This window comes from Calonectris borealis, chromosome 2 (assembly GCF_964195595.1).
Source record: "Calonectris borealis chromosome 2, bCalBor7.hap1.2, whole genome shotgun sequence".
Classification (NCBI taxonomy): domain Eukaryota; kingdom Metazoa; phylum Chordata; class Aves; order Procellariiformes; family Procellariidae; genus Calonectris; species Calonectris borealis.
The window spans coordinates 56,608,050-56,668,997 of record NC_134313.1 but is presented as its reverse complement, the minus strand read 5'-3'; the positions used below and the strand labels follow the sequence as shown (position 1 = coordinate 56,668,997).

The following is a 60,948-nucleotide window of genomic DNA, read 5'->3' as shown; positions in this document are numbered from 1 at the left end:
ACAAACTAGACGTACTGCCTGACGTTTGCTGTGCTGCATTCCCAATGCAGTTGCAGCCCACTGTTCTCTTGCTAGCCTGTGAGTGTTCGTAGGCTGCATGCCGTCTGTAAAAGGAGCTGCAATTTGCTATGTATTTGTAAAACCCCCAGCACAACTGGGCCTAGTTTGGCTATGGTTTTAAGGCCCTAATGTGTAACTGTTAAATAAGAGTATTAAATCCCTCTGCTCATTGGAAGCTCTTTTTCTTCTCCATGCTGTATTATACAAGATCGGGACAAAGATCTCTCTTCTCAATGCAGCTGAATAGTATAAAAGTTGCTTACATATGAAAGCTAAAATAAACAAAAGAAAAAGAATTAGGTTACAAATTAAGAAACTATAATGTTTAACAAAAAAGGTGATGGCTGTAAGTGGCGCCATTAACACATGTCTCATATCATGGCATTACACAGACTTAAATCTGAGAGTGTCAAGTAAAAGATGGAGCCAGGGGAATATGTCCCTTCTCACCTAGCCTTTGTCTTCCGAAGCTTGTGTGTGTGACAGGGGAAGGAAGGAGGAAATGGTTTGTGGCGCTACAGTTGCATACAGTAATGTGATCTAGACAGACGATTTTGGAAGACTGGTAGTAATATATACAGTGGTACATACATAAAGCAGTACAGCTGTCTATACAGTAGTTCTTCCTCCTGCCTCCTTCCCTCCCCCAGCATCAGGTACTCATGAGGAGTGACTGAGAGACATAAATATTGCAGTAATGCACACTGTACAGGTTTACTTCTAGCAAAAAGGTTTGATTTTGTCACACAGCTACGTCTTGGCACCGCTGCAGGTCAAGTTCCTCTCTTCCACGCTTGACAGATACCTTCTCTTCTTGAATGTCTCTGTGATGCTTCTGTGTTATGCTGTAGTCGGTAGTGTTTCATGCATCCGTGGATGCCACTGGATTCTCTCCTTTCCAAAAATTAATGTTCTAACACCAGGTCAGGAAACGAACAACTCCGTATGCAACAGGTTATTTTCTGTGCCTCCGTACCTTGGTCCGTCCTCCTTAACTCCTGGTCCAACTGGCACGAGTGTAATCCACTTGAAAACATAACTGCTGTGATATTTTCAGATGGTCCAGAAGCCGGAGTGATAATGCTTATACCAAAAGTAGTACATGGCGAACATCAGTTGGACGGTACGGTAGGAAGGAATGATATCCTGTAACTACCATTTTGTTCCGTCTCTGCCAAGAGCTTCTTAAAATGACAGGCATCACTGTTGTCCATTTGGCTTTTGTCCTGCACGCCGCAGCCTTCTGCTTCAGCTTGCTTTTGGTTTTATCACCCATTCTGCCTGAGGATTTGCACGGTAAACATCTAACATGTATGCATCCGGATCCAAACAGTGCTGACCTGAAACAGAAATTGACAGCCATGAATCACAGGATGTTTTGAGCACATTAGTAAACGGGACAGAGCTGCGTTAAAATGTCCTTGAATGTATCTCCGACTTGCACGTAGCGAGCCTGGTTTGGTGTGTCCAGCTGACATCTTGCCTGGATACAGACAGGGGCTTTGGTAAATTTGCCAGTGATTTTACTCCGTGAGAGTCATGAATTCACTTTCACTTCCAGGCAGGATGTCCTGCATTACACTGACTTACGGACAAGGCGTTTAGTCAAATGGTGAACAAATATTACGGTTTCTTTAGAAGCATTAACAACACTGTTACTGTGCCACAGTATGGTTTTTTTTTATTTTTTTGGATTTACTGGGCTGGAGTTACAACTCTGTGACTTCGTTTCTACACTATTTTTAAATGCTGAAAAAGTAGCTCTGTAAACCATGTGTTCCCATCCAGCTAGGATCTTGCAAAGAAATATAAATCAAGGGTTTTGGCAATTGCTGTTTTTCTGGTTAAAAAACAAGAGTCTGGCTGTTTGAGTGTTTCGTTAGGTGGTGACTGGGGCTAGGAGTTGGGTGGCTGGGGATCCTTGCTGCCTTTGCCACAGAAAGAGGCATCTGATGCCTCTTAATTGAGTAATAAGGCAAATAAATTTTTGAGTTAAGTTGATTTGTTGGACTATGTTATATTTACACTGGGTGATGAAGCTATTTAACTGGTGAGGTTACATTGCTGTGACACAAAGGATTATGGTAAAATTTTTGTACGGTTACTTATAAGGTCACTGGGGTCCTAATGATTTTATTCAAGTGAAAGCAATATAAATGAATTAATGCATGATCAGTGGACTAAGGTACCCTGAAAGATCTAGGACTATGAAAATAATTTTAAATGAAGATGCAAATTAAATGTCCAGATTTTTGAAAGAGCGTGGTGGGAATTCTTGGAATTGTTTCACAAGGCCTTTAGGATCTTGTCCTGTATTAGCAGCGGCTGGTCATCCTGTTTAGCCAGCCAAAACAAATCACTAATCAAATTTAGCTTTGTATGAGTATATCTTCAGTAATGAAGACTTTGCTTCTTGACTGCTGCTGAAGCAGGTCTGTGACGTTTTGTAATAATAGAAACAGTTTAGAGCTGAATCTAGAAGAATTAAGGAATAATCTAATCAGGCAGCTGACAAAAGACTCCAACATAGTATGAAGAATTTTAGTATGAATAGAGAAAGGAGAGAGTCAGGACTGTGTAATATCAAATTAAAATCCAGTTTTTGACCTTTAGGCCAAGAACTTTTGTGGCAAGCCACTGTCATTATTACAAAAATGTCGCAGCACAAAACACGGAGGAAGACAAAATCCCTACTGCAAGGGATTTACAATCTAAATAGTATTAGTATTAGATTATACATTAGTATGAGTATAGTACACCCATACATGCAGGGGCTGAATTCTCAATTCTGTGTTTTTTATTTGGAGGAGGTTAACACTTAAATGCAGTAAGGAAGGAATAGGTCTTGGGAAAAGGCTTGACAGCGAGGTGGAATGTGCTCGCGAGAGGAAGACTAAGGATCTCTTAACCATGAAAAAATGCTCAATTATGAGAGTGAGAGAGGTAAGCGAAAGGTCAGATGAATTTGGCAAGACTGTCAGGAGTCCTGCTGAGATCCAGTCATCAGGTCACCATCTCTTGCGCGGTGCCCCTTCAGTCATGCTGGAGTAGGAAGGAATCGTTACATTGATTTTAACAGCTTTTGGGTCAGACTCCTTTCCTGCAGATGGACTGGAAGGTAGGAGAGAGCCAGCTGTGTGAAAACAGCACTGCCCTGAGGTGTTTTAGGAGGCTAAGGACATTCAGAATTGAATTTTCAAAAATGAGACCTACCTATATTTCCTCCAATTTCATGTAAACTTTGGATCTGGCCCCTCATGTTCTGTGATGAACTGCGGCTAGGATAGAAAAAAACAGTTTGTCTTTCTGTTATAACCACTGCCTTCTGAACCACCATCTATATTAAGCTAAAAATTGATATTTTTGCCCCTGTGAACTTATCAAAAGCAAGGACTTCCACCAAACGGAGCACTGCAGAATAGTGAATCTGCTACAGAGGTAGATTACTGTGTCAGAGTTAACTAAGCCTTCTATTATATTATTTATTTTTTATTATTTATTTAAAGAGAATTACGTGGTAACGTGGGAAGACTTTGCAGAAAAGACTTTCAGATACAATTTACCATTTCCCATAACTGTTAATAATTACTACCTTACAGAAATAAAAACATTAACATTTTATGGGCAGATATAAGACAATCCCTCTGGGTTCTCTATGCAACAAGTCTATAAAACGTATGGTTTTAGTAGTGGTATAAGAGAGGGCAGACGGATTCTATATAGGAGCCAATTATTAAGTAAAATATAAACAATAAAATCAGTTATTAAAATTTCTTTGACCAACGTAACCATAAATTAACAATTTTAGATTAGAAAAAGAGTTCTTTGATGCGAGTCTTTGAAATGAGTCTTTAAAAAGGCGACAATCTGTTCCTTAATGGTTCTGACATTATTGCTCGGGAAAAACAAAATGTTCTGTTTTACCCACCTGTTTTCACAATGGAATCGAGCCAGGATGTCTTTGGCTTTTGTTTGGCTGTTGAGTTGAATTGCCATAGAGACTTTTGAATGCAGTGGAGCATAAACTCTTATCACCCCCTCAGGTATGTCAGACTGCAGGTATGGGGGAAAAGTGACAGCTCCCTAAAATCAATATTCAGTAGAGTAAGTCTAAGGCAAATATTGCTGTAGCTCCGTTCAGAAGCAGTTCTGCAACTCTTTTGAGGTTGCTTGCAAAAATCACTGTCCTGGATTCACTTAATTATTCAAAAAACATATTCACAGTCATACAAACACAAATTTATAGATACAGTATAATAAGATATGACACAAAGACACAAACTCCTTGGTAGGCATCACATAAATGCGTGCAGAATAAAGTACAGCCCTTGAATTTTGATTGCTTGCAGTAATATTGAGTCAAGTTGTTATCTGAGGTGTTTTAAGTTATTTCTGTTAACATTGGTCAGTGAACCAACTGCTTATTTAAAAGTACATAAAAATGACTAGGAATATCTGGTCTTCCTTTTAAAGATTAAATTCTCCTGAGGTGTGAAGATCCAGTTCTCTGTTTCCTCTTCTTATAACTTCAACTAGATGGAAGTTTATGTACAGTAAGATATCAAAGTACCATATGGTTTCTGTTAATTTGAAATTTGACCTTATGTAGGGTTCAAACGATCATCTATGAGGTTTATGCACTCTTCCATGATTAATGGCGGATAACTCAATTAGCAAGGTTTGCATTCCAGTTCTAATCCAGTTAATACCATGCTGAGCAGAGTACAATAGTCTCTCCAGTCTCTGTCCTTGTGTAATTTAGAACATCTGAGACCCGGGGACTGTGTTAAGTGCTCTCAAAATTCAACTCAGTTATCCAAACAGAGTTTGCCTCCAATTTACCCTTCATATTTCAGCTACCTGCCATGGCTAGTCTCGTTTTTATTACATGCAAAGCCCATTACTACGATCAATGAACTTGCCTTCCCAAAGGTGCAATGACTGCAGTAATTGGCTCTCCTTAGAAACTTTCACTGTATTGTTCCAGGGTGAATACAGTTTTGCAACACAGTAGTCTATATTGCCATTTTAAACAAACATCTATGTCTCCAACTCCAGCACAAATGCGTGTCCTACCCACAATACATTTCAGTCAATGCTGGCAAATGAATTCTCCAAAAAGCTGAATTAACATGGATTCACTATTCATACACATGCTTTCTCTTTCTATTTTTTCCCAGATGTTCCCTTCTGCATTTTCTCTATTGTCTGTGTTAGGTGGCTTATTCTCTATTTCTTATGATCTTTTAATATAACTCCTTCCTAATTTGTCTTTTGTTCTTCAAGACTATTCTTCAATAACTATAAAGTTCTTGACCAGTTCTTTGATTACTCTTCTTACAATTCACTAATCTCCATTCTTTTAAACCTCTAAAGACTTTCTCTCCAGATTATTAAAGGTAGTTTTTACATGGAAACACTACATATAAGCTGCTATAGGGACTGTATATGTTGTGCACGTGTTCACAACATGCTTTTTTGCCCAAATTATATGTTACACCTAATACATAAGTTAATTTTAGGTGTCTTTTGAAATAGCATACCTCAAGTAAGTTCCTAAACTCCATATTCAAGCAGTGGAGAAAAGTTGGTGGCTTTAAAACCTCCAAAGGAAGATTTTTGTATCAGGCTTTCCTAAGTCTGCACCTGGAGCTCTGGAAATCCTCAAAGGTATCCACCTCTCTTCTCTGACTTTATGGGCAATAACGACACAAACGACTTCATTAGGCGCTTAAAATTTAGATCTAGTTTTGGTGTCTATGTTAGGCAAACTGGATTTTATCTCTGCTTAGGAACTTAGTGCAAAACTGTAAAACTAAAGCTTTCAAGGAGAATATCGAATGGCTTGGACCAGGGCATGGGTGAGTGCAATTAATCCTAATATGGACCATCCTGCTACTCAACTACAAATCTGTGCATTTGTTGAATATCTACAGATCATTGCTGTCAAGGACGGTCCAGATATGACCATTTTCTTATAAAACAGGTACAAAACCAGCATTTGTTTGTAACAGCTTATAACTTGGGCTGCTAGAAATCATTCTGCCTTCCTCATCTTTTCTCAATCAATCCCAAAAACTTTGTCTTATCAGGATGTTGGACTGGGGAGCACATCTTTCAAGATAGCTCCCAAATCAGCTTATTTTGTATGGTAAAATTTCCTCCTTGCCCCCCCCCAAAGCTTTTATGAGGTAAGAAAGGAGGGAGGCTGGTTACAGCTGCCCTTGAAAATGATATTTTTATCACACCTCTGGTCTTTCAGGTCTCTCCCGTTCCATGGTCTTTCTCCTCAGAAGTTTTCTCACTCCTTTGTCAAACATCAGCTGCCTCTTGCTGTTGTTCATTGCTGCCTCATTCATTTTTCTTACTTGGGAAATCAGGAAGGATGGCACCTAAAGGGAGGAAGCCGGAACTGAAAATATACAGTAATTTTTCCCTCATAAAATTGGTGTCGGGGCTTTAGAAAGGCACCAAATTTTAGGCAGCAGAAGCTCTACTTATCCCCAGAAGATACATGCAATTAGTAGCTCCCTCTAACAACCCATAGTTATTCCTCTGGTGAAACTGTAGCTCATCTTTCATACCATATGAAACTTTTTAGTGATGTTTGCAGTTGAAGGAACTTTATTAGGAGGTAGTTTTTGCAATCCCCGTCATACCCTCCCTCTGTTATGAGGAAACAGGCTGAGACTCGTGATCTTCATGCCAACCTTCGGAAGTCCAGCAAGTAGTGTGCACTTTTGGCCCATATTATTATGGGCTAGACTTTAAAGAGTCATTTAATCTCATTCAAGTTTAGATATCTCACCTACGCATCTAGATTAAATCATTCTCCTATGCATTCTTCTGTATAAACAATGGTGTGGGATAGGTACCTCCAGAGGGCAATTCGTGCGAAAATGGATGTCTTGGATAGGTGAGGTAAATCTCCATCCAGAGGTATCTGTCAACCCTATCTCATTCTAGATATAGAAGACTCCAGCCAGTTTCCAAAGAATAGCTAACTGTTTCTTCTAGGAAGGTCAGATTACTCTGATTTCTACAGAGCTGCTGCATATAGCAAAATATTTCTGTGTACTGGAGCCATAAAGAGAGAACCGGCATTACTCACTGTCCACAGGATGTCCTGGTACCGAATTAAAAGCCGCACAATGTGCGCCGTGGTGGCGGCTGCTTGCATTTCTTGTTGGTTTGCACGTTTCCCTTTGTAGATGAAGAGGTTTGGTGCAACAATCATAGAAACATTCCACAAATTCATTTTATTTTTCCCTTCATTAGCAACCACCTTCTTCAGGAACTGAAGAAAGGCCTGGGAAAACAACGCTTGTTATGCTGAGTCTTACAAAATAGTTTACTTCTTAAATGCAGCGTTTTCAAATGCACAACGTGTCTGGCTCGAAAGCTGCTATATTTGCACTTGGAGGTGAAGTTTAGAGTTTTTTACATTCTGATTTGGATTACTCTGATATTTGCTGGCACAACCACCTGTGTCAATCACAGCGGAATAGTTAATGTTATCAAAATACACATTAATAAATTAACTGTCACAGAGCATAATCCCAAATCTGTAAATCAAGTACAGTGTCTACACTAAGGCTCTGAATCCTGTAGTAGAGGAAAGATAGAAAGGTGTTGCAATGGAATAGTTAATTTCATAGATTTCAAGGTGTCCATTTTGATGTGTCTGGCCAAGGCTTTTTATATTGCAGTCTCCAGGTGATCAGCCTCTTCAAATGTGCACCAGTCCCATATATGATATAATCTGAGGAATTTCTGCCAGCAACCCCCAAACTTTTATTCTGGGATAATGAAAGCAAGAAGCACTCAGTGGTTGTTCGTTGATGTCACTTCTGCACATGCGTGGCAGACTCAAAGGAAACTCATTTCCCTTTTGGGCAGTTTATTCAGAATTTTACTTGAGTGACTGAATAGGATGGATTGCAGCTGTCGTTAGAATTGGGGTCTGCCAGTGAGTCCTTTTGCAACACCATACCATTAAAACCACTGTCTTTGTACCCTGACATTGCAATTAAAACATTTTTACAAACCCAGGAATTACAAAACAGAAACTGTGTTGGAGAAATTTCTAAAATCTCATTAGAGATAGCAAGTAGAGATGCATTCAGTTTTGTTATCGCTTCTATTTTCATATAAAAGCCTAGTAATAATTAAGACTGCTCATCTAGCATGTGTTTTATATATACTGCTCTATATCGATATGGACTTTGGTAGAAGAAATAAATAACCGCCATTCTTCACAGAGCACTAGTAGACCTCCAAATGCATTAAAGAGGGTTGTTATTTTTGTCCCTTGTTCTTGTATAAATAAATACGGGTAAAGAAGGCACCAGGACTCATAAAGCTGTATCTAAACTGACCAGTGGGAGACTTTTGGAGGTGAGGGACCTGCAAGGTCCTGGTGAGCAGGGGACCTGATGAAATATCTGGGGGCTCCCAGGCAGCTTGTTCACCCAGGTTTCCTTTATGTGGAAACAAGTCCAAAAATGCAACCAGGGTCTCTTAGGGTCAGGACATAGCTGCAGCCAGGTCTGGGAGCTCCCCCACACCCAAAATGCTTGTAGGCACTGTGTCTATATCAGGAAGTAGTACATGGGTGCGGGTGTGGGTTTGTAAGGCAAAACAGCTGAGGCTGAGGCAGTGACACCCATGCTACAGATGTACGTTTCAGGGGTTTTTACTTCAGACTACCTCCTCCAGTCTGGTCCAGTGCCCTGGAAGCCCTTCAGCCCTGGGAGTGCACTAGGCAAGCTCCTGGGGGGCAGCTTCTCATTTAATTTCATCCTGGAGAATTCCAGTTATACAGAAAACCCAGAAACTGGACCTTCTTTTTCCAAACTATGCGAGGCCTCTTTGAAGTGGGTGCTCCAGAATAAATGATGCCTGGGAGCCATTTACTGACACCTCCGGCAACTATTTCTTAATTGCTTGTAAGATAAATGACAGCCAGGGAATTGGAATATCTTTTCAAGGAAATGATAAAAACCACAGATGAATACTTTCACGATGCAGTGTCTGATCAACTGACTGTTAGAAAAAAACCACGTCTCTCATTTAAAAGTCAAAGGCACCACAGATGGCAGGTGCTAGCAAACGAAGAACTTACCTTGGCTGTGTCTCTGTTGGCTTCAGGCAGCAGCATGATCAACAGATGCAAAGCTTGTAGCTGTAACTTGATCTTGGAGATTTCTAAGAATATGAATAATTAAGTTTTTGAAATCCCAATTACAATTGGTTTGTTCTAAAATCCTTGTTGGTCAGCAGTTCTAGAAACAAAAGCAACCACTGCCTGGTTGAGACTAGTATGTTTAGATATTTATTAACCATAATCTTTTCCCCAAATATAAACCCAATTGCAATGAATGGATTTTTCCTCATCATCTTGGGTCTTTGTCACAGGGGGAGACAAGGCTCTATAAAATTCTGTCTAAAAAGCAAGGAGCCAATATTTTTCAGTACTAGCCAGTTTCTTTTTGATAATGTGGTCAGAATGTGTTGTATATGGATCAAGTATTTTCCCCCTTTCAAACTGAAATGGATACTTGTTTTCAGAAAATTTTCAGACTGTTGTTATTGAGTGATTTGCTGAACGCTTGTGCCATTGGAGTAGAGATTAATTGCTTATAACTTAAAAAGTATTTGTCCCATGCCTAGCACTCTAGATAAATGTAGAGCCCCTCTTCAGTTACAAAATACCATCATGTTTTCAGCAATTGGTATATATTGATACTGTGCAATGCTCACTAGAAGAGCTGGGGTGGAGAAGATGGGAAGAATAACTCTGTTGTTTGCTTCCACTCAGGGTGGATGAGAGAGGTTTGGAGAAAAAAAGAGTGAGCGTTGTGAACAGTATATCTGTTGGAGGCAATAAAGTCACTTTATTCTGCACAGACACCTCATGTTCAGTCTTTTCCAAATTGCTAAGCGATCGTAACTGCATGAAGTCTGGGACTCGCAAGGAGCAAGTCACCTCCTTGTGCCCTTTAAACTACCTCATGGAGACACTGAAAACTTGGCTCCAACTTTACATAAAGGTTCTAAGTTTTCTGTACCAATTTGCCTAATAAATTCACCATCCTGAGAGTTTCACTCTGTCCTAGCTCAAGTGAATTTACAATGAAGTCAATAGGTATTGCAAGGTACTATTGCATTCTTCCTGGAAGAGAAATGAACAAAATGTACTGAGAATGAGAGGGTGTATGTACACTGAAAACAAAACCCGACTGCCTGAAGCTTTCTGTGATCACATATATCTTTGTACGAATATTCTGACCTCAGCATAAACCCAAAGAGAAATAAAATAGCTCCAAAAGAATATCAGCTAAAGGGCAGTGACCTGAATTTACCTTGCAGAAATTTTCATTTCTGAAATCTATAATTTTGTGAATCAGAGTCTGTATATGAAAGTCATTGCTCAGCCAGCGTTTGCTCACAGATTTCAAATCTCACATTAAACAGTTGTGTCACTCACACAACGAGTCTATGCTATTAGCTAAATGCAGAGACTTTTTCCATTTGAAAAGGAAAGCTTGCAGGAAGTTTAAGTGTTTAGGCAATGCACTGGGCCTTTTTTTCTCTCTACTTCAGAGAGAGAAAAAAAATGTAATGTCTACTCTACTATTACATTTCATCTAGATCAGTCCATACTAACTCCTTTTCCACCTACTTTCCACTAGCGTGATGAAAGCAGGCAGATATTCTACTGTGAAGAGTGGGCTTGGGAGTTCTCTTATAAACATTTTGAGCAGTCCTGCTGCATCATTATTTCGTACTTGGTCCCAGTCAAAAGTGTCTTCATAAAATTTTGCCTCAAGTTCTTGATGGAGATTCTGAAAGATAAAAGGAACATCTGACCTTTAATCATTGCTTCTGACCCGGCAGTTTGAGATAACTTCAGAAATCCCATTACAGACAACAAGCAGGTTTACACCGTGGTTGAATTAAAGTAGCCCTAAACCAGTGCAGTCTAGGTACAGCTGCACAGAGTTCAGAGCAGGTTAACAGATCAGATTCCTGGGGATATTTTGCAACCCAGGCTAAATTTGGTTTGCCATAGCTAGATTTCTGCCAGTGACCCATTTGAACCATTTTAAAGCAAGACAATTTTGTTCCATGTCTTAGAACTAGAAACAGAAAATTCAGTTAAACAGAATTTTTAGCACAGCTGTTCTTTTTGTTTAAAACACTCTCCAGAGTTTTTAACCCTAAAATCACAAAGGAGCGGCATTTCTTCCTCACTGCCAGTGAACTTGCTAGACAATCTGTTGGCATCTGAGTCCATGGGCCTTGAGCAGATGGCTTTAACTTCTGGTCTTCCTGTCTTTAGAAGGATGTTTTCTTTTAGGATAGCTATAATTAGATTTGATCACTTCATAGAAAAATAAAGGTATCGAACCATTGCTTTCAGAAAACCTCCACTTAATAAATGCCAAAAAACCCGCTCAAAAACCACAAGAGAGATCTAAGATAGAATAGATTATACCCTTTTGGGTGCCCATTTAATCCTCTTGTTCTCCAATGTCAGCATCTTGCTCTATAACAGAGGTCTATTTAGTTCTAGAGGGTAACTAATCAATGTTTCACACACGTGTGAATGGAAATATTCAGTAAGGTTCCTAGTAGGAACAGAATTTGGCTTCAAACCCAGATCACTGTTTGGAAAGCGGAAGCTCCTCAAAAATTTGTTGGGTTAATAAGTTTGAGGGAGGCTACTGTAACATAAGGATATCCATAAATAATGCAGCTTTCACTGCCTTATCCATAGGAAGTTTGTTGCTGCTTTTTGTGAGACTGTTTGTAACAAAATATATCTGTAGCTAATATTCAGGTGTCAGATCATGTTTTTGTCAAATGTACTTTAATATTATGCAAAGAAGTTTAGTCCATTCAGACAGAAATAGTTTTAAAAATGAATTCTGTTTACTGTGTGTCACATGAATGGAAGGAAATTACGTATCAAATATGGTCACACATAATGAAGTGGAATGGTTGGCACAAAAGGGAATAGAAAGTCATTCAGGATTTGGTATATAATGTTACAATCTTGTTTTTACTAGCACATTTTACTGGTTGTAATCTGGGCTATCTCAGCTTCCTCTGTATTCACATCCTTTGCACATAATCCATACAAACACCTGGATTAAATTCTCCTGCTAACTGACTGGGAAATGTGGAACAGAAATCCTCACCTCATCAAAATCACAAGGGGAGAGAAAAACTACTCCACATTTTTCTGCTGAGAACTGGGAAAAAGCCGTAGAAATAGAAAGCAAGATTTTTGAAACATAAACATTTTATATATATATATCCACACAAGCAAGCATATATGTATATTTTATACACTCACCCCCTCATGTACATATATATGTATGCGCACCCAATTTTTTGCAATTTTTTTAAAATGTGACTGATCCTACAGTAGACTATCATGCATTTTTGGTTCACTGGAGCTTTTGTTACAAACCAGATTACAGACAGAGGAAAACTTGTATTTATTTCTTCTATTCTTTGTTTTATATAAAAGTAACCTTTAATCACTTCCATATGCCTTTTCTTTCTCCAAACAAGACTGAAATAAAATTGGAATGCTCTCAAATCCTAATGTCGTAATAATGTATGAAGGCTTTGAAGGATGAAATCTGGATCTGCTTTGAAAAAATCTCTCTTGCTGGTTGGCTTGTTGGACAGACTTAAATGAAGCCAAAACTCAAATAATTTAAAACTTTCATATGGGCAGTTTAACTTACCACCCAGTATAGGAGAGTTACATATAAAGTCATATCTCATAGCAGATCCCTGGATATAGGTTGTGAATAAGAAGTGAACAAGACAGTGTATGAAAAGAATATGAAAGTAATTTAATTAGGTAGAGCACAGCCCTGCTGTGTAATGTCCCTGGAGAGGTTGGAAAAAAATTGAGATTATGTGAAATAATACTTTAAGTATTTGTATGAAAAAATGAGGAAGCTGAAAAGTACAGGCCAAATTAGAAGCTCCCTTCTGCAAGATGTGGCACTTTGCAAGGTGCTGAGAGCTTTTATCAATCCACAGGGTCAAAGGGAGCTGGGATGCTACTGCCTATCATCTTTGATGCTTTTCATGTAATGCCACTTTTTCTTGCACAGTTATTTTTATGATCCCCAGCCCATCAACGTTTAGCAATCCCAACGTTACTCTTTGTGTGGCTGCCACGACTTCCTGCCTCAGAAAGCAAGACAAGATTTCTTGAGGATGAGAAAGTGAGAGTGGGATGCACTATAAGAAGTTGTTTAAACCAGACTAAAAAAAAAACAACTAGAAAAAAACAAAAATCTGGAAAAGAGGTAGACACTACTAAGCCCAGAAAAAACTCGTTTTCCTAATTTACCTCTGCCAAAGGCTTCCAGCTCCTGGAATCAAGTTAGTCTGGAGAAACAATTGCAAGCATTATTGCACCACAATGTCAGGTTATTGGGTACCAACTATCCTGTGTTCATAACCCGCAAATAGCCTGTGAAAATGCAGTACTTGAGGCTGCCAAACAGTGAACGCAGGCCAAATTTCTCTCACTTGGAACATGAAATTTTAAGATCACAGAAGATAAATGAGAAATAAAATGACACGAAGGTTAAAATGACATAGAATAAGATCTTTATCTGAAGTTCACTCAGTATAGCAACTCTGGATTTCTGAAATAAATTAAAACAGAGATAACATCACAGCAATTTTGGACGACAGAGATAAACTGAAAGGATCCCTTAATGTTTAGTGGAGAAAAACTGCATTCAACGTCAAGTCTGTGCTTTATATAGAACATTAACAAATGCAAAGCAATAGACCACATGTTCTGTGATTTATTGGTTCCCAGGAACCAATCTGACCTTTCACTGGTAGGAATAGAAATGCTGAGCTACACACATCAGTATTTATGTGCAGTGTGAATTTGTGTGTGCTGTATTATTTTACATAGAGTCTGTGGTCCAGGAGACAGAAAACTGGCACGAGCGTGTACCTTGACTCTGGAGGCAGATCCAGGCACTCGTAGAATTCCTTCGGTTTCTAAACCTGTTTCCTCAAGCTTGAGCAGCAGCTGAAAAAAAAAAACAACAAAACCCAGGAAAATACTCAGAAGCACTTAATAATACTATTAATTTTTTTTCAATCTAGGTATCCTCGAAACTAATTTGAAAAAGATGCATTTCTATGTAATTTGCTAATGAAAACAAGCCAGCTCATGTAAATAAACCTTCCTAATTTGTCCTCCATATTCCTGACCCTGAAATACGGGGTATGCAGAGTACGGAAAACTGATAATGCAATAGGCCCCTCTGTCCTTGATTTGAGACTTGGCACTGCTATAGAACAATTAACACATGAATGTCTTAATAAAAGGGCAGACACACTGGGTAAAACACAATGGTGTTTTGAGGGAAAATTAACCTCTGAGAAGTGTTTAAGTCTTTCCTCAAGGAGCACAATGGAAAGGTCTATAGATAACATATGTTTCTGGGAACTGAGAACTCAGATTAGAAAATGATCCCAGGATATTTTATTTTGAAATTTCTGTGAATAGAGGAATAGGTTTTCCACTCTAATTCTTTTTTAAAAAATAAATATGTTTTGATTTAACATAATTTAGAACGAAGAGGGGAAAAAAAAAATTCCTAGCATTTATTCATACAGCTCTGGATTTTCACCACCAGCTCTGCTTCCTGCCCTAGCTCTTGGATCCTTCTAATTTCCCATGGTATCTTGACAGGGGAGCTGTGGAGCTGATTGCAAAGTCATGTAAATATTCAAGTCATGTCAGTCTTTCCCCTGACACTCCACACCACTTCCCCTTTTGTCAGTATTTACAGGGAAATTTGTTGTAGTTTCAAGTCCATGTAAACCTGTGTAATTGCATGTGTGCTTGTGTCTGTGTACCTGTCTCCAAGACACCCGCTGAATGTCATTGTACTGTCAAATGACTTATATAAGTGATGTTGTCTTGTCATACAAACCTTCATGAGAAGGTACCACTTCCATTCTGGAAATAATAGCTAAGTAATACCTACGGTTTGAATTCATGTGAAATTAAAACTCCTGAGATAACTCATCTCTGCCACTTCTGCACAGACACACAATTTTGCATGGCTCTCGAATTTAATGAGAAAGGGAAACAGAAAGCCAGACATTTGTTTCCTGAAGTTTCCTTTACAGTACTATATAATTACAAAAATGAAAAGAGGTCCCCACTGCAGATAAAACACACAAAAGGAGCAAATTTGGTCTCCTTGTCATGAGGTTTTCAAACCACAACATACAGACAGACAACCTGTAGACACCTTCAAGTCTGTAAAGCCTACCTCTTCTTTTTTCTGATGTCTGCTTTGAGTGTCAATGCAAATGATGGAAATGTGAATCTTAGTGGCTGAGCAGGCTGAGTTATACTCACTTTTTGGAAGATGAGGGGAACTTTTATTCCAGGAACCTTCTTTTGATCATTCTCCAGCAGTATGGTCAGAGGGACTCCAAACAGACCATTTTCTTAAAAATAATAACAACAAATATGAAAAAGACGAAACACAACCTCGTACGTGCCTTCTTTGCAATGCTGAGCAGCGCCCAGGTGGCCACCATGAGGATGCCACAGCACGGTACCTCGTCCCCGCACCCTCTCTGCGCGGTTCCTCTTCAGTTCCACCCCCAGTGCATCATAGAAGGCTGTCAGCTCAATCAGGGAGAGGTAGCGGATCTTCTTCATGTCTTCAGGAGAGAGGTCTCCAACCTCTGTCAGTCCAAACCGGCTTTTCCGAACAATGAATTTCTACAGTAGAGATGGGTCGCATGTTTATTTGCACAAAAATTACAGGATGTGAATTTTTGTTTTGAAAGAGATGCCCATATGTGATAGGAAGTCACATTAGGGTAGATGGATAACACTGAAGAGCTGAACTACAACCCTATATATTGGCCTGGTATGTTGACATAACTTGCATCCATCTGAAACATAAAATTGAGCTTCTTGCTCATCATGTTCCCTTGCAGTTTGAGTGGTAAGTGGTGCTGGAGCAGAGGTGTTAACCTCAGTGCCTGTACTCCAGCTGCGACAAATGAGCTACGTGTTACTTACTTAAACTTTTGCCCAGTTTTGGCAGGATATAACATTTTACTCTGCTTCTGCCTTCCCCAGACCATCTTTGAATGCTATTGAAGTAGCTGACACATTTCATCATGGATATGGTTGCATATCAATCGTGTGTGTGTGTGTAATGAATCCATGCCTGCTTCGCATATTAATGAATTAATAAATAATTAATCAATTGTTAATTTATGAGGTCTTATAAAAGAGTTCAAATTTGTGAGGTCTTATAAAAGAGTTCAAATTTATGAGGTCTTATAAAAGAGTTCAAATTTATGAGGTCTTATAGGAGAGTTGAAACTAAAGACCTGAGGAAAAGCCCAGAAGCAAGATCACTTAGTCCTGATGCCAACCTGCCAATTTGTTGGTACTTCTTATTACTCAAGAAGCATTTAGGCTTAGAAACAGGACTCCCAGCAGCTAAGAAAGAATTTATTGAAGTAGGCTTGAACTAAATGATACTTAGTAATGAGGGCATGTGAAGATGTCTACATATTTTAGAGACTGCAGCGTCATGGACCAGAGCCAGGAATGTTGCGTCATGTCAGAAGCATTTGTACAAATGTCAAAAAGAACAAATACCCATCAGTTTTTGACATAATTGTTAGACATAATAACAAAGTTATAGTAAAAAACATGCTTTTCAAAGAACTGTGGATCTTGGTACTGTATGTTTTTTTTAATTTAATTGTAATTTAAACCAGTAATTGTTAGTCAGAGGTATAAATAAATAGCATTACAAATCATCTCCTCCCTTTAGGGAAGTGAGTGGAAACCCAGCCTTTAATAATGTTTTGCTTCTGGAGATTTCAGCCCAGTCCTCCCTTTTTAAAATAAATTTGGACTCGATAGGTTTAACCCATCTTTAGATGAAGCCAGTCAAACAGATTAAGAAAAAAGCAAACAAAAAAAGAATTAAACTTACACCAGATTTCAAATGTAAGAGAGGACAAAGGACATCTAGATCATGTAGGTTAGGACTTCCTAAATCACATTGCACATGGTCTTTCAATAGGGGTTAATCATAATTAGGGGAGAAAGAGTGCAGGAGATGGAATAACTAATTTACATGCTGTCTGGGGCATTTTAGGCCAGAGTCTTCCCTCCCCAGAATGCAGTAATTCCATTGTTACTCTTATGCAGAGACTTAATAATATAACAAAATTTACATGGAGGATAGAAGCTACATGTCTGAAGACACATAAAATACTAAAGAATATCTATGCATTTTGGTTCCAGTGATGCAAAAAGTCCAAAAGCAGTCAAAGCACAATAAATCATCTTGAAAATAAGAAAAAATCACACAGTATACATATATTTTCTGAGGGGAAAGAGAAAAAGTATGTTTGCCAAGAAAAAATGACAAACACTCCAAAACCGATTGCAAAAGGTAGCTACAATGATTTTCCATGGTGGCTGGATGACTCCTAGAGTCACTATGATGTGATGCAGTGTTAACACAAGGTTTGGGGCTAGACCTTTTTCTTCTGTCTTGTGTCACAATTTTCCAATGATTTTTCTTACAAACAGTGGAGTCACAATATGCAGCACTGAAGGAGCCTGTGCTACCCTAAAATTAGATTACTAGCGTTTTGGCTAAGGATCTCATGTCTGATACCGTGTGACATGTTGTTTCTACGTGGAACTATACAGTGCACTAAGATGGGCCTGAAATGCTTACTGACTCTTAGTTTTGTAGTATCTTCAACTAAGTCACATTGATCATGGTCCCACACTGGGGAAATTGCACATAACCCTATGCAGACAGTGCTGTTGCGTTGGCTCTTCTGGGAGCTGCAGGGGACACACTATTTCATGATATATAATCTCTCTCTGTGCAGCTCAGTATATGCCGTCCATGAACTTGGTTATATTAATGTGTCAGACCTGCCCCAGAGAAAGCATGATGTTGTGTAGACTTCAGTCTGGCCCTGTTGGCCCACCTTGAGGAAGGATGGGCAGACCTTCAGAGTGCAGGTGACTGGTCGCTCTGTGTAGTAGAGCAGGAGGTGATTTTTTTGCTGGGGCCCATTACAGTCTGAGCAATTATGGGAAAAAACAAATACCATGTTTGGCAGCATATGAAGTAAGAGAAATGCCAACATCAATGGCTATGATTGTTGATTTTAGTCAGAAAGTCTCTGTCTGTGATGACCCGGCATATTTCTCGTGTACTCTTCCGAGCACACAAAATTATGTCCTGCATGCAGAATAGTTCATCCCCAGCACAATACTGGCCTTTTCTAATCCTAATCAATCATGCATGCCATCTTCTCTTCCCTGTTTGTCACCAGTTTCCCTGCTTTATCAACTGAAAATTGTCCGAGCTGTTGCAGAGAACAATTTGTGTGTGTGTGTGTTGTAGTCCGAGGTTTGTTATTCCAAGGAGCAAGGATGAACCTTCGGTTTGCCAAAATCATGATGAATGCAGAGATATCCTTACTCTCCACAGGACACCAAGTTATCCCCACCACAAAAAACCCCAGACACACTAAAGCACAGGGATTTCACACCAGTTGTAATCTACTTGGTGTCTTATCCCTCCTTTCAACAAGGAAGCTTACTTCTGCATCTCAGGTTCTTCTTCCTTGGTGGTGCCTGAGATGGACAAATGGATAATTCTCAGAGAATTCAATGTCTGTGTGGATAGCAACAATTTCAGATTAGTTCAGGACCTCAGGACATCATAACATTCAGGAAATGCTTCCAAATAATTTACAGCTATTTCATATATTTCACTAAAAAGGTGGTATCTGAAGCACAAACCTAATGCTGCAGTTTTCAGTAATGGAAGTTGTGAGGGCTGATGGAAATAGAAAACTGACTTCCTTGACTTCAAGACATAATTCCAGATAATGACACAACTGCTCAGTGTATGTCTGGTTGGATGATATGATAAACTTTCTTTTAACCATTCATGTAATATCTCCTACAGCATAATTGCACTGAATACTGACTGGAGACAATCAGTACTGCTGCAGGACTGGGGCTTGCTTTCCCCCCTTCATCTGTGAAGCAATTTTAAATCCATATGTTAACAAAGGCAGATAATCTGTGGGGGAATAAAGTAGGAAAGCAGAGCAGTAATGAAAATGATTGCTAGTCTCAGTGCCAGTAACTGGTCTTTATTTCTATATGAAAAATGTGTGGATGATGCAACATTTGTGGGTTGAGTTATGCATATTCATCTGTGAGCCTCTCTGGGAATCAGTCACAAGCGGTAGGCAGGCACAGCGCGCGATCTCTATAGAGCACACATAGCAAAGGACAGCTAATATATCTTAACGGACTCCAATGTGCTGGGGATATAAAGCAGGAAATTACTGGGTTAAAGAAAACAATTGAGGGAATATGTCGAGAACAAACTTACGGGCAAAGCAGAGTCCTCCTTTTTGAACCTCTGGTTTTTCGGCCATTCTTGGGTTTTTGGAAGGACTGTAATGGATTCTGAGAAAGAGACCTCATAGGAGAGGTCTTCTGTTACGGATGGGCTGCCTTTATCTAGTCCGCAGTCTAGACAGCTATTAGCTGAAAATAAGGGAAATTATGTATGAATGCTGAATGTATGCTTGCATTTAGTACAGAGACATTAAAAAATTGAACCAAGATGACAAAAATCTTGAGAAAGTAATAAAGGAAGTGCTTCAAAGAGGAATTTCAGTGTAAACCACAGCGTGTTCCTGTTTTGTCTGGAGGAAATAACCCCTTAGAAATAAAATCCCTATTTTCATTTTAGATTATTTAACTTGTTGCTTTTCGTGAGAAAGATAGTCAAGCTGAAACTTCCTGTTTATCAGGAATTATCAAGTTTTTGTACTCCATCCTTGTCTACCCAGGCCAGCAAACTGTGTTGGCACTTGTCTAATGAACAATTAAAAATAAAAAGTTCCTGACAGAAAAATTCTGTTGACACAGTTTCTTAGGTGACTGTTGACTTATTTACAATCATAAGACATTGTGCATATATTTTATATGCTGACATACGTACATTTCTCACAGTTGCTAGTTTAGGTGTGTAGCACCAAAGCAGGACACAATGTACAATCTTCCAGTTTGAAAAAGACTATATCTACTGGAATTTCTGGCAGATATTGTGAAATGACTTATTGTTCTACTTTAAAATTTAGTCACCTGCTGAAATCAGTGGATGCCAAAGGAAAATTTTTGAAATCAGTACAATCAAGTACAGAAATACCCTATTGTCATGGAGCCCAAAGTGTGATAGCATACATGAGTTCCAGTGTTGCCAACTTTCATGACTGATCTCTCACATCTCAGGACAATTTTATGTTTTCCATTAAAGTCCAGCTCCTAGACTCACGCAATTGGAACAGAATCGTAATTTTCATTGGAAGTGAAGTAAAATTTCAGCCCCCAGGACTGCAGAGAAAAGTTTACTAACATGACCCAAGTGCCTTCAAAAGCCATGGAAATCAGGAAGTGAATTAAAAAGCATTACATGTTTTATAAACATGTGTCTGCCCCATGATTTTTGAGTCATTGAGTTTACAGATACAGGGACTTAAACATTTTTTGCAACACCCCTAGTTTTGCCAGCCTTTGTTTTGCAAGTCTGGGATGAAAAAGCTAAGTGTGTTATTAAGTGGCTTCTGAACTGTGGCCTTAGATGTTACCTAATGGCCAAGCTGTTTTAAGATGTTTTCCATCTCTCTTTCCATCCTTGGACTGGACCACAGACCATTCACAGTGTCCCTGGAAGTTTGCTTCCCCATCTGTTCTAGTACAACTGCTTGCGGAGCAGAGGTGTCAGCAGAGCAGCGAAATGAACAGTTTTTGCAACGAAGGAAAATGTTGGTGGCACTATATCCAGAGGTAAACATCTAAGAGACTAGTTTTGAAACTCGGGTATTGATATCCCTTTAGTTAAGCCCTAACAATGGTGATGGGAAGAGCTTTCAAAATAAAAGATGGACATTCCCATGGAAGGCTGCTGACAATTATCCAGACACTGAGTAGAGCAGAGCTATCATTTTCATTAGCACTGCCAGTCACTGTCAGGGGAAAGTGTTTAAGCGATGTCCAAAATAACACCATTAGTAGGTCGGAATAATAGGGCAGAACCAAAAAAATGATAAATTTCTAATACTACCATTTCTGCAGTACTGGAGAAGAAATGTGAAGGAAATATGCATCCTTCTTGTCATGATTTGCAACAAGAAAATGCACTGCTGACATATTTTGGACAAATTCAGCACCGTATTGTTTGGAGGTTATTTTTACATGCCCAGCCTTGCAACGATCAGTACTTTTTAGACACCGATGCCTCAAGGGCAGCAGTCTGTGTCTGTACAACACCGGTCTTGAATGGGAAACTTTGGTTCCTGCATGACAATAAGCTGACAATGATTTTAAGAATACATTTGCAGCACGGCCCCAACACAGAAGAGGGGACTAACCTCAGAACCACAAAAGGATCTTTCTGGCTATCATTTTCCTAGGAGGAAGTGAACACTGGTTACATGTTTGCATACTCACAGCTAACTGATTTCCAAACTGGCTTCTGCCCAGGAAGCTGGATACCATTAGAAGGAACTGGTGACACTGGAACTGTCTCAAATGTGGGCTGATAGGCAAGGAAAAATGATCAGACTGCAGTGAAGGTAAACGTCTATGGACAGAAACTGCTACAGTTCAAGCAACAGCGTATCATTCTCAGCTTACACTCTTTTTGCCAAGTTTAAACAACCTGTTGGGATTCGCCAGAGTACATTTTTTATAGACGAGCCTGAGAATTAATCTTCCCCAGATTTGGATCATGTTGAGGTCAGTAATATTGCAGCTCGCTGTAGCTAATGAGTCCTGTCCTATATAATGACTGAAATTAGCTAAGTAAATTGCTGTACGTAATCGTACTAAGCAAAAGGTCCTTGTCAAATTGTAATCCATCCTGCTTTTAATCACTTTGGCCACAAATCTTTTTGAGCACTCTCTGACACACGTCAAACATCCGCTGCTCCCAAGCACCTGTCAGAAATCAGGCTGTCCACTGCCTTTCGGGATTTGGGCACCAGCAAATTATTAATGAATGGATGTCCTCCCATAGGTTATATACTAACACTTTATCAGTGAACTGCAAAAACAGTTTTGAGGGAAAAAAGATCTTTTCTATAGTCAACTTCATTTCTTTCTGCTCCAGAAAACATTCTGCACTATGTGAAAATGGGGGAAGCGTGTGTGGCACAGCAGAGAAGGGGCTCTGAAGCCCAGGGGGTGACTTTCAAGCACTATCACCTTTTCTAGGCAGCTGAGTTTTGCCCTTGTTCTCAGCAGTTTTGGGAGTCATCATAAGACAAATGTGAGTATGTGTGTGTACACAGGGCAATAGCAGCTCATCTGCATGTTCTTGGGTAAAAAAAAATAGGTCAAGAATTTAAAAAATGCTCTGAAAGGTACTCAATGAAAATGAATACAATGCCCCAAACTAGACTTGTATTTTTCCTGCTGTCCTTTGCATCGTGGTGGGAGTTCTTGGAGCCCTCCCTTTCCCAAACCTGCTGCCTCCTCCCCAAGTCTGATGGAGCAGCCTCCATCTTTCCAGCTGAATCTGCAGCTGAGGGCCCCAATGAGCCCACAACAGCCGCTCTTTAAATTGCTCTTTAAATTGCTAAATCGGCTGTTTATCAACAAGCAGCAATGCCTCAAGGCAGAAATTTTGTCTTCCCCGTTTGTAGCCAATGCACGGGAGCAGCATTCAGGCTGCTAAAAAATGTCAGGTATTTAAAAGACAGGCAGCTCTTCCAACTGGAAGCCTGAAATAACGTTGCAGTTGTTTTATTCAATCTTCTCCCCTGAGCTATTTGGGTAACAAAGTCAAATGTAACATGAATAAAATCTCTCCTGAGAGAGTCCATTCAATGGCCCGCAAACTTGATAGGAAACAGGATTTGAGTCACATGGACTTCCTTTGCCAGAAGACTGTAAGGACCATTGATTTTTTTAAAAGGAGAACTGTAGGATGCTTGTATGATAAAATCCCATAACATTTACACAAAAGGCTTTAGGACATGAAAAAGCGAGATAAATTTCAGGTGGGAGTATGAAAGTGGAGGGGACGGTTAAACTTGCCTCAGCAGTTTGGGAAAATCAAACATAAAAGTAGTTATTCTGCTGCTTAAGATCCAGATGGAGAAATTAATGGTAAACATTAGCAACTGGCTCATCTACTTTCACTGCTCAAAATGTCTGACCCTGCGAACAGTATTCTAACAGATTTACAGTGAGTCAAGTTTATTAAGGCAAAAATCCTTCCAGCCTTGTTACACAGACGAAATCAATAGTGAAGCAGCTGCAGTAACCAGGTTCTGTTAAGCCCGGTGGAGCTGGCGGAGGGGAGCTAACAGCACAGCTCTGCCTCGCACCCAGCATTGCTTGCAAGACCCTGTAGCCTGCTCTAGCTTGTGGCAATTGAATATCATGAACCATGTACAATATCAAGGGTAGATAAAACATCGTATTCTTGGTCTCATTTCTGAGACTTCACAGGGAGAGTGCATAAGGAAGCCAAATCTCTCTCTTTTTTGTGAAAATCTCTTCCAAACAGGACCAACAACCCCTCCTTCCACCCTTTTTTTTAATCTTAGAATAATATGGTACAAAGAAAGGGAAGATTGGGAATAAAACCTTTTTAATGCATGAATTTTAAAGATCCAGATTGTTTCTTTAGTAAAAAAAAGATTAAAAATCTTTGGAAGCTCATGTCTTAATGAATGTGAAAGGCCAAGAGTCAAATTGTGTCCTTAACTAAATCGGGACACCTTCATTTGGCTGGGGCTCCAAGTGAAGGCAAGGCTTCTCATATCCTGATTTCTGACTGAAAGTGATTCATTAGACAGTTCTCATTATCCAGTACTAAAAATGAGCCCAGTATTTACTGGCACAATGTACACAGGAATTTCCAATGGGAAGAGGAAACCAGAAGAGCAAGGAAAAGATGGAGATGAAGTAGATAGTTCTTTAGTAGCTACCCTCATTGTAGAAGATGTAAAAACAAATCATTGGAGCACCAAAGCGACCAAATTCTATTGCCAGCCCTGCAGCTAAGGGAAATAAAGGCAAAGGAGGATAACCTTATAGCTCTAGTCAGGATACAAGTTGCCCATGCTTTGGATATATTCATATTTGCGAGCGCTGTCATCACAAATGCCTTTTCATGCAAATAGCTCTGGGTTAGTTGGTGATTCTTCTTTAATTAGGACATGATTTTCTCATGCATTGCTCAAGTAAAATGCTCCTAAAACTCTTGAGGAGTTTTAGCTGATCACAACGTACAGGGTTGGGCTGTTAATGAGCATGATGCTTCATTTCCTCCTTCCAATAATAAAATCAATGTCATCCCCCCCCCAGTTTGTATTCTGCTGTTGATTTTTCTAGGCTTTTAGCACTAGCAGAGCCAATAGCTTCTGATGGAAGCAGTGGGGTACCAACAGTAAGGAAAATCAGGCCACTGTGATTAATAAACCATTCAATTTAAATCTCCATAGCGTGGCTGCCAGTCGAACCTGCTGTGTGTAGGCCTGTCTGAAGCCGAGCAGAGGCACCTCAGCTGGGGCAGGCTGCTCCACTCAGGCATCACTCTTGGAGGGGCGAGGTACTGCAGGTGCTGCATTTTATCCCCGGGATCACAGTACCTTTCCAGGGTTGCCAGCACAAAAAAAAGAGCAAACCACAACCCACCAAAATTTTCCCCAAAAAGGAAATATGGCTTCATTTCCTTTCATTTCAGTCCACTTGGGCTATTGAGGGAACACTCCTGCCCTGAGGGATGGACCTCAAGGCAGGATGAGAGAAAAGCACCCTTTGCTCTGTCATGACCCGTGACAGACACTGGCCAGTGGGCAGTAATAGCAAAACACCTAGCAAGAAGTTTTTTTCAGAACAGAGAAAAGAAACTAAGGCTATCTTTTTTTTTTTTTTCCTTTTTTTTCCCCCCTCTGCATGACAACTATCTCTGCCTCTTCAGTGGTCCCCTAAATCTCATCTCAGGTGACCTTAGTGAGCTAATCACCTTTTCTCTCATCATTAGCCACAGAAGAAAGTAATCCTGTGACCCATCCCTCTAGGCTCCTGTAATGCTTAGGTTGTTGGAAGGATTATAGAGTTAGGTGAAGCAATTAGAGCTGTTTTGCTGTTTGCAACACATTTACTTCTTCTCTTCCCAACTAAAAAGCAGGATGGGAAAGTAAAACTCCTGCATGACATTTCAAGCAGTCTTTTTACCAGCCTCTCTTCAGCAGCTGTGCTGAAAACATTTGCCCCACCCTGTTCCCTGTTGCTTTTCTTTTTTGGCTGGGTAGGTTTTATTCCAGATCACTTTCCTAAACTGATTCATCACAAAGATTCACCGATAGCTGTAGTGCCATGCCCAAAGAGGCAGCAGAGCGTGAGGGGCTGCTTCAGCTGACACCCCCTTCCAAAGGGCAGCTCAGGAAAACCTCAGCTTAGGGCACAGCACACACCCCCCCCTCCCCCAATGCGTCTGTCCCCAGGGAGCTGATAATTAGGTTGGACTTTCTAAATCTCATAATAAGCAGCAGAGATAGGAGCAACGGTCAATGGGAATGCCCAAAGGGTGTTGGGAATCTTGCAGGCTTTTAGAAATACTATTTTGCAGTCTGTTGGAGGGAGGTGATGGTGTGCTCTGCAGCTGTGTTTGTGTATCTGTGTTTAACATTTAGGTAAGCACCCTGCAGAACTGCATATTTTTGTGGGAAGAAGAATTAGAAGTCTTAATTACTTTTCCAGTCTTATCTTTCAGACTTTCACAATGCAGAACTAGTAAATGAGCTGAATTTCAGAGGAGGTAAAACAGTGATTTGAAGGGCAATGGCCCTGAAACTCCTGATTCCTTTAGCAAGTGAGAAACAGAGGTGAAAAATAAGCAGGTCAAAACCAGATCAATAATGTGCCCATCCAAGAGAATGGGTACAACATTTATTTGGCTGATTGAAATTTATTAGGAAACTCAAGCTTTATTATAATTTTTAAAAATTTTAAGCACATTAAGGTTTACAGATACTTGAAACAGGAGAAGTGTGCTAATCTAATAAGAAGAGCCATTAGCTTTTTAATGTTCATGCAAACATGCCTGAGGATTTGTCATGCAAGGAAGTCTGCCCACAGGAAACTACTGGATGTTTCTGGATATATTTGTGCGATATGTGCAAGAGGTTCAAAAGACCCCAGATATTTAAATTGGAGACAAATAAGTTAACTCCCTAACCATTATATCTTTGTAGTTTTAATATAACTATGCAGCTACAATTTTTTTTCCCAATTTTTTGTTTTAAATTCATCCAGGATGCCAAGCCTTGAAGAGAAGGTAGGACAAATAGAAAACGACAAAGCAATTCCGTAATGAAAAAGAGTTTCTTGGAGTTTTGTAACGGCAAGAACTTTAATATTAGTTTCAAAGGTGAGCTTATGAGCTTATTGGCGACTCCCGTTTAAGATATCATGAGTGACATATGTAGTGTCATGCGTGTTGCTTTGAGCATTGGACTAAACTCACACAGTTGACTGCATTCACCAAAATCAAAACGTGTAGGGATAAGAATTGGTGCGTTTAGAGCTATCCTCAGGGAACAGTGGATGAAACCACCAGAGGCAAAGCTCATTTCTGAAGCCATGAAGCAAATGAACAGTTAATAGATTTTCATTTGCTATGTAAGTGAAATGTAACTGCCAGTGTACCAGTTGCAATCATGCCGGCAGGTGTTTAATTGTTTATGCATATTTGAACCCCAGTTGCTTCATTAGAGAAGTTTTACTTCACCGCTGAGACTGCTGTAAATAGCAAGTGTCCCTAGAAGCCAGCAAAAATTTGAATAGCTGCCAAAAGTAACTCACCAATTTCCAAAAAATAAAGGAGTAAACGTTAGTCTTGATAGGAGATTGCAGGAGGAAGGCTGGCAACAGATACAACATTATGTTACAGGTTAGTTGCAAAACTGTGCACCATCTATTTTACTTGGTTTCTTTCTTTCCTGTCAAAATGTAGTAAATACAGCATTAAAAGTCTGGACTTAGTGTCAGGTACTGCTACTGGCTGTCTGTACATTGTCAGCAGACACGGGTAGAAGCTTCGATGAGTTACTTGCAAAATGCATAAAAATTAAGCTCAAAAGCATTGGCTAGGATGCATTGGCTACTTACAGAAGAGTCATTGGTGCCAAAGATGTCTCGCACATCCCGGACTGTGTGCTTGTTCTTCTTCCTCAGGGTCTGAGTGTAGGTGTTGTACCTCTTCTGTACAGCGGCAGCTTGAGTTCGGGTCAGAGTGGACAGCAGGGCTTGGCCGTCCTCCTCTTCAGCTCCCGAGATCAACGTAGATAAACCTACATCTTGCAGCCATTCTGCCTCCAGCTCCCCTTCTGCGGACGAAGAGAGCGGGTTACCAGGCCTAGCACAGGAAGGAGAGGGGGCTGAAGGAAGGGAGGTGGCACGGTGGACTGCTGCCTTAGCCTTTACCTCGGGAAGAGTCCACTTCCAATCTTTCTTAGGCCACAAGCGTAAGTTAATTTAGTTTTGTCAACATACTGTCAACTTTCAGTTTGGCAGTCTCTGCACAGGAGAAGCTTAGGAGAAGAGCACAAAAGATATTTTTAACCTGTGCATCAACACACTTGTGTGAAGAAGGCAAGAGGGTGCCTAGTCTGACACAGCAAGGTCGCTAAAAACTAATCCCTCATTCAAGAGAATAAATTCCCTCGGTTACCATTTATACCACTGTCCTGGTTTTGGCTGGGATAGAATTAATTTTCTTGCCAATAGTTGATATAGTGCTGTGTTTTGGATTTAGTATGAGAATAATGTTGATGTTTTAGTTGTTGCTAAGAAGTTTTTATGTTAGTAAGGACTTTTCAGCTTCCCATGCTCCACCAGGTGCACAAGAAGCTGGGAGGGAGCACAGCCAGGACAGCTGACCCAAACTGGCCAACATGATGTCATGCTCAGCATGTAAAGCTGGGGGAAGAAGAAGGAAGGGGGGACATTTGGAGTGATGGCGTTTGTCTTCCCAAGTAACCGTTACGCGTGATGGAGCCCTGCTTTCCTGGTGATGGCTGAACACCTGCCTGCTGATGGGAAGCAGTGAATGAATTCCTGGTTTTGCTTTGCTTGCGCACGCGGCTTTTGCTTTCCCTATTAAACTGTCTTTATCTCAACCCACGAGTTTTCTCACTTTTACCCTTCCGATTCTCTCCCCCATCCCACCGGGGGGGAGTGAGCGAGCGGCTGTGTGGTGCTCAGTTGCTGGCTGGGGTTAAACCATGACAACCACATTGTACCGGGTGAAGCCATTTGGCAGGTAGAAATTAAATTTGTATTGCAATTAAAATAAGCAAAAATACTGAAGTGGTGTATACAATAGAATAATGTATTTGCACACTAAGGATGAGATTTGAGATGCCAGAGAGTCAGCTGGTAGTCAGACACCTAGTGAAGATGCTACACTGAGAGAAGCGTGAAATCCACCTAATCCAATAGCCTGTTTTTGACAAGATGGTTAAGAGCCAGAGCCACTCACTGAAGAGAAAAGGTCAGGTAGTAGTGGGTATATCAAGGAGGTCAGGTAGGGGTGGAAGATGCGGAAATAGCTATCCTTGCATGCTAGGTACCATCCTGAATTCTAATAATTAAAGACTGGCTAGCACTCTATACCCAGGGTTTCCTGATATCCTGATTAGTGACTAATACCTTCTTGAATCCTGTTCAAAACCTGTTTTCCAAATGGTTCAGCACGGCAACTGCTTGCATAGTGAGATTATGCACCGTGTGAAAAAGTATTTTCTTTCCTCAGATTTCAGCTTGCTAGCTGGTACATTAAATGAGTATCCCTGGTCACTGTAGGACAGGGAGAAGCTCCCAATCTACCTTCTCTAAATCATTTAGTAATTTTAAATTTTGCTGTCATTGCCTTTTTATTTATCTGCTTTTTAAAGTAAAGAGTCACAGTCTTTTAAAATCTCTCTTCACATAGGAGATTTTGAGGGCCTTCATTTTAATTCTAGCTGTGAACAATCCTAGCTCAGCCATACGCTGTTTGGGACAAGACAATAATTGCATTCCAGCTTTGACTGAAGAGGACGTATTACAAATAAACACGTCAAACAGCAAATGGATTAATTTGCAGCATGTTCTATAAAACAACTAGTCAATGCGCTTATTGTTTTTGTCCCAGCACTGGTCTTAATGGCAGGTTGGTATTTCTACTCTCCCTTTATCGCCTCTTCTTGACACCAGTATGCAGGCAGATTGATAGATAGCAGTTTGCTGCACTTTGGCAGTTAGATACACAAAAAAGAAAATCACAGGGCTGGACCATAGGGACAAGTGAAAGCATCTTATACATGTGCCTTCACTGACTTCATTGTTAACTGCCTTGTCTTTTTACAAAGCTCTACAAAAAATATCTGCTTCTAAAACCCCTGCTCTGTGTTAGATGGGATGTGACCAACTCTGTATCCCGTGAAACAGCTTGTCTCCGCTCTGATCCTTTCTGTATCCACAGATAGGATGACAGGCTGTTCCTTTCCCTTCTTGAACCAATGGTTCTTCTGCCGTCCTCACTCTTCTTTCTAACAAGGTCTCTTTTCATTTCCATGTGCCGCTGTTCTAGTCACATACATTCCTGTTCCAGTTTCTTAATTATATTCATTTTGGCTTTTGTCCTGACATATTCTTTCCAAGAATTTAGTTTTTAATCGAACTTGGCTTTCATGATGCTGTGAAAAATAGTAAAGCAGACATGAAATTGTGCCTGCTTACCAGCCACCCCTGTGATTTGTTTTCTCTGGCGTTTGCCCTTTTCCTGTTCCAACCACTCACAAACAATAGACTAAGAAATAACGACAACAACCAGAGGACTAAAACTGTTAAAGAGAAGGAATTTCTGCATTAAAAAAACCTCAAAATTTTATGACACATAGGTTTAAATAAGGGCTAAAAGAAAAACATGTTGTTTTACAAAACGTTATTTTTATAGTGGTAACCACTTATACAGCAGGGTCTTGATATTGTGTTTGATTCTGCTCCACCAGAAGACAAACAGATAATCAAGAGGGTTCCCTCTGGTTGGTAATTCTCTTTTTCTCATAGAGATTGCTAGGAAAGAGGTGTTCCTTTCTTTGAATTTCAGATATAACCTCAAATAACTTACAGCATCCCAGCCTTGTAACACCAAGTGTTAAAGCAGTTCTGCACATCACTGCCATGTTAAATACCCCATGGCTTCCTCTTCCCCTACATTTTCATCCCTTGTATCACTTGTTATGATCTTCTGTTCTTTCTTGACCGTAGTTACTAACGTCAACAGAGTAAGTGTGCTGATGGCTTCCCCTTGCACGTGTGGTCTGGCAAAAAACAGCTTTGTGGTTTCGATAATATCAGTGGTGCCTGGCTGCTATCATCCTTTGGCTTCCTTCTTAAGGATTCTGCATCTCTTCCTCTCAAAGGCATCTGGGTGACGAATATCTGTTTTTATTTTGTCCTGAGGACTTCCACATTGATTTTCAATGTTTTGATCCTCGGCAAGGAGTGTTATCTTATTAGGAGCTTAATAGAACTCACTATTATTTCCAAGGTTTATAATCCCAGGCTGAATATATTCCTGAAGTTAATAACTAGAACAAGCACTGCCTGGTTGTGTGTGGCTATGCAATATATATGTGTTTAAAACAACAGTATGAAGGTAAATGAAGTGTGGAGATGTATTGCATTTTACCTTGCAGTCTCATTTTTAATTCAGGTCAGAGGGAAAAAAATCAATGCAATGTAATGAGGTGTAATCAGACAAAGGGTAACATGGGACCACAGCAGAATTTGCACTGTTGTGAAGATTTAGCTCAGCAGTGATGAAACTGATGGAAAAGTTTCTGAGAACATGGAAAATGGGCTCCTGTATTGCTTTGGCCTACTAACTTATCCAGCTTGGTAACTCACAGGTATGTGACATTCCCCTGACCGTGCAGACAAGTCAGGGACACCCGGTTCACACTGACAATTGCATGAAGGAGACACCGAGAGATTCACAATCTCTTTCTGGGGTCTCCAAGCTAGACAGCATAGTCAGACAGGAATTCTCCCAATAAGGCCAAACTGATTGAGGCAGATTGCTTTTCTGCCTTCCCGTAACAGTAACCATGAAGTTTCAATGTTACACCTTGATTTATTTTTATTTGAGACCACAGGCCAGCACAAAGAAGTGCAGTTTGGATTTAAGCTGCCAGACCATAACCCTCATAGCAGACCGAGACTTCTGGTGAACGGAGGTCTTCTTTTCCTTCTGGGAGAGCCCTACCTGGAACTAGTGAGTGGGAGGTGTTCCCCATGGAAACGGTACATGGAGCTAGATACCTCTGTGCGGGATACTTATCATGACTGGTTACATATTTGGTTGCTTAATAAAGTAGCACCCTTTCCCCCTTTTCACCCTTCTTCCTGGTAGCAGAGTTAATGACATCCCATTGCATGTCAAGGTAAGAAAAATACATCGTCACTTACGTTAATAATTGGATGGAAAGAACACAACATTGTTTCAAAATCTGTCCTTAGATCAGTAGTTACCAGACTAGTGGCCATGATCCACAAAAGGGTTGCAGCAGTTATCAGTGGGTCATGACCTCAAAAGAAATTTGGTTTCATCCTATAGTAACACCTGATATTTTGTGTTGCACAATATAATGCATTTGTAAGTTGGGTCATAACTGGAAAAAAAATGAGAACTGCTATTCTAGATGTTATCAAATCATCTAACACAAAGCTGCATTGCAACAAGCTAGTGGAGACTACTACATGTTTTTCCAAATACATTACGAAAAAGGAGAGGGGGAAACGTTAAGGTAACAGAATGAGGTAGTAATACCTTCAGCATGATTTGTATAAGTGATGAATGAATTTTGACAAGTGGGGAGTCTGAATGATGTAGGCATCCATATATTCAGATTTATCTCTAATGTCTCCTTGAATTATATCTAAATTGGGCAATCTCAGAGAAACAGGCAGTTATCAAATTTCTGATAGCAGCAAACGATATCTAACCAAAAACTGCTTCAAGACTTTCATGACTTCTGCATTATATCCTACAAAAGCCAGAAGGTTGAAAATTCTAGCATACTAAATGAACTTTTTGGTCCTTTTATATCTTTTGGTTTACTTTATTTAATGCTGGAGATTAAGTTTTCATTTAGTGCCTCTCTTTTCTGAATGACACCGTATCTGTCCTCCTGAAGTACAAATAAAATTGGTGCAAAACAACCTACTTCAGAAGTCAATTACCAGCCCCAGTGCATAAACCAGATTGAATTATTGTTTCTCTCCAGCGCTCTCTCGTACATTGACTGTGACGTTCAGAAGTAGAGATACAATGATCATAGATAGACTCAGTCTAGCACTTTTGCTTATACTGGATGACAGTAGGAAGGAGACCAGGGCGTCACTAAAGAGACAAGGCAAAGCCAAGGTGTGAGGAAGAAGTGGTGTTCGTGTGCTCACCATCAGCAGGTTTGAACTCCAAGAGCGTTGCTTCTTCAGATCCATCTTCACTGCTCTCCTTGATGCTCTCCACTTCGCACCAGAAGTCCTCCATGGAGGTACTGTCCATGGAGGCTTGTGAGTTGGAGCGACTGAATGCAGGAGGAGGTGCCGACTCGTTGGAAAGCATCCTGTTAATTCTTCGACAACGAGAGAGAGACTTTCTGAAAAGAGTTAGAGATGAAAATAAAAATACTCTCTTTCTATCATGTTAACTTGTACCATGCAGACAAAGCACGCAACTAGGGCTTCAACTGTGCCTGTACCAGGGAGCAGGGAACAAGATGTTGGAGGCAAAGTGCACAGTTCTGGTGATCTTCATGATCTCTGTTGCTCATAACAGCTATGGCTGGAAATTTATTTTGCATCTAATAATTTATCACTTTAATATCCTTTAGTGTTTTACCATAGAGGGGACTCAGGAGATGCAATTTCTATTTCTAACACTGATACTCACCTAATGAGACACTGGAAAAGTACTTTAACTTCTTTGTGCCTCAGTTTCTCTTTCTATCCCTTTCTGTTTTGCTTACTGGCTGAAATGCTTTAGTGCAAACTTCTTTGGGGAAAAATAATCAGACTTGGGAACCCTGAAATATTTTACAAACTCATGTTGGCTCCAGAAAAAAAATTAAAAACTTGAAATATTTTAATTCAGAAGTATAATTACTTTTTCTTTGAAAATCCTTTAAAAATAATACATTTTAAAAATGAAATTTAAATAAATGAAATCTTAACAAAATTTGTCTTTGAAATTAAATAGTATGTTTTAGGCCAAACAGAAGGTTTTGATCACGGGTTCAAAAAAAATTATGTTTCACTAAAAAACAAATTTCAAGTTACGATTCAATACAGTGATGGAATTGAAACAAAGAAGTTTGTTCCTTATTCCTTTGTTCTTGTCTTTTCCCACTGTAAATTCTTGCAGCTGAAGACAGTTACACAAGTTCATGCAAAATCTTATAAAATACCCACCACAAAAGTCTTGTCTGACTTTGCTCTTTCGCATTATTATGATTGCAATACTGTAAGCAGCTTTTTTAAGTGTAATTACAGTAGTTACAGTAAGCAGTAATAATAGCCACAACAATATTTGTACAAAGGAGTCAGGAGGTACCGTAATTATGGCAGAGAGCTAGACTACAGGAATTAATGGAAAATTCTGTCATAAGGTCTTCTGGCCTTCACTTATCTGAATTAATTCAAATGCAGTTTCCCTTTCTCTTCCTTTTCTTTATGGCATCATCCTGCCAACAGGCCTTTGTTTAAAACCGCAGGCAGCACTTTTACTCCACTAAAAAAAAAGATACTTCCTTTTCAGTATTTCCCTCCTTGTCAAAGTTTTCGTAATGGATGAATAAACAACATATTATTTAATAAAGCTGACTGGACGTGCTTTTCCCCCTTTGTGCTGCGGCCTCTGCTGCATCCCCCCCCTCAGCGAAGGGCTGGCTGCTTCCCTGAGGTCCCCGGAGCCCCCTCGCTTCGTCTGGGTGGTCCCAGGCAGCGCTTTCTGGGTTAGGTCTGAGCCCCGGTGTGGGGATCCGCGGTGGAAACGATGGAGCACAACAAATCCAGCTGTGGACGTTATCAGTGATTTAAAAAAGTAAAGCTCGGGCCTTTGCTCCTTTTTGAACACAGGGAGGTATCAGACGGACGATTCAGCTGCCAAACCTGCCCATGTGCTCTTGGTCAGCTGCTGGTAAGCAAAGCTTTCTGATGGGTGAGAGTATTTCAGCAGAAGAAAATGTACTATGGTGCTGTGGAGACGCATGTCCTCCAGGGAGAGAAGTGCTATCATCCTCTGTGTTTCTATCCTTTTTTTCCTCATAAACAGCAAGTGATTGTTTGCATTTAAACACAGCGCTGAAACTGTTATTGTTTTAATTAGAACAAGCCACAGTCACCAAATCTGAGAAGAATTTGTGACACAAGTGTGGTTAAAGCTGTTTGAGTGCCTTCCATGTAGCTCTCCCTCTGGGGAGACGCGAGCATTTCAGTCGGCTTTTGTTCACAAAGCCTCAGTTGACTGGGGTACCTGATAAATCATAATTACTGGAATTATGCATCTGGATGTGTCAGCCTCTGTTTTTTTATGGATTCACCTCTCTCTCTTCCCTGCATCAGCATCAGCAAGGAATAAAAAATGCAAGTCCCACAGGACTTAAATATCATGAGTTAATACTGAGCCAAGCGTCCCCGAGCAGAGTTTTTGACCAGCAGCAGCAGAACCCCTGAGAAGCAGCCAGAGAACCCCTCCTCTTCAGCTGGCAGCTGGGGGGGACGGGGGAAACAGCTCCCGCCAGCCAATTGCTTACTGCTGTGAAAAACTGCGCTCTTTTGTTTAAAAGGTGATAATGAACACAAATAAGGAAAAAGGCAAAACTTCCTGGCACTCTAAAGGCATTTGGGGCCCCTTTCCACCGGGCGCCGTACAGGCAGAGAGAGACGCCGAGGCCTGGTGTCAGGCGCGCAGCGGCTGCCCACCATCGGGCCGCAGCCTGTCCCTCCCCGGCCTCCTCCTCTTTAGCTCGGGGCTCTGCCTGAGACCCCCACGCTGCTGCCCACTGAGCAATTCATATCCCTGCTTAATATAAACCTTTGTGAAAAATAAGTCCCTACATCTGCTATATAACACAGCCCAGAGCTCCCACACCAGCAATCGTAGGAAGAAACGTTCTCGCCAGTCTGGAATCGAACACGTGCTGGGATGAGAAGAGGGCATTTTCCCTGATAGCATCCCTGGCTCCCATCGTTTAGTCATGGTCAGGGAATTTAAACATTTCCTGCCTTCCCAGTGTGAATCTTGACCACGACCCTTGTGCTCTTCACGCACCACACCAGACTGATCCTTGGGCTTTGACTCCATCAGCACTTCAGCGAGCTCAAACCAAGGCTTTTTATTTCACCATATTAGGAAGAAAGAGGCTTGGCGGGTTGTTTCTTTTTTCCCCACAGTGAGTATGCTAATTTGTAATATAACCATACCAAAAAGCTAAATGCAGAACAGATCATGTAGCATGGCAACAACTGCTGTGACAACCAGCTTTACCAAATACGTCTAAGGTTCCTGGGTAATTAACGTGCATTTACAACAATATTAAAAGTACAGAGCTTATTTGGAAAATCAGCTGAACAAAGTCTCTTGAGAACCTCATATCTAAGGCTTGTTATCTCAGCCCGGATTAAATCAAGCTGTGTAAAATTCCTGTAACAAGAAAGGTTAGGCAGAGGTGCTTTATCCTTATTGGTAAACAGCTGAAGCTTGCTTCCAGGTGGTCTGGTACAAACCTTCTGCAATTATTCCGAGTCTGCCTATTAAAAGCTCATGTGTTTGAAAAGACCTCCAGCTGCCGTTTTGACCCATATACCTGTGGCTTTTGTCCTGGAGGAAGTGGTCTTGCTTTTATGTGATAATGGCAGTTGTCTCCATTTCCTCCAGCCAAAGCCGCTCAAAACAGTTTCAGGAAAAAAAAAAAAAATCCTACTGAGGAAGCAAAGCATATTCTTCACCGCTTTTAATTCATTCTTGAAGGACACTCAATGAGCACTGACTCAGCAAGCTGTGCCTGTCTCAGAAATAGCTGAACAAGCCCAAGTTGCCTGTCACCTGGGAAATCTCCTAGCAGAAAACCTATGTTCTGGACACCTTTTTCATCCTCAAAGCTTTCCAGCTTGTTTGCTCTTTTTCTCAGTGTCTGTAGAGATGTTTACAAGGATAAAATGTTTTCACTAAGCCAAATCTTACAGAAAATTTGAAAACTTACTTGTTAGGTAAGTAGCAATCATGAAGCTCGTGCTCAGTTCATTTGCTCCCTCATACACATGGGCAGTGGTGAGCTAATCTGAAAGGCTGACTAAATTAAACACAGGAGGGATCTCAAATTCTGGCTTCCTAAATGGAAAATGCTGGGAGAGAAGGACGAACCTTAAAGCACTGAGCAAAAATTACAGTGACTCCACTGAACGAGCTGAAATTGTTTTCAGGGTGGAATTAAAAAAAAAAAAAGCCACACAGACACAAACTCAAACCCTTGAAAAAGAAAAAAAAGAAAGAAGGGAAAAGTATACTACAATGGCCAATGCCATCAAAGAACTCCTCTATTACTGGATATTGGCCACAGAAGAAAGGGTTAAAGAGTGCCAGTAAGGATAAATATGATGATATCATGTAGAAAGCTTTCTGTGGAAAGATTTTTGCAAAGAAGCAGGGTATTTCCCTGGGGCACAAGGAAGCTGATTCAACTGTGTGTGACTCTGGTTTTGCCCTAGTGTATGTTTATAACACTGATGAAATGCAATAGCAAACCAGGCCCACTCAACCTATATTTTATATTCCATATATCATGCAGAAGTGTGCTGTTCAGGGTCTGACAGAACACATCGATTTCAGGATAGCCAAGCCAAATCCAATAAGCAATTCTTATCCTACCCCAAAGTGAAGGTTTATCTAACCACACGAAGAGCTGGTTCAGTGACACCTAATGATTGTTCACAGGCTGACTAATGATAAAGCCAGGCTTGTGTTTTCAATTTAATTAAGTAATGGGTGGTAGAGAATCCATAAAACAAATGGGAGCAATAAAGCCATCTTGTAGTTAAAACCAGCATTTAATCCTTGTTTACACAGAGAAACAGGACATCTTACTCTTGTGTGTCATTGTGCTTCATTTCATTCGGTGGGTTGTGAACCTGCTTCACCACAATTAGTCACATTTATAGGAATGGGGAAGATGAAGGAAGCAAATTCTCCTGGTCACTTTAGGACTAAGATCCACTTTTTCATATTGCAATCATTCTATCAGTGTAGCCACTTAATCCAATGATGTCAGTAGTGCCTGAAAAACACAACAGTGGCAGAGTACAGTGTTGTTTCCTGTATCCAGATCTTTCTATCCTTCAGTTTATCATAACAATTCACCAACTTCTGACAAAAAATAATTACCCTCTCTCCGCTCAGCTCTTCCCAAATGTAAAAAAGGGGATGGTAGCTTGCATGGATAGGGAAACAAAATTCATTCCTCTTTATTAAGAACTGTATTTTTCTCTGTTCTAAAATGTTAGGAATCAGTCATGTACCAATATTTCTCTTTTTTTTTTTTATAAAATGTGTACAACTTCCAGGTAAAGGAAGAGTCCAGCAATTAGAAATAATATCTTTGTGCACAGTTCATGGCACAGTTCACTTTTGCCCCAAATCTCTTGTCTTCTGGTTCCTTCCTGGCGACCCTGTTCCAGCACTCCTTGCTGTCTGCTTGTTTCCTTCTCTCCATACTTGGTGGCTTCTGCTCACAGAGAGGGGCATATCTCAGACAATATCCCCCAGCTCCATCTGCACACTTCTGTTTCTCATTATCTTGCAGATGTTAGGCAAGTTGTAGGCAGTGGATCCTAAACTTTCCCTTTTCTTTCTCTAACGTCTAGCATAGCAAATATTTAACCTATCATGCTCTTTGGTTTCCTGGAGGTGTCACCCAGCCTCCCTTGTAACAGAGTGTTTGAGTGAGAAGCAGAATAGTATTTTATTTCATTAATAATTTTCTCATCCTGCTGCCTAACAGAACTCCAAAATCATATTAATCTGATTGCTCTTTGTTACAAAGCTGGGTTTGAAAATAAGCTGAGTTGTCACATTACTGTATCGGCTAGACCTGAAAACACAGGAATTCAGCACTTTGCATGTCTTTGTATTCTACAAAACATTCTACAAAACATGCTTCTGTCAACTATTAATTTTATTTCTAAAGATGCTTTTCTGTCTCCACAAACATTTTTTGGACCAAAAGGACTTGTTTAATGAGTCTTAATATTTAAAGACTTAAAAGAGAAAAGACTTACAAGACTTATAAGATTTAAAGGAATTTAAAGAGTTTCATTTATTTATTCATAACTCATCTGCAATTCATCAAGGTACTAACAGGAGTTAGGAGATTCAGCTGTAGAGTTGGCATGCGGGTTTACCTGCCAGCATTTAAAAATGCATTTCACCTTGGGTTCCTCATCTCTCTCTTACGCAACTTTTTCATAAGTGCTACAGAAGTCCCCCGTCGGTAACAAGGGCCACATTGTGACCGCTCTGCGGCTTAGCATGGAGATTGCAGAAGAATCTCTCTCTGTTTGGGTGTTTCAATGTGAGGACTCTCACAATCAGACCCTTTGAGCTAGGGGAGTGCAGGGAATATACTCTCTAGGTATTGCCTGCTGGCAACGATGACCTTTGGGGACATGACCCAGACCTCTCCTCTACACTGGCAATCACATCACTTCGGCGCTGGCCCGATGCGACAGAGACAGTGCACTACACGGCTTCAATGTGTCTGTCAAAATCTGAAAAGGACTCTATTTTGTCTTCATTCTCCTAACAAGGCTGTTCCTGAAGGGCAGCAGGGATTCCCAAATGATTAACCCTAACAAGGGTATGTTCTGTTAAGCATTTTCTTTTCAAGTGAATTGGAAAAAGATTCTTTTCATATAGATTAAGAGGCAGCAGAATAAGCTAGTTTTGAATGCTGAAGACTTAAGGACATGAGCAGATCATGGCAGAGCATGTTAGATGTAATTTTCAATGGGTATGGGCGAGATAAGAAGCATCTGGATGTGGCCTAGAGCAGGCAAAAGCTGGTTGTGAACAGCCAGTTTAAACATCTTAAACATTTCCAACACATTTTTATTGTTAGAGGTGACAAATTCTTTTGTTGTGTTGGTGTTTGCTTAAGTCCAATTACTTTTATATGTAACAAATCCATGTACCTTGGGCAGACCAAAGTTTTCCAGGAAGAAACATAGGCATGTGGACCATGTACTGTGGGCTTAGGAAATCCGTGCTTCCAGGAAATGTTTGATCTATTGTGCGGGTACAGTACAAATGATTTGTATCTGAGCATTGAACCCAATGAATCTGACAGTTCACTGTACATATGCCTCAGAGCTTATGAAGGCCTCCAGGAGCATTGGGCTCACTGTGCATGCACTGTACAATTTATCCACTCATGTTGAGTAGATGCCTCCAAAAATTCCAGCTGTCTGGCACACACCCAGTGAGATTGCTAGGTAGCTGAGCACCCTGAAATCCAAGGCAAACCCTTCAAATTCCATCTGGGCAGAATTTGAAATCAAGATGTATGACAACCCTGGATATACTACTATAAGATCACCAGTCCTTGGGATGAATTACTTGGTTAAGCCACACAGTAAGCATGAGGTAGACATGTTTCATTCTGCAACTTGGTGCAAGCAGCTACGCAGTTCTTACTCAAAGTAGCAAGCAAAAATGAAGCAGTCACATAAGTGAAAAGGAGAGGGGGAAGCACAAATGCACTAGATCCTGCCTAAACTCTGGTGCTGCACAAAGTTTAATGCTGTTCACTGCATTCACTCGGTCTCTCCTCAGAGAGCTATCTGTAGTAGTGAAGAAGCTCTCACAAAAGGGTGGTGGAAAAGCTGTATTTCTCTTTGCTTCCTACTGCTCTGGCAGCACCACTTCTAAGGTAAGCAACAGCCCTGTAAGCACTCCCCGGGGATAGCATTGTCTCAAGCCAACGGGAGTACATCAGGCCACTATGCATGCGTGCGTGTGTAACTACAAATACCAAAGAGCCTGGGAGAAGGAGGATAATGTGCAGACTAATCCAGAATCTTCTCTCACAATAAAATTGATAAGCCTATACCAGCAACTCACACATAGCCAGATTCATTATTTATAACGCAACAAGATACAGTTAAAACTGCAGGAAATGCACAGGTTCTAGAGCTCAGAGGGTTAAATCATTCAACAAGCAAAGAAGCAAACCAAGTAAAACCCACAGGGGATGTAAACTGGTCAGTGTTAAAAGATTTTTGGCTCTAGAATCACAAACTAGATTTTCTAAAGAAAAAGAAGTGTTAAAATACTCATCAGGCATGATGAAACACTGAAACATAAGGGGTCAAACTTTCTACAGCTTTCAGTACAGCTGCTAACATTGCCTGCATTTATGTGGCAATTGTGGAAGAATATATCCTTATTTTTATTTTAGGTCATTCTAAAGGAGCTATCCTTTCAACCAACAATGATTATTTTCATTAAGGAACTCACAGTATTTATAGGACTTGTTCTGTCTGAACACTTCAAAAGACAAATTCAGTCATTTTCGTTGAATTAAGGTAACAACATAAAGAACTGGACCATACTATCTGCTGGAAGGCATCTAACGCAACTACATACATTGCACGTGTAAGCTCTTTAAGGTCCTGACATAATCAATGAAGGGAGGCATATACTTCTAGAGAGTGAAACATGTAAACTAAACAGGAGCTCGAAGTCATGCAATATATCTTTGAAGTTTTCTTTGTGCTTAGCTTTAAGTGAACTCCAGCTGTTACTTTCTCCCTTCCTATAATTAATGCACCCTTTTAAGTAAATGTCACCACTCCACGCATTATATTTTTTTCAAAGGCTTCAGGACCTAAGCAAACAAGCAGTACTTATTTTCATGAGATATTGGGGTTTCCTTTTAATGTAAATGGGAGGCAATTGTTGAGCTACAAAATATGAATATGTAAACTCTCTAATGTATTCATTTACATTTTAGTCATGAATAGTATCAGTTACCCTGCAATTTATGAGAAAACATTTTGAACATTGCACTTAACAGTATTCACAGGACTGGACTGAAGTAATGTAAAGCAACACATTGAACTTTTAAAGCTAAGCAATACCCAACTTTTAAAGTTATTTTATTGAAAAAAATGCTTATATGGTGAAGATACTGTTAAATCTTTCAACAGAGCGAGGAGCAACTTCACACTGTCACTATAAAAATCCTGGATCTGATTCTCAGATAGTTATAAACCGTTACAACCCCACTGGCTTAATTTATCCCTGATGTTTAAATTCAGAACATCCTTCTTTGTGGTACTGCTAATGTTGAAGTTATTACAAATCACAAACATTTCATAAGCAAATGTACTTCTGACCATCTAGATTTTTCTCGGCAGCTCTGGGTTGCTGTCAGGCAATTCTGAACCCTCAGCTTGTATTTTCCATGGCATATTGTACTTTGTGGCATACTGAATCAGTCAGAAGGAATGACAAATTTGCTGGAAAATACTGTAGCCAAATAAAAATCAAGATGTGTGCATAATTCTATTTTTTGCCACTCAAGCACATTGGTAAAGATTGTATGAGTTACTTTGGAAAGCATCCCAAATTTGCTGAATAGACTGTTCTTTTGTTAATGAGGCTGGTTAATAAAGCAGTGTAGATGAAGAATGTACACTGAATAAAGCAATGTAGATGAATCTTAGAGAATATCTCAAAGCACTATGTTCCTATTTTTACCTGCATAAAAATGGTTATGTGTCAGTTGTAAACTGATGGAAAGTACACCAACGTGGAAACTACAGAAAAACAGATTTTTAGCACATTGTCTGTTGATTATTCTTGTCAGTGTCCAGAACAATCTGCGACTTTATTCTGGATGACTTGAGGCAACATGAGACCTCATGTTTACCCATCCATCTCTCCATCTGCAGCCAACCCTGAACCTTGCCTCTTTCCCTTCCTTTTCCAATTTTCCAGAAAGCAAGTGCTGCTGGGCTGGGTGGGAGCCTTGTGTAGAGGTGGAGCAAGCAGGGAAGCTGATAAGGGCTCTGTGCAGAGAGGAGGTGATACCAGTGCGGCACAGGGGAACCTGACACACAGGGCAAGGGATGGGGATTGCAGCTGATGGGTATGTTCCCAGCTCCAACAGCATTTGACTGTCATATCTCCTTATCAGAAGTCACACACCAGCCTCTCTCCCCATCCAGTTCTAAATATTTACAAAAAACTCAGAGTCAAAGCAACTATGATACTTTATATTCTAAAAAAAAAAACCTACTAAAAAATCCCAAACAGCTAAACAATATTAACAGAAGTAAATCCTCTTGGCTCTGCTGAAGGCAATAGAAGTTTTGCTAATGTGGTGCACATTCCACCTTCAAACTTTAAAAAGCAAGCTATATTAGAACAGATTTTTGACTAACATTTTTGAGGGAAACAATGAACAACTAATTTCTTGCTAATCCACTCATCTTCTTTTTGATCAAAATTTTAGGGTGTTTCACTCACTTTAAAATTAAATAGTGGTATATTATTTGGTAACGTCTCCCATTCAGGACATCAATAACTGTACAATCGTAATTGTGTAAGCATAAAGCTAAATTTGAAGCAAAAGCTGGTAGAAGGCTCCTATTGGAGATTGGTCTAGAGAATTTTGATTTATAATGTAGGTACAGAAATGTGTTGGCAAGAATCTCTTGAGTTGCCAGATGATACTAGTAGCATTACCAGTACTATGAAAGGTCATGGTGAGATGATGGGAGATGTAACCATAAGAGAGGACAGAGCAAAGCTGAAGATGAAGAACAGAAGCTTAAATCTGATGGAGACAAACACAACAGACAGGGAACACCAAGTAGAAGATCACAGGTCCCCAAAGAGCAGACATTCCCATTTTTTGAGGAATCAATGGACCATAAAATCAAATTTAGTTTATTATATTCTCAGGTCTTCAACAGAGGAATGAAGAGGGAAAGGAAAAAACAATGCATGTTCTTATACTTTGGCTATACAATTCCAATCAATGGGGTATAAAAGGTTTTCTGTGATCTTAAAGGGATTTCTAGGCTATGCTAAAGAGATAGAGGGAATGTCTTCATGAGAATTTTCAAGGCAACACCCTAAATTTCAAGTGGTATTTTTCTGATTTATGTTCAAATGTTTGTACTATGTGCCTGTGAAAAACATAACCTTTCTATGTAAGGAGCCAAATGAATCAGCAATGCTTCCAAACCACTTGAACTCCAGTGAGAGCTGGAAATGTTTGACTAGATCGCACTTCTTTACAATGCTCATAAAAAAGGCAAGTAACAGAATAAGAAAAATCACCTCTTAAATGGGAATACTAGTACATGATGCACGACAGCTTTCCAGTTTCTTTCAACTACCTTTTTTTCTCCTGTGTATTTTATTTTAGAGGTTTATCTCAAATATTTCATCCATGAGCACTCTGAGGGAAGCTGCAGCACGCCAGGTATTTCAAAGCTAACTTTTCAAATATACTACAGCTCCTGAAGCTCTTGGACCTGGAAAGATCACTAATATTTACAAAACATGGTGCCTTTGTCCGCAGTTCCTCAGTAATATGAGTCATTCTGAATCCTATAAGCGGCCCTGCTGAAGCCAGAAAAATGACTCTTGTGCACAGGGTTTGGAAGTTTAAATGTCTAATATTGACACTGGGAGAGTAAGAGGTAGCTCTTGGAAATCTCTGAGGAAAATGTGCTCACGTTGGATGGAAGTCTTCAAGGCTCAGAATACATAGAGGGACAATATTATCTTAGTTTCAAGCATCTTAAGATAAGTACAAAATGCCCATTCTTCTCCTGGGAATTAGAAACCCTCGATGGCCCAGAACCATGCTAGAAAGTTCTACAGCACCTTTTGTAGACATCATGTATTACAGGAAGGGATTACTCTTGGCTATTTTGACAATTACTGATTTGTTCTAAGCTGTTCTGAGTTTGCACCGGGTTGGGTTGGGAGAATGCAAAGAGGACTTTGGAGAATTGCCTCTTTAAACTGTGTTGAGTTCTCCTCAGTCACAGCTGGGAATCTGAACCGAGATACCAAATCGTCATGCGGTGGATAGTAACAACAGAATCAAGAATTTGGTAACTACTAAAACATCCCAACTGTCCCCTGTAGCATTTAATTAACTATATGGGCAAGAGCTAATTCATCATAACAGGACCATGGAGACATTGTCAAATAAGAATTATGGAGCGAGGTAAAGTGACATGTCTAAAATCACACAGATGTTTTGCCACAGAAGAGAGTTAAAAATACAAGAGCTAGTTCGTGACTTAAAGCTATGGTACGCCGTAAGTAATAGAACCACTAATCTTCTGTAAGTCCTGCAGAGCTTGGCTGAAGTTTCTAACTGAGCTTTGTCAGCCCTGTATATATTCTTGGCTGGATAGCCTCTAAAAAGTAATTAATATTGCTATATAACCATAGTAGATCATGTTTGAAAGCTCACATGCTCACGTCAAATGAGTACGACTAAGCTGTTATTGTGCCCTCTGTCATCGTGAGTACACGCTCCTTTTCCCACTCCTGCCTAGATAACACCCATGATCCATGACAGGAGGTGAAGATTCACAGGGCATTCATCCATCTTTTAATGATCGTGTTAGATCTTTCACTGTGCAGGCACTTTATGAATGTTGTGAAGCTGTAATGCTATCCTTCCCACAAGGACACCGAATTACTTATCCATGCTTTTGATATAATGCATCTTGGCTGAACTGTTGCAGCTCTCTTGCTCTGGAAGATTTCCAGTCAAAGGCTATATTTACGTCAGTTGCAATTGATTCAAAATGCTTCCACGGGACCTTGAACAGGCTAACATATCTTCACGAGTTTAATCCAAAACAGAGATGATAGATGGCTTTCCAATAAAACAGGGGAATAATCATGTACCTCTAGTTCTTTGGTTTGAGTTGGTGTCCCTGGTTGGTGTTCAGCCACTGCTTGGACCAGCATCTTTTCTGGACTTCCAGCTGACTACAGGTTATGCTTCCAAAAGGAAATTAGGAGGGCAGTCACCTAACACTCATTTTCAGAAAAGACTGAAGGATTCAGGAGCACAAACCCTATGGACTTACAGGGAGAGTAAATGCTCCTGCACACGAAGTCAATTTTGAAGGTGGTACTTAGGCTTTTAAGTCACAGAAGCACTTTTGAAAACTTGCCTTCAGCTTAACGGTATACCATTACACTCTTTGTCCTTGGAGTTGTTCTTTTTCCGTGAGCATTAGGCTTGCCCAGTTTTCTGAGATTTTGACCACCTAAATTCAAGCCTTATCTTTTAAATTTGGCTTTGATTAACACAGCTGTTATTTATTCTTTTGCTTGGCAGGAGTTTCTGCAAGACTGCCATAAAGTCACCCTGTTTGTATTGTATTGTACCGTTAATCTCCTTTTCCTTTATGACATACATACACAATATCCTAAAGGGAAGATTACTATATGTATATACGGATTCATACTTGCATATAAATATATGTATGAATACACAGCAAAGATGGAAACAAAGAGAGGGAATATTTTAGTAATCTCCTGAAAGCCTTTATGAAAAAGTCTAGATAACACATACAATGGAATGTTTTGTATGGCACGAACCAGGGGATCAACATTAATTGGTTGCTTAATGGAAGCGTAATTCAAGATAAAAATGGAACAGACTTTATTCGAAGTAGTTGGAATCATTTGAGTGGGAGAAAGATCTGTTAAATTAATAGGCTTCTGTATCATTATGATCACTTACGCACAGTTCGCCAGCTAAGGTTTTCCAAAATAAAGCATTTGAAGAGACTTTCTAATAAAAAGTAATTAAGAGAGTTGAAGAAAATACAATGTTGCTTACAGTTGCTAGGTTAATTTTCATCAGAATTTGGTCATTATCTTAAAACAGCATCAACAGTGGAGAATTTCTAGCTGTCTAGAAACATTTAAATTTCTGTGTCTCACAAGGACTTTCTGAATCAGCAATCACTTTGCAATTGCACTGCAAAGCCCTGCCTGAAAAAACCCTAAACACCCAAGAGTGAGCTAACTTTTCATTGCATGGACAGGATCACCTTCACTAAGAACAAGCAGGAGCAAACCCAGTGATGGGAGATCCCTCAGAATTCTTCCATTCATATAAAAAAGAGTCACAAAATCACAAAAAGCAGTTTGAACAATTATGCCAGTAAACCTTATCTCCCACCCTGACAGAACACTACTGGGACTCGTAATGACACTGTTTTTGATGAAGAAACTCTGTTAGTGCTAGGAGTATAACTGTCCAGTAGAAATTTCACAATAATCTTGCTGATCTGATTCTCTTTTCTAAACAAATCAATCACAAATCTAGGTAGCAAAAGTCAAATCTCCAGTGATACTAAGCTGCCTGGATTTCCCTTCAGTGAGTCTTCATGTTTGACAAAGGAAAAAGAAAGTACTTGCTCCTTCATCCCGATCACAGTCAATTAAAATCTATTATGTACTCATCATATTGGACCATGATCACCATATTGTGCTGCTCTGCAGCATCTGATGCCATTTCAGACTTCCCTTTGATCCCCAGTATAGGCCTCGTGCTGCCCCTACAGAGGGAATAATGGGAAGAAATCCTTGAAAAGTTTTCCCCAAGGCAAGGAGTATTATTTCTGCTGATGGTCATGACCCCGGCTCATGATATTTTGCTGCAGGGGGACTTTGGAACCGGAAAGGTTGCGCTGGCCATTTCAGCATGTGCAAACTGCCATGGAGCAAGAACTGCTGAAAGAAACTCCTCAAACACTCCTGATGTTTGCTCTGGAGGTGCAGAGCTGTGAGCGTCATGCCAGCCAGCCAGCGGGAGAGAAATCCCCTGGAATCCCTCCGTGAGGGATGAGGGAGCCTGTCTGTGAGTGCTGGATTGATGGTCTATTGTTTGCACTTATTTAGACTACATAAACAAGCTTCCAGTTTCCTCAAAACAATGTGGAGAAGTCCTAGTTTCCAGTTGCCTTGAATTTATCCAGTTTTCATTACTAGGTAAAGAGTTTTAGCTGCTCTTCACCACCAGTCCCCCGATGCCCTGGATTTTTACCTGGTTATCAGACATAAGCACCTTCAAACTGAAAGTAGCCATTAGAAAGAGCCTGCGCTACCTGCAAATCCCTGCCTGTCAAGTGTACAGAACCAAGCCAGATTTGAGCACAATTTGAAAAATGTGGATTAGGATAATGTATTTGTGAATGTAGAAGCACTTTAGCTCATTTAGCCATGTAATCTGTATGAATGCATCACTTAAATTGTCAGACCTGGCTTTCTTCCTGTGGAATGATGCAAGTTTCTTCTTTCCTTATAGTTAGGTTTGTGTACAGCTTTGCTTGTGCAAGTTAGAGTCTGGTCATGACACTGAGCTGAAATACACATAATTATCATAAACATTTATATGATATCAGAAGGCAAAGTTGAAAAAGGCAAATTTCTGACCCCATATCAAATAAAAGAATAAATAGGAAAAACTGTGATTAAACCAATTTGAAGTAAAGATTCTGCTCCCTCTGGAACATTATTTCAGCAGAACACATTTTTAAATCAGAAATTTTTAAATCAGAAAAAAATAGTGAGAAAAAATTGTGTTATAACAGAGTATAATTTTCCAGAAGCACACCTTGTTAATAAAACCTTAAACGGGTTCATGTTAATAGATCCTTGAAGCATATTTTCATACAGCTTGAGTCAATGCAAAGCATGCATATGCCCATCTTGCAGTTGCTTTCGCTTGCACTGTGTCCAGTTGTTTTTCTATAGTGGATCTTTTTTTTTTTGTCCCCCCCTTTCCTGCCTGGTAAAGCTGGAAAATTCCACTAGTGATAACTCTGACAGCTTGCTCCCCCTCCTGTCACTCCTCATTTAAGAAAACAAGAGGGAGGGAGCAGGGTCTGGAAGGCTGAGAAGTTACTCATTTAGTAAATTCTGCAAGTCTTACCTCGGAGCAGGAAAAAGCCTTGGTGTTATCCTTAAAGGAGCAGAGCAGAGTCCTTCTGAAACCCAACTTCTTCATGCTCCTAGTGGCAGTGAGTCCCTCCTCAGCCTATGATCACCAAGTTGCATATTCTGGGAGCTATCTGACAGCCTGTGATAGGATATTCTGCCTCTAGTCATACAAAGGCTGTGGGAACAAAGAGCGGTGGAGCTTCTGGCCCTTGTGGGAAACGGACTGACACTGCTCCATCACTATTTAAAAAGTAGATGCCTTCAGGATAAATCCTCTTAGTGTGTTTTCCTGTTTGTGTCAGAACTTAAACCTTTTATCCGTTTCCTAAGAGGAGAAATAAAAAAGTAATCAGCACTAAGCCGCGCTGTAATTCAGGAGAGTCCCTGTGGGGCGGCTTGGAAAAAGACAGAGCCAATTTATGTGTTTTCTGCTAAAGGGATATGAGACACTACCATTAGCCTAACGCAAAAAATCGTAAATGACCAGATGCACATTAATGAAGAGCTCTCTCTGCACGGAGATGGCTGCTCCACCTGGAGCAGAAGCATAGTGCAGAACGCCAGCGAGGAAGGAGAAGCGAGCCAGAGTACAGCTGTTAAGAAATCAAATATTTATGGTGAAGCCTTTCTTGCTTTTCCTACAGTGGGATGATCAGTGGGAGGCCTAGATGAATGCTGAAATAGCATGCACCAGGTTTTGTATGAACAGTGGCCCAGAACTGGGTTTTGGCCACAAGATAGATAAAGTCTTGAAATTTGAGGATGATTTTGAGCTGCAGCTGGGGGATGAGGAAACACACTGTTCTGTTAATGTTGTCAAAGGAGCCCGAAGAAATAGCTCTTAAGCATGGAAAGCATATGAGATGGTCAAACTTTACTCCCTGCACCAAAGCTTTGTTTATCCGTTGAAATGCTTAAACTGGTCTGTCAAATTTACAGCATTCCTGTCATCATTCCTCCAGCCCAAAATACAGGAGGAAAAGCTGACTTTCTGGTTATAAGCTTTTAGATATCCTTCACTTCCTCCAAGACATGGCTAAAGCCCTTCAGCAGAATAAAGGGAAAAGAAAGCCTGTTATTTAATCAGAACAAGCAGAGAAAGAAAGGGAAAAAAAAAGCTGGAAAAAAAAAAAAAAGAAGGGAAAGGACTTCCTGAATCAGCCACAGATTTCCGAAGGGGACAGAAAAGAGCAAAACCAGAAGTGGTTTTGTTTTACAGTTCATCTTGAAGTTAAATTTGCTTTATGTTTTAAACTGGACTTAAGTTGCCTTTCTATTTCTTCTGATGAACTTTTAGGATCACATAAATCCTTGAAAAATTTGAAAACTTCCAGTCATTTACCACTGTCTGTAGGTCTGTTTAGGGACCAGTATCCTTTAAAGGGTAAATTGCAGGGAAAAGGGTGGCTTAGGAATTTGGTAGTGGACTGTGGGGCTGTTCATGCTACAAATCCAGCTGGCGTTGGAGGTGACCAGAAACTGCTTGGCAGCTACTGCTGCTTTGCCTGAAACGATATAGTGATGCTAGTCCATATCATCCTGACTAAATACCTCTATAGTGTTACCACCTACAGACATTCAGAGGCAACCTCTAGGCTGAATAGTCATAAGACTGCCCTCCTCACTTCCTTCAAGGATGTCTTTTCCCTCTTTTTAATTAAGTGGTACACTGCTGCCACTATTACTCTCCTTGTACCTGTATGATGAAATTAAAGTCATTTTATACCTAATTCTAGGCTTTGTCTGAGCAGTCAGATAAATGTAGGTTTAGGATTGCCTTTTCCCAAAGTTGGTCTCTAATGGAATTTAAACAAGCCTTGGTAACAGTGACTTAGGTTTTCCTAGGAATTAAGGTGAGTTTTGGTTGGATTTGGTGAATATGAAGGTGGGTTCCTATTTGCAACCCAAGCCCCTTGCAGCTCGCTGCCTGTGTGGTACAGAAAAACGTGGTCGGGGGGAGAGGGGAGGAAGCGGAGACTGGCTCACTCGCAGCAATTCACAATGAGTCTGTCTTCCCTCTGCTGTCAGCAATTAAAACACTCCCTGTGTTTCAATAAGTGCTGGATCCTCTCGTCTAACATCAGACGTGTGAGTTAGGACCCCACTTGCCGCAGGCTCCTGATTACAGCCAGTGGAAAGAAAGTCACCTCCAAAGAGCAATTCAGCTCACCTGTGGATGAAATGTCTTTCTTGCTGTCCATAAAGGGAGAAGACAGTGAGGGACTCACCAAAGAGCTGTTAAATGCTGGAAATGGATAAGTGTTCACATTAGGTACACTTAAAATTAAGGGAACTGTAAATCTCTCCCCACAGTGTCCTTGCACTTAACATATTTTACCTCCAAAATACAGTATTTTCTTTAATTACAATTTAAACAAACATTTAGGTTAAATCCTTGCCATAAAACTACATAAATGTGTTTAAACATCTTTTTTTGCCCTCACTCTTTCTGGACCAGCACAATGGTGAGCCCTAATCACAGCTGTCCTACGAAAAATAAACAGTGGTGAACTCGTATACACAGGTGTCCCACCGAAGCATGACACAGATATCTGCCTGCACTGGTATCTTTATTCATATTTGAGTATTCTGTTTCATGGCTTGTACAAAAGTAGCTCTAAACTGATTCTATACATGGGACATAATGATGAAATATTTCAGCAGATATACTGAATGTCGTACAACTGATAAATACTGACACGTGTGGTTTCATGCTATTCTTTTTCTAAAGTTAAATGCTGAGACATAAAATAGACCTGCTGTTGACTCCATTTTATGACTGCAGAAATACATAGATTATCCTTACGATGAGACAAATATTTAAGCTTTTTGCTGCATCTGGATGTAAGAACCAGTCATAAACAGTTAGCTATGAAAATAGTTGATTTTTCAGGGCTTTGGCCAAACAAGTAATTGAACAAAATCTTTGTTTAAAGCTAATCTGAAACAAAGCCATTTGCTTTTCCTGTAGAAATTCAGAAGAATAATAAACAGTTTGATCTCAGAGATTTGTTTTACTTTTCTGTTGAAAGTTAAATCCACATAAATTAGAAACAAAACAGTTCATTTAGAAAATGTTGCAACAAAATGTTTCAGCTTTTTCTGATTTTTGGCTATTTTTTTTCTTGGCTCAAAAAAAAATGCTCAGTAGATTATTCTGATCAACCCAATCTGTTTTTTTTTCCCTGAAAAAAGAAATGTTCCTTTTTTTTGGTCCCACTTCTAAATACAGTCTCCTGTTTTAACAGGTCACTGCTGCTGGGGAATAGCTTTAAGGACTTGTCTAACTGATGTCATATGGCAAGCATGAAAATAAAATTACGCGGAAGGAACTGGAAGAATTATCATTGGATTAATTATTCCACAGAAATTAAACTGGCATGATCATAATCATGTGGTGGTTTCTTCTGAAACATGACTGCTATTTCCAGGGACTCTATATATTGATCTATTCCAGCTGTTAGTGAGCAAAAATCAGAGGCTTTTCTCTAGGCTGGATTTTACATTAACACTGGGGTACATTAAGCACACATGCTCCAAATCTGGCTTGTTTTTCATGGTAGAAAAATGGCAAATCCTAAAACTTAATAAGTGATGTATTTGAAAGCAACTATGTAGATAGGAAGAAGATAGTCATTCATGGCCAAGCAGTCCAGACTTGACATCAGTTCCTCAGATGCTATGAAAGGTTAAACCTTCTCTTAGGAGATCTCTGAAGATCTGCTTCTTCTGTCTGGGCTTTGGCAGGGGATCTGTGAAATTTCCTACCTACAGTCATGATCGATTAAGATTTAATTGTGGTCTTAGCTTTGCCTAGGAGACCATTAATTTACAGAATAGGGATTTTTCACAAGAAACTATTTAACCTCAGGACCATTTAGACATAAAACCAGTCAGGCAAGAGAAGAGGGTTTACAGAGCATGACAAAAGAAGGATTGCAAAATGTGCAGTGCCGGCGTACGAAAACTGTGGAACAGAGAAACCCTCGCAGTGCCTGTAGGAAGAGTTTTGTTTTGCAATGCCCCTGTGCCTCGCAGGAGGCCCGCGGCCGGCTGCTGAGCTGGGTTTCACAAACACGCTGAGGCGGCATTCTTTATCTGCAGTAACGCTCAGTGTCAGCTGCGAAGGTCACCTTGACAAATGAACTTGCCTGGTGGAAAAAAACCTCCTCTACCAGTAAATGAACGGGAAGGGATTGAGCTTGTTTCCCATTGCAATTGCCGCAAACCAGGGCCATATGTACACTGGAAACAGTATATGGAGCCATGAGATGGGGGAGCCATTTTTTGTGCTGAATTTACAAACACAGAGGTTTTTTCAGGTGGCTCTTTGATCTTTGGAGAAACACTATTTTGCACTCTAATTTTCAGTCATCTGGTGACTTTTGACAATATTCTTGTATTAGGTCCCTACAACAAAAGCCTGTCTTACTTCTTGCATTAAACTATATCATAGAGAAGCTGTTAATTATCCTAATCCCAAGGATTTACTGTACAATTCCCTAGGGAAGCCACTTGGAGACATCATTTCTTCCAAAGCTAAACAGACCAAGAAGGCCAAGAATAAAAAGATGACAGTCTGGTAGAAGAGTCACTGAGTGAGGAGGAAATGAATAATAAACCCTATCAATCACCCATCAGAAGATGAAGAAAATAATTACTTGCTAGTATCTCTGAATTTCAATATATTTTCACTTGGAAAGCAGGACCTGAGCTGATAGTCTGTAACGCTACCATTTCCTACATTTGCCAGGACCAATTTCTGGTTTTTGCTCCTCTGCAGCAACAGCCTGACCATGCTCAGCAAACACCCTGAAGAGGCTTTTCTGGGTACAGTTTGAATCACCCCTCGAGAGCAGTGAAATTCTGACCCTTAAAAGTAATCTTTTTCACGGATCCTTCCCCATTTGGCTTTTTCTCATCCCAAACCATCTTTCCAAACCGGTCTTTCCACTACTTCTTCTCCCTGATGTTGCTCCATGTCTTTGACGCACAGGCAGATGTTAGGGGTAGGGTTCCTGCAGTCTAAAATGATTGCCTGTTCCTCTTCTCCAAAAAAAGAATATTCATAACATATGATGTGGGCTGAGGGTTCAAAGATTATTATAAAGAGTATAGAAAACACAGAATGCATGACATCAAGGGCTGAAGAATTACTGCAGTTTGAGCAAAAACAGAGGAACTTAGTCTAAACCCAAACAAAGCTAAGCAATGGGTAAAAGCCCTGGCTTACTCATTGCCAAATGTAAGACATTTATTCCCCCTCCTCCCTTAGATGTTAACCAAGCGCTGCTAAACTAACTACAGCTAAACCACTGTAATGTATCAGAGATATTTTTATATTAACAGATGTTCTTCACTAATGTGACTTTAAAAGCAACTATAACTGCCAAATTCATATTTGGCCAGTAAACTTCATTCTAAGAACGGGTGTAAGTTTCTGCTGAGTTTCTATCGACAAATTCACTTCTCCTTAAAGGTGAGGATTTAATTTGAACAAAATATCTTTCTAATTTCACCCAATAGGTAATGATAATTTAATCAGCAATATTACTTGAGGGGGACTGTAAATCATGAAATGTGTTCCAGTAAACGGACTTAAAAAAAATCCCTAACTAAATAGGCATTACATCCGAAAATTCTGTTGGACACAAACAGGCAAAGGAAAAAAGAAGTTTTTACTTTCTACACATAATTATGGCTCTGAATATGCTCAATTAATTACAAATGTCCAATCTCCAAAGTTCCTTCCTTTAAACAGAAACATACATAAGTCAAAGACTTATCTAATTACCATGTATAATGTAAATATTAGGTTAGTCTAAAATTTTGTTAATTATTTGACATGAAAGCAGAACTGGGCTTGGCAGTCAGGCAGAATTCGAGAGGCCTGTCTTGTACAATGCAGCAAAAAAGAGGACAGGAGAAAAGAAACGTTCATTAGCAAGTTTAAAAGAAGGAATCCATGTTAACCACTCCACTGTGGACCATCACAGACATTTCATTGTAAAAAATAAAATATGAGAAATTAAAAAATATTAGCGTGAGATAAAAAAGAACAAAAAAAGCAGCAGTCCCCCTCAAAAGTAAATGTAATACTATTGTTTACCATTGCCACAATTGGATGGCATTAAGAGAGCGACAGTAGCTGAGACCACAGATCTCCCTTGCCTGACTTCAGTCCAGAGACCTAGAGCCCACCGTGTTCAGTGCTCGGCACACCGAGTGCGGCCAAAATCTTGCCCGTGCCACCTGAGGAACAAGGACCATCACTAGCCCTACTGAAAGTGGTGTTTTGCCCCTACTTGTGCAGGTCTGAATGGCTGCAGCGGGTGCAAGGTAGTGGAGACTCAGGCCCCCAAAGGCACTTTTATTTGCTTGGGAAATGGACGTACACCTTTTCAAACACAAATGCCTTCACGAGCCTGAATGAGGTTCCTGCTTGCTTTCAAGATCAAAGCTTTTATCAAGATTTAGAAATCTCTGGCTTCAACAGCACTGTCCAAACAAGATGTACCCAGACCCATAGTTTTCATGAACGGTGATATACAGAAGAGGACTTCTTCAGGGCCAACTGTCACCTGCCGTTTCCAGCTTTTCTTTCTCAGTCCCTCTCACACTTGCACAAATCCAACTGGAAGACCCGAGGATACCAGCCGTGTGACAATGTCACAGGTTTCATGCAGTCCTGCGAGGTGATTATCTGACAGTTATTCCCTCTTGCAACACACGCTCTTGCATCAAAGCACTTCAGCTCCCTGTTCATGTAACAACTGGCACGGACCCCAGCGCCAGCTGTTTCACGGGCAGGGCTTTTTTGGCGTTGGCAAGACAGAAGAAAAATGCTGATTATGACTAATAGAAAGTGCTGGATCGGAGAGAGGAAAAATTCAAGATATTTGATAAGAGATGGTGTTTCGAAAAGGCTTTCCTGGCAGCACTGTCAAAGCTGCAGTAACAGCCTCCTTTGTCAGCCATCGCAACTGCAGGCAGCCCTCTTCGGATGCTCTGATGGATGCGTGTTTCACATGGTCCTGGTTCTTGTTTCTCTGCAGATCCATATGAGCTGAGAGGGCAACTTCCGTCTTACAGGATATGTGTTATTAACTTACTTAGTGGTGGGTTATGGCAGATGGGAAAAAGCATGCATTTTAAAGGGGGAGCAGTGAAATCTGACAATGTCACCCACACAGGACACATACAAGCTCTATCTGATAAAGACGCCCCTTACCCCCTGCCTCACCAGCATACGTGTTGGGGGTGTGGGTGCAAGAGACCTGCCAGGAAACCCCATGGGGCCATGTCTTGGTAGGGCTGCAGTGCTGTGTCTAGTATTCTGGCCCAATTCTAGCATACGTCGAGGCCTGTTTGCAGTACTCCTGAAATTTCGGTCTGCTGCTTACACCACCTCTGCTCATGGCATTTGTTTCTGTGTGCTGTGAAAATGTTGTTGTTGCTGTCGTTATTATTGTTATTATTACTATTATTATTATTATGCACTGGAGGTGTAATTCAGAAGCAAAAGCCTCCTGGGTGCTGTGCTTTGTACCAGCTACACTGGAAAATGCTGTTTACCATGTAGAGCCTGCAGCCCACCTCCGCCCATGCGGAGTGCTCCCTGGCTGTGTCCTGATTGCAGTTCAGGGAGAAAATGTCCTTTTGTACCCCTAAGATAGCTACATTTCAGAGATGGAATTGCTTCTTTCTCACTACATAAACTCAGAATGTTAGGGATATAGGAAAAACATAACTATAACAACAAAAACTCAGAGTTTTTCCCATATTCAATTACATGGCAATTTTAAAGCTGCCCTCTTGAGTCCTACGAGGCATAGCGCTCTGGTCCAGTGAAAAATTATTTCTAGCCTTGGAGGGTATGAACATGAGTGTGGACATACAAGGCCTTAATCTAATCAGTGATCCAGGACTATACTTTGTCTTTCTCAGGCCCTAGGCCAATTTTGTAACTGAGGAAAAGAGGTAAATATTTCCTTTATTTTTGTTTTTCTTTCTGGCAGGCTGCTTAGAGAATGTAGCAGCTATTTGAAGGTGGTCGGAGGTTTGCAGTGCTAGTAAAATTTTGTTGTGGGGGAAGTGGAGAATGAGCAGGGGGCAAGTGAGGGGCGATGTTCCTGGGGAGGGTGGTTTCCACATGGCTAAAATGCTGGGTGTTTGCACTTCGGTACCACAGCTGATGCACTGCAGGTGACTAACACACACCGCACCCATACGTACATGTACAAATGCACAAATGAGCATACCATGGTGAATGTGTACTCTTCAAGGATTTTTAAAGCATTGAGTAATGATAGCTGATAGGGGAATTATGCAGCCTGACCCTGAAACTAAAACCTTGAGCAGACTTGCCATGACAGCAAAAAGTGTCTCTGCTTGCTTTGTCATCCCTTTCTCATTATATTCTTCAGGCTGGTTACAGATCTGGCTATAAAATTTGAAAATTTGCTTAGGATTTGTAATTTACAGCTGCTCTTCGCAAAGATTCACTGTTATTGGAAAGAGATGGAAGTTGAGTGCACAGAAGGTGCACCTTGTGGTGACAGCCGCGTTTAGAGTTACCGACTTGAAGTATTTCATGCAGTGTACGCTGTCAGACACACCACGAGTCCTGGTTTTCTAGGGATTTCTTTGATTTGATTTAACAGCCCATTGCCCCTTTGGAATATACGCTGACAATACCGAGAATTTATTATACGCTCTCCCTTCTCCTCTGAAGTTTTTCTTTTTCACATGTTGAGCAAAAGGAATTTTGAATAACTCCAGGTAGGAGCTCAGTTCAGGCTACAATATTGTCCCCTGGAGTTTCCTCAGAGGCCAGTGGCCTATAATGAAGTTTCCACAGAGGGCAACCAGTGGCCTAACTCTGCTTGGCACTGACTATTCAGAATAAAAAAGAAAAAATCTGAGGTTGGAGTGGAATGGGGAAAGAAGAATCTCAGTCAGAAGTGCCAGGGCTCAGAGCTAGAAAGAGTTTTTTTCTACAAATCAGAAAAATTAAGCAAGGGCTGATTCCTGTGAGGTGCTCAGCATGTTGGCCACGATCCAGTAAAGCACTTAACGTTAAGCGTGCTCTGGAGAGTGCCATCAGGAACAGCCTAAGCACTAAGTACCCCAGCAGGATCAAGCTCCAAATGGGGACCAGACATAAACCAGATGGCATTATGTTAGCTTTGCCATATTAATAAGCTTTTTGGTTTGCGTTTTAATCTCTCTGTCTCTTATTTTCCCCTTTCTTGCTTTGCCTTTTCTATAGAACAATCCATATGTGCACTGGGAGAGGAGGGCAATGTACTGAAATTGCCCCTTATCACCTTTTCACAAGGATAAAGTTAAAGCAAGAGCTGGGAAAACTGCTGCCTGTTTTTAACTTAAACTTAGATCACCAGTGCTTGGACAAGGACCATCAGGAGTTCAGAGTTGCTGAAGGAAGGAAAGCACTGACTCTGCCCTCTAATGAGCTCCCCAAATGTGTGTGGTGAGTGTGCCACTGCGTTTGAGAGCATCTGTGCCTGCATCAGAGGTTATTCCAATGCCTTGGGGTTTTTTGGGGATGGGGACAGGTAGCATGGCTGAGCAGGGACAATGGGAGACAGCTCCCTGGCTGTTCATAAACTGGGTTCAAACTGAACTGAAGCGAGACTGCTGCCATGCAGTGCTCAGCACTCAGGCATCCACTGAGGTCACCTGCCAGAAGGCAGTGGGAAGAAAAAAAAACCCTAGTTGCCGCTTTGTTTTTTGAACAAGCTCCTGGCTTTTCACTTCTTCCTTTCCAGCACAGTTACAACTATCTCCAGAACTTCCTCAGACCTGTGATTTGTGCAGATGCCAGATTTTACATGGATGTTTTTGAAACCGAGTGCTGCCCAACTGGAAGCTGTCCTAGCTGGAGCTGCTTTCCTGCAGGGAGGGCACGGGGAGCGGCTGAGGTGGGACACATGCCTCTGCCTCTGCACTGCTGACACTGCGGACTCTCAACACAGAGCCGTCCGGGCTCAAATCCGAGCCTCGGAGCTTGAATTAGGGCAAGCCAGCTGGCTGCCAGGCAGGTTAGGGGTATTTCTCCTGCACAGGCTGCAGCCATCACTTGTGCTGGAGCTGTACATGCATGTGGGTTGTGCAGTGAGACTTAAAAGGAAATTTCTGTGATCATTTTAGCATTTGGGCAACTGGAAAAGGAATTGACAGAGGCGCCAGGCCTTTGCTTTCATGACTGCATTAATCTTCTGGTTTTGGAGAGAAATTTTAGATGAACTTAGCACATGTTCTCAAAGAACTTTCTTTCTCAAAGTTATTTGTGCCACTGATGAATGATAATGCCAGTGAAATGGACAATATAAATCCATCTTTCTTCAATAATCATTTTAGTAAGGATGCCTGATGCTGTGTTGTTATTTAAGAAGTTGACAGTTGACTACCAGAGCCCAGAACTTTTGAGATACATGGATTAAAAAAAAGTTTTTTCCTATCTCAGAAGGTGGTGGTGGGGACAGGAGGAAAAACTAATGCCCCTTTTTTTGTACCTATGTATCACCCAAGAAAATGTCTTTCTTAGGTGTAGTTATGGAGGTCTTTTGGTCTAGGGGAAGAGTTTCAGATGCATATCATTTTAAGAACTAAGACAAATAATGTTACTGCTACTGCTGGAAAAGTTCCTGGTTGGCAACCGAGCTATATTAACTATCATGTGAAAGTTTAGTCCATGGCAAATGTGGCATAATTCAGAGTTATTCTGCCACGAAAGAGTAAAAGCCTAGTTAAGTTACTTTTTATTTGCCCTGTGCTAAAAGCAGGTCCCTGGACAGTTACAAAATCTCACATTGTAAGTGGTGGCTTGGTAAGTCATCGCAACTTGCTTGTGTTTCTGAGTCCTAATAGACTAGGAGGGAATGAAAGTAGTTTGGAGATGGCTGACTACCAGACAGCACCTATGGGCTTGGTGGGAATTTAACAATAACTTCTGATCAAACAGGGAATAAACTGAAACTAAGCCATTTTCTATTTGTGAACTGCCTATTCCTCTAAAGTTTCCCCCACAAAATGCTCTGCAGTTGTCACAGCTCTGGGAGGTACGCAAGTCTGTGGGCGCTCTTTTGTTTGTTTTTCCTACATTTTCTGTCCGTACGTTGGCCGTAGGCAGAGCTACAGTTCTGAAAACTGACAGGGAAAGTTTTCTGGCCTCACTGTAACACTTTGAAGCAATAATCTGATCTGGGAGATGGGTCAGGAGGACACCAGAGCTTAGAAGTCACCTGAGTTTGTCCTTCATGAGCAACTGGACAACACAATTAATTCCCCTCAGGCGTCCATCTGTGACAAAAGTATATATAAAATCAACAATTTTATATAGAATATTTCTATATGAAACAGAATATTAATAATAATGTGTGAATCAGGCCCAGCGAACAGTAGGAAACACAGGGCAAGTGCTACTAAGAATAAATTTATGATAAAGTTTGTGTCCAATGAAAATTAGACAACTACAACAACTCAAAGGAGTCACAGAGTTGCTCTCGTTATTTATCTTGTCATTAGGGTTAAAACCAGCCCATCCATCAAAAGGTGTTCAAAGCACTTAGAAATAGAGCAAATCAGAAAACATTCTATGGTACAGACAGTAGATGTGTATAGGTCAAGAATTTCCGCTCAAGATATTATCTGGTTGGTTTCTTCATGCAAAATAAACTAATTTCATTTTTGTTAGGCAAACATTGGATCGTAGCATTAGGTCACAGCTAACCAAGAAGCTACTCTCTTATCATAATTTCCAGGGAAACAGGACTTTCCTATTTACATATTGTATAGGATAATAGTCAGAACTCAAATATAGTATAATAAATAATTTGACCGTAGGCATTTCAAGGGTTGCATCAATGAAATGTACAGACTTGACCTTTCAAAAAAGTTCTCCCATCATATCTAGTATGAACGTGTGTTTTCTTACACTTTCTTTGTTGAAATGCCTAGTGACATCAGTGTGTTTCAGTTACTTGTTTGTACTTCTGAGTAACTATTTTGATTTCAACAATCAGTATTTAATATTCTAGTCACAAACCTTCTGTTCCACATAATGCAATTGCAGAACTTTTCAACAGCTTTGATTTCAACAAGTGCATGATTAAATTAGTAATTTAAATAAAGCACCACATCAAAACTAAATGTTGAAGTTGAGATTCATTTAAAATAAGCTTCAACTAAAGAATTTTGCATGATCTTTCATCTATTTTCATCATGGTTTTGGTCTATCCTTCACTTCACTGCTTAGTAATGGAAGAGTGTATGTACTCAGCAAGATCTCTTCCAATGCTGTCTCATTTTCAAAGACTGACTAGCCAAGTTTTATTTGATGACAAGATAAATGCAAAAAAATCCCCTCATCTGTGTAGCAAAAACATTCAGATGAAAGCATGGTTGTCATAAAAGTAGATTTTAGATGTTTTCTTTTTCACTTATGTACTTCCTATTTCCTTAATTAATTGCCACTTCATCCTTAAATTTTAGGTCTTCTCTCGAGTTCCTTTAGATTCTTTTAATGATTGGAAAATTCCTTGATTTCTGATTGGTTGTTGTATTATTTTATTTTATCTTTACATAAGCTACACATTCTGAAAATATGGATAGGATGACATAAATGTCCACATAAATC

General features: G+C 40.3%; 1 protein-coding gene across 1 annotated transcript; it reads right to left on the bottom strand.

Moving 5' to 3' along the window:
- Positions 1–1,246: 1,246 nt before the first annotated feature.
- On the bottom strand, positions 1,247–32,873 carry ARHGAP28 (Rho GTPase activating protein 28). The gene is made up of 14 exons (XM_075140673.1): positions 32,690–32,873; positions 27,353–27,570; positions 21,677–21,764; positions 19,551–19,708; positions 15,700–15,865; positions 15,494–15,585; positions 14,069–14,146; positions 10,745–10,907; positions 9,185–9,267; positions 7,172–7,369; positions 6,309–6,452; positions 3,989–4,143; positions 3,274–3,338; positions 1,247–1,400 (listed from the first exon to the last, which is right to left on the bottom strand). Exons 1-14 carry the CDS (start codon positions 32,856–32,858, stop codon positions 1,309–1,311), a joined length of 1,869 nt encoding a protein of 622 aa, XP_074996774.1. The 5' UTR covers positions 32,859–32,873; the 3' UTR covers positions 1,247–1,308.
- Between the last annotated feature and the right edge of the window lie 28,075 nt (positions 32,874–60,948).

What these genes read in the sequence shown, in the direction of transcription:
- ARHGAP28 (XM_075140673.1), bottom strand. Translation starts at nt 32,858, where the DNA reads ATGCTTTCCAACGAGTCGGCACCTCCTCCTGCATTCAGTCGCTCCAAC. An exon ending in AGGAGGACTCTGCTTTGCCC is followed by an intron (nt 15,866 to 19,550) that starts GTAAGTTTGTTC and finishes TCTCTACTGTAG; the next exon opens with AAATTCATTGTTCGGAAAAG. An exon ending in CCAACAGAGACACAGCCAAG is followed by an intron (nt 7,370 to 9,184) that starts GTAAGTTCTTCG and finishes TTGTTTTCCCAG; the next exon opens with GCCTTTCTTCAGTTCCTGAA.